The 72089-nt window shown below is 41.0% G+C and overlaps 1 pseudogene; it reads right to left on the minus strand.

Annotated features, from left to right (window-relative positions):
* Positions 1 to 35017: 35017 nt before the first annotated feature.
* LOC121440557 lies at positions 35018 to 36491 on the minus strand (annotated as a pseudogene).
* Between the last annotated feature and the right edge of the window lie 35598 nt (positions 36492 to 72089).

Genomic DNA, 72089 nt, shown 5'->3' on the forward strand with positions numbered 1-72089 from the left:
GTCTCTCCCAGTATTGTCTCTCTTATCCCTCCTACAATCCCTCCTGTTCCCATCAGTATCTGCCTCTAGCTCACAAAAACTTTTTATTTCCCTTTCCCAGGGAGAACCATTCATTCCCCACTTAGAGCCTGCCTTGTTACTCAGGCTTTCTAGGTCGATGGGTTGTAGCATGGTTATCCTTTACTTTACAGCTAATATCCATTTATAATTGATTTTATTGAGCTATACATTTTTCTCAGCTCCCCTCTCTACCTCTCCCCTCCCCATCTATCCTATCCCATGGCTAGGTATGCTCCCAATTTACTCATATCTTATCTTTTTCTCCTTCCCATGTAGATTAGATCCATGTGTGTCTCTCTTAGGGTCCTCACTGTTGTCTCAGTTCTCTGGGATTGTGAATTATAGGCTAGTTTTCTTTGCTTTATGTCTAAAAGCCACTTATGAATTAGTACATATGATAATTGTCTTTCTGGGTCTGGGTTACCTCACTCAAATGATGTTTTCTAGATCCATCCATTTGCCTGCAAATTTCAAAATGTCATTATTTTTTTCTGCCATGTAGTACTCCATTGTGTAAATATACCACATTTTCCTTATCCATTCTTCAGTCGAAGGGCATTTAGGTTGTTTCCAGATTCTGGCTATGACAATCAAAGCTGCTATGAACATAGTTGTGCACATGTCCTTGTGGTATGATTGAGCATCCTTTGGGTATATACTCAAAAGTGGTATTGCTGGGTCTTGAAGAAGGTTATTTTCTAATTTTTGGAGAAATCGGCGTACTGATATCCAAAGAGGCTGTACCAGCTTGCATTCCCACCAGCAATGCAGGAATGTTCCCTTTACCCCACATCCTCTTCAGCATAAGTAGTCATCAATGTTTTTTATCGTGATTTTTCTTACAGGTGTAAGATGGAATCTCAGAGTTTTTTTGATTTGCATTTCTCTGATGACTAAGGATGTTGAGTATTTCCTTAAGTGTCTTTCAGCCATTTTAAATTTTTCTCTTGAGAGTTCTCTGTTTAGGTCTGTACCCCATTTTTAATTGGATCAGTTGTTCTTTCGATGACCAACTTCTTGAGTTCTTTATAGATTTTGGAGATCAGCCCTCTGTCTGATGTGGAGTTTGGTGAAGACCTTTTCCCATTCTGTAGGCTGCTATTTTGTCTTGTTGACTATGTCCTTTGCTTTACAGAAGCTTTTCAGTTTCAGGAGGTCCATTTATTAATTGTTTTTCTAAGTGTCTGGAGCTATATATAGGAAGTGGTCTCTTGTGCCAATGCGTTCAAGTGTACTTCCCACTTTCTCTTCTATGAGGTTCAGTGTGGTTGGCTTTATGTTGAAGTCTTTGATCCATTTGTTCCTTAGTTTTATACATGGTGATAGACATGGATCTATTGTCATTCTTCTACATGTTGACATCCTGTTATGCCAGCACCATTTCTTAAATACACTTCTTTTTTTCCGTTTGATATTTTTTGCTTCTTTGTCAAAAATCAGGTGTTCGTAGGTGTGTGGATTAATATCTGCATCTTTGATTCAGTTCTATTTGTCCTCCTGCCTAATATTCATTTATAAGTGAGTATCTACCATGTTTGTCTATCTGAGTCTCGGATGCTCACTCAGCATGATTTTATTTCTAGTTCCGTCTATTTTCCTGAAAATTTCATGATATAATTTTTTATGTCTGTACACTGTGACTTTATTGTTTTAGTAATTTTTGATTATTTTTTAATTATTTATTAAAAATTTCCACCTCCTTCCCTCCTCCCATTTCCCTCACACTCCTCCTCCCCTTCCCTCTCCAGTCCTAAGAGCAGTCAGGGTTCTCTGCCCCATGGGAAATCCAAGGTCCTCCCCCCTCCATCCAGGTCTAGGAAAGTGAGCATCCAAACAGACTAGGTTCCCAAAAAGCCAGTCCATGCAGTAGAAACAAAACCCAGTACCATTGTCCTTGGCTTCTCAGTCAGCCCTCATTGTCAGCCACATTCAAAGAGTCTGGTTTGATCACATGCTCGTTCAGTCCCAGTCCAGCTGGCCTTGGTGAGCTCCCATTAGATCATTCCCACCGTCTCCGTGGGTGGACGCACCCCTCGCAGTCCTGACTTCCTTGCTCATGTTCTCCCTCCTTCTGTTCTTCATTTGGACCTTGGGAGCTCAGTCCAGTGCTCCAATGTGGGTCTCTGTCTCTATCTCCATCCCTCGCCAGAAGAGGTTCTATGGTGATATGCAAGATATTCGCATGATATAAATTCTTAAACATCTGAGTAGTACACTATTGTGTAAATGTACCACATCTGCTTTATCCATTCTTCAGTCAAGGTCGTTTCCAATTTTTGGCTATTATGAATAAAGTCACTATCAATACAGTTGAAAAAGTGTCTTTGTGGTAGGATGGAACATCCTTTGGTTATATGCACCAAATGGAATAGCTGGGTCTTGAGGGAAATTGCTTCCCAGTTCTCAGAGGAACCACCACATCAATTTCCAAGGTGGCTGTACAAGTTTGTACTCCCACCAGCCATGGAAGAATATTCCCCTTGTTGCATATCCTCACCAGCATGAGCTTCCACTTGTGATTTTGATCTTAGCCATTCAGGCAGGTGTAACATGGAAACTCTGAATCATTTTGATTTGCATTTTCCTGATGGCCAAGGATGTTAAACATTTCTTTAAGTGTTTCTCAGTCATTTTGGTTTTCTCTACTGAGAAGTCTCTATTTAGATCTGTACTCATGTTTTTAATTGGATTATTTGTTTTTGAAATATCTAGTAGTCTCTTGAGTTATTTATATATTTTGAATATTAGCTCTCTATCTAATGTAAAGTAGACGAAAATCTTTTCCCATTCTGTAGGCTGCCATTTTGTCCTATCAGCACCATTTGATGAAGATGCTTTCTTTTATCCAGTATGTATGTCTGACTCCTTTATCAAAAACTGGATGTCCATAGATCTGTGGATGTATGTCTGCATCTTGAGTTTGATTCCATTGAAGAAGGTGTTTGTTTTTATGCCAATAGCATGAGGTTTTTATTATTATAGCAAAAGACTTTTCTTTGCTTTCTGGAGTCATGGTTTCTTTGTGTAGCCCCAGCTACCCTGGAACTAACTCTGTAGACCAGGCTGACCTCAAACTCACAGAGATCTGCCTGCCTCTGCCTCACCAGTGTTGGGATTAAAGGTCTTTCCCACCACCACCCACTGAGCATGCATTTTATGTCAGCAGTAAAGCAACCACCTGCTTGGTAGAACTGCGTTACAGACTCTCTCCGCTCAAAGTTCTACACTATTCTGGCTTCTTAATTGAGTTCTTTGGCCTTTGTTCCTTGAGAGGCCTTTCAAGGGAAGTCTGAGCTGCAACTTCAGAAAACAAGGCCTTTTAAAAGAGTTTCTGGTCTGTTCACAGCAGAGGCAGCTTCCTCTTTATACTATCATCCTGATCCAACTTGGAAAACCCCCAAACTGCAGTTACTAGCTCACCCCAGCTTGCCTTGGATTGTCCAGGTTGTAGCATTCGGTAGCCGACATTCTGGGAAATCTCTTCATTTTACATAAGCTGGCATGAGTGGCTACCCAAACTCTAAAAGCCCTTCCAAAACAGTTTGAAAATCACTGCTTCAGAAACAATGTCTTACCACGGTCAAAAACGTTAAGTACTTCTACAGATAACACTTCAAGCCACTACTTGTCGCTGAAAATGAGTGTAAATTCGTTTATCAGCTGTTTTCATGTGGAACCAAGTGGAAAAGAGAAGAATAAGTACAGCCACCTGGTAGCATGCCTTGCCGGAGTCCTCAATAGTCAAATTCCTTCACAAGGTTCTCCTGCTGAGTCCCCTTCAAGGAATGTACTGGCTGAGTACCTGTCACTCAAACAGGATCTTTAGCCATGAAAGAAAGAAGACAGATTAAACTTGAGTCCTCCCCACAGCCAACATACCCAAGCTGTTATTCATAGCCAAGTAGTTTATTTTCTTCCCATATTTGAGAAGCATAATCCAGGCTGCAGGGCAGACTGAGGTCCTCGTGGATGGAGCTCAAGCCTGAGACTTTGACTTCATTAGAATAGTGCTGTAACCTAACTATGCAGCCACAGAAAAGCCTGTGTAATTGACTTGAAAATAATGCTTCCAGACGCATGAGTTTATCACAGCAGCTGGAACGAACATGCAAACCAGAGAGTGAGAGGCCAGCAGAGAAAGGGACTGTTCAAAGATGCGCAGATGATCCCCTTTGTTGGCGAAGCTGTCCAGATGCTCATGCGGCTTTAATTAAGCCCAGTTCTAATTAATCTGTGACCTTATTCAAACCAACTGCGCCCCTTGCCTCAGTAGCTTCTCCAGCTTCAGATGCCCTTTCCTTCCGACTAGAATCTGAAGATCTACTTTTTTATTAAGTTTAATTAAGAGATGACTGAACCATGGTCTCTCATGAGTAGGGAATTCCCCACCAGTAGAATCTGCACAACAGGTGGGGGACAACAAGGTGTCAGGGATTTGATAAGCATCTATGATTTATACTGATAAAAAGGCTGAGTCAAGTCTGGACTGCATCCAAAACAGAACATCAGACACCACATACTTGAAGATAAAGAGAGAACAGCACATTGTGTTTAGAGTGAACAGGCTCAAATAACAGCAAGAAGGCCATGAAGAGATAGAGGAAAACTATATAAGGAAACACAAGAGGCCAAAACGTACCAACCACCCATCCTCTACACAGAGCATTCAGGCACACTGTGTGCTACAACTGGCTTAGAATTGCTTCCAAATGCTGAGCCCCTCACCACAGCTGGAGCATGGAGACCGCTGGCCACTTGCTTAAACTATGAGTAGCCTCCCTCATCTACCCATATTGTAGGGCTATAACTACTATGTGCTGCTATGTTAAATGGTTTGCAAACATCCAAGTGATGGCTAGGAATTCCATTTGAAGCACTGACATCAACCTCTTACCGCTTCTGCCCTGGACTCCTTTACATCACGATAAATACTCTCACCAACCCTAACTATCAACACGGTGTAGAAAATGTGGACTGCTCTTTCCATCTCGATATGCCTATAAGATACTTCAAGTCTGCTAAGTACCATAACTTCCCATAACTCTTAGTGGAAAGTCAAAGTCCTTATGGAGGGGGACAGGGTCTTCTCAAGCCTGATTTCTAGTGGCAGCAAAGAGTCCTGGTAGATGGGGACAGAGCGCAACCTAACTGAACAAGGCAGGAAACAAATGTTCTAGAGGGTCATGTGGGAGCAGCTGAGAGAAATTCTGTTCAGACTGGTGAGGAAGCTGCGTATCAAGACAATGGCCAGCCTCACCTCAGTCTCCCCATGAAGACCTCCTGGCATCTCCTTTCGCGTGGACTCCCCAGTTCAACCAGCACCCCACCACTGTTGTGCTCCACAGTCATTAGACCCGCCCGCATGTTCTCTGGAAATGAGATTCTGCCTCACTTTGCTTTCTTTTGACAAGAAGTCTCATCAGGGTGGCAGCTGCTGATTATCTCCGCTTACATAATCCCCGTGTCCTGGTTAGGAACAAAGGTAGGAAAATAGGCATTCTAGTGCCAAGCTTTGAAATCACTTAAGTGTAAGAAAAATGACCAAGAGTAGTAACACTTAGAAGCTTTAACAATTTCCATTTGCTCTGCTGTGAGAACTGCACCTCGCCTCCCAGCCTGACCATGCCAGGCTTCTTATCTCTTTAGCTGCTTTCATTTGTTCAAAAACTCATGACACCACTTATGACTGACAGAGCCCTGCACCCCAGGGGAATCCCCTTCTAGTCTCTGCAACCTTAAAGTATATTGCCTTCCATGTCAAGATGAACTTTGTAGATGGAATTAAGAACATTGAGGTGTACCAATTATTCTGAGCTGTCCCTGTGAACCAAGAAAGTCTTGGAGAATCAGGAGGGTCAGTGAGAAAGGAGGAAATAATAATGATGTAATCATAGAAGCAGAGGTTGGAGGGGTACAAGGAAGAAGCTGTGAGTCTTAGGGAGAGAGCAGCCGCTAGGATTGGCAAAGGACAAGGAGTAGATTCATCAATATAGCCTTCAGAAGTATCACAGCCTCCCCACACCTTAATTTTACTGCTGTGAGACACATTTCAGATTTCTTAGCTCCAGAAATATTTGCATTATTTTAAGCCATTCAGTCTACGGTCATCTCTTATAGGCTGTGATGTAAATGACCATTGCCGCCCCTCCCCCCCCCATAGACTCAGACATTTGAACGCTTGGTCCATCCTTGGCACTTACTGTGTGGAGATATTGCAGGGCAGTGCAGCCTTACTGGAGGAATAAAATCACTCAGGAGAAGACTTCAAGAGTTTAAATTCACCCCATTTCCAGTTAACTATCTGTGTCATGCTATTAAAGACACAAATCTCTCAGCTTCCTTCTTCAGCCCCCATGCCTGTTTGCTGCCATGGATCCCTGACATGATGGATTTTTATGGACAAATAAATTTTTCCATCTCTAAGTTGGCTTGGTCATTGGCCATGGAGTTGTATCACCACAGAAGAGTAACTAATATGAGAAGCCATAGGAAATTAATAGCTTTTGCTTTTGCACATGCTCTTCCTGCTGCCTGGAATAACAGCCCTGAGTGCCTTCATCTTAGCTCATCCATGCCTTGTAGTAGAAACTACCTCTAAGTTCCCACAGTCAGTTTCCCTACTATTGTGTCTTACAGATTTGAACCTCTTTTTCATAGAACTTATTACAACTATACTTTTGTGTGTGAGTTAATAAACAACTCTTCCTACTGTTTGGTTTGATCATCACTGTATCTTCTCCAGAATGGTAACTGGCACACAATAGGTGCTCAAGTAAGGTTTGTTGAAAGGATGAGCAGATCACACACACACACACACACACACACAGAGAGAGAGAGAGAGAGAGAGAGAGAGAGGGGGGGGGGGCAGACAGACAGCCAGACAGCCAAAGAGAGAATTAAGAAAAGCAACAAAGTACCTCATTTGTTTCTAATAATTTGTTCGTGGAAAATTACAGATTCCAATTACAAAAGTAACACGTTGAAAAGTGAGCACTTAATATTCAGTGGATTACCATTGCCTAGAAACATAGACGTGAAGAGATGACTCTGAAAACCTGAAAAGAATGAGTGGCTGGCTTCATGATAATTTACATATTCAACGGTCTTACTGGAGAATATATTTACAAGAATAATATTTTGATTTCTAGTTGCCCAAAACGAAGAGATGTTGCCTGTGACCCCTGATCCTGATGTGCTGAGTGATACCCATGCATGACTGCCATCCAATCTCGCCCTTTGTTGAGTGCAGCAGAAGACCTTGCCTGGGTATCTGTTGAGTGGGAGACATTTCAAAGTCACCAAAAAGCCACAGAAGATCAAAGGTCTCCTGGCTATTGAAATCACTCTTCTAGAACAGCATGCCTTGTTCATTTCATTCAAATCTCTCACACATTGTAAAATAGCGCGTTTCCTCTCTGTCACACCAGGTTGACAGACCATCTGTGTGGGAATCCAGCTCTGGGCTCTATTCAAGATGCATGAGGTGTGGAGTGGGTGCGCATAGGACACTATCCGTTGGCATTTTTCAGGAAACTTTCTGACAGGAACATGGCACTGCAAGCCTCTTTGTGAAGAAGCACTGCCCTTTGCAAATGAGAGAACTTTCTTCTCCTATAACGTGAATGATTGTATCAGAGCAGTTTCGGTCTATCTGGAAATTTCCTCTGATTTTTAGCAGGTTAACAGGTTACCTTTTTGCAAAACTGAGAAATAGATGTGTGTCTTTTGTACCTTTCCCCTTCCTGGCATCTGTCTTTATCTCTTCCCAGTCTCAGGCATCAATCTATATCCTATTGTTGACAGGCTGCGCGCCCAGGGAGGTACACAGGGGTTGGCACTAACACTTTCAGCCTCATTTAAGTGTTGTGCGAGTCTCAGAATATTAGAATTACTCTAAGAGAAAAACAATTCGAAGTCTAAGAAAGAAAATTTGAGCATAAGGCCTGATGAAGAGTTTTGATCTGGAGCACAGATGAACTCCAAAATCTGACCATTCAATTCCAGGCATGTTGTCACACTGTCCACTGGGGAAGAGGGCGGGTAGGGAAACATAGCTGAGTCCAGCTGTTTGGAGAAAAGACAGGCTCAGAGACAAGTTAGAAGCTAAATTACCCAATAGTAATTCACTAGAGATGAGCTCCAGCGCCGTACTCAGACCCTTTGGAAGAGGAGGCATATGTAAGCAAAGGATGAACATGAAGCAGAAGGGAGAGGCATTCCAGAGAGATCTACATCTGGCCCTTTCAGATTGCATGAGCAGCTGAGGCCCTGAGCTTCACGGGTGGGAGACACAGTTTGGCTGGTGGGCTTGAATATTTTTGGTTTTCCGAGCTTTTATATCTCTATACTGAATGTGTAGTGTGAAAATGGACTGCTGTCATTATAACAAGGCCCTTTTAAATCCAGAAAGAACTGCCCCATCGATCAAGAAATAATTCTCATTAGTTCCTTTCTAGCCTACGGCCTCCAGATTGCTGCAGGCTCGCAGCAGAGATGTAGGGACAACAAACAACAAAGGATTGCTACAGATACACACTGGGGCCATGATGGATATGATTAAGATTCACACATAAACATGTGCATGCATCTCCCCTTCTTTTCGGCATTCAAGACTCCTGTCATAAGAGCTTTCTCCCACCACCCCACCTCAGAAACCCAAACTACTGGTTAGTATGGTGGAAACTACGTTAGTACCCAAGTCAAGAAGGAAACCTAAAAGAACTCAACTGGATATGATAAACCAGATGCTCAATAATGTGTGATGACAGAACCTGACCAAACTGGGCATCTCCACTGACTAGCTGTGTGATCTTGGATGATCTCTAGAATCGTGTGTGTGTGTGTGTGTGTGTGTGTGTGTGTGTGTGTGTGTGTATAAGTGGTGTGGAATCAAACTGAAGCACTGTATTTGCCAGGCAAATACTGGGCTATCTCCACAGCCTCAGGCTGCAGTTTTGGTTATCTTATCTTTAGACTAGGACTAATATTTATTTTTCCCCGATCGTACTGAAGATTACAGAAAATACATTTAAAATGCATGTCCCAGAGCTCGTCACTTAACAAATGGTGGTGACTGCTAACGAGTAATGAGGAGCATACCTGTGCTCGCTCCTTCCTCTGCAGCACCCGGAAGCCGTAGCACACATAGCTCTATTGCCATCATTCCCTCTGGATTTCCACATGCCCGTTTGGTCTCCCAAAAAGAATTTATCAACTCAGACCAGGCTCTGAGAGCAATAAACTAGGTCATGTTCGAGGCCCCATTATTACTGCTGTCAGCAATAACTGATTTCGGCTTTCTGACATAAATTTGGCTGTTTTGTGTCCTGCCACCATCAGGGAGCAATCTTACAACAGGGACCTTCCCTCCCTAATGGGCACATTTAGGGGAAGTGGGAGGCGAGTGCTGTGTAGTAAGCACAGACAGCACAGCTCCAAGGAGCCTCCCTAATTGACAGCTTCCCGTGTTATGGCAGGTTTGAGACTGACTGTGTTGGCAGAGTAGAGCATTTAGGGACAGAACAGCAGACAGCGTCTTCTCAAATGGAAGCTTCCAGATGTAGCCTCTGCCCTTAACCTGGTGGTTTGCAGTCTTTCCTGGGGACTCCCATGGACATAGATCATTGTCAGCTTGACTGCTGAGCCCAGCTCTATACAGGTTCCTGAAGGAAGGAGAGTCAATGAGAGGGAACAGACAGCAGGGCTGGGGGTTGAAGAGCCAAGCCCTGGCGTCTGTCCTAGCACTGCGTGGACTTTGGCAAGTGTTTTTGCACCGCGGGCCTCTACTTCTGTCAGCACAAAGGCCATCCTGAGTTCCTGTCCTTCCCACGGGCGAATGCTGGCAATGAATTCTGGCTTGACTTTTCATATTTTCAAACTTTGTCTGCCTTACAGTCATGTCGTTGGTGGAAACATGTCCCTGTGAGAGGAAGAAAAGTAACTACAATACAAAGCTAATATTAAATGGGTGCATCCCACATGCCAAATAGTGTGCTAAAGATTTCCTTTATTGTCTCATGAAAAGAAGCCCAGTGGGCACATGCCTGCCATGCATCATCTTGTAGTGACTGCCCTCTTGCCTAAATATCTCCCGAAAAGACACCTTCCTCTTTGTTTGTCCTCATTGACCTGCTTCATCTCAAAGAGCGGGTCTTGATTGACTTGGAGACAATGTAGACTCCTCCCTGAGTACAGTAACTGTTTCAGGGGCAGCACAAATCTCTGTAGTTGTCTATGAAATCTCTGGAACTCACCAGAAACACAGAGGTACAGCCTCCTTCAGGGAACAGGTGCCCCATCTTATGCTGGTCGGCATTGGGGACACACAGAGACTATATTTCCAATATTAATGCCAATGTTGAAGACACAGAGCCTAGAAATAAAGAGTAAAAAAAATCAGGAGCTTAAGAAGTTGGATTAAACATTACCTAAAATTACCTTTGCTCTGACTTAGATTGTTTTGTTTTGTTTTTCAAGACAGGGTTTCTCTGTATAGCCCTGACTGTCCTGGAACTTACTCTGTAAACCAGGGTGGACTTGAACTCACAGAGATCCACCTGCCTCTGTCTCCCACGTGCTAGGATTAAAGGTATGTATCACCACTGCCCAACTTGATTTAGTTTTTTTTTTCAGTTTCATACAACCAAAATTATTCTCATAGATAACGGTCAGCACCTCTAATCTCACTAGATAAAGAAACTAAAGCACAGTGAAGCTAAGCAATTTGCCTGAAGCCACACAGCAGGTTCCTGTGAGAAACATCAAATAACTGAGGTTCATTTCAGCACTGTATTTTTTGCTACCATGAAGTGATGAAAACTGCCAAGTCATTGACACTGGGAAGGTTTTTATGAACTAAAAAACCTTATTGTTTCAAGAGCTGGTTTGGAACTGTTACTTCGACCCCAATCTAGATGGCTTTTATTGGTACTTTCATTATAATACAGATTCTAATGTCAACATGAGAAATCAATGTCCACCATCAGCCCCTGGACAGCCCCCACTTCCCTGTCCTGGTGACGGTTCCTAACAAGTGACATCAGTACCAAGTCTGGTCCGTCCCTCTCATCCCGCTCACTCAAAAACCCTGAAGACGTTAGATATCAGGCCCCTCAATGTTTCCCTTTAAGATAGTTGGCGGCTATCCCCATGTATTAAGTAAAACCAAAATTTCTGCTGTCACCAATATTCATTTGTAAATGATGAAAACGTAAAGCTTATATTGCAAAAAAAAAAAAAAAAAAAAAAGAGAGAGAGAGGCTCAAGTGTCATAGGAAGTTCCAGAATTAGTCTTCTGACATGGCTGAATCCAGGAGATTAAGCAATGTTAACTTGGTTCTAATGGACTGCTTCAGTTCACCCTCTACTGGTCTTTCCACAAAGAGATTCTACCTGGGGAAGGGGTGCCTGGCAGTGGCTCCACCCATCTCCTTTCAGCTCACCCGCTGTACAGACAGGAAGATGTCCTCTACCCAGTGAGCAACTGCAAACCTGAGAGAAGACTCCACTGGCCCTTCTGCAACCATACTGCAATGAACAGTCCCTGTGATGACAGACAGGTGATAGGATGTCATTAGGGCAGGGCCATCAGAATCTCAAGGACTGGGAGAAATGCTTTCAGTGTCATAAAATGAAAATGGAAGCGGTGTGTTTAAAAGACAAAAGCAAAATTGTGGGTACTTCAATCTTCCGCACCTCACAGCTAACTCTCAGGATTTGCATTCTAAAAGTAATAAAGTTCATTGTGGTATTTTTAACCACCTATGATTTTGTATACACTATACTATTTCTGGGAACATGGAAGGCTTTCTATGTTCTGTTCTGTTTCTATAGCTAGAAATGCCTAGCTCTCATGACTGTCCTCCAGCCCACATCTGGCTCCAAAGATAAACAGGCATCTCATCCCTCTTTAGAGCTCACTCTGAATCTTGCAGTGCTTCCCTTGTGGTGGCCATGCATTAATCTATAGCAATGTGCTTACGTGATTATTCCCTAGAACTAAACTCCTTAAAGACCAAGACTATGCTGTTTACTTTATCCCCAACACTGAACAAAATTATCTATACTGAAGAGGTAATTAATTCCCGAATGTATGATTAATTACATGGATAAAAAGAAACAATTCTCCTCAAAGAAATGAGGAATATCGTTGAAGGAACACTGACCTGAGAACCGGAGGATCTACTCCTGTTCTTTTACTGTGAGAACTTGGACATGTGTCCTGACTCAACCTTACTGTTGTTCGTGTTTAGAAACATGTTTAGTAAGGCTATTGGTGGAGGGTGGTGTTACTGACAAACCAGAATTGCTATGGGATGTTCCAACCAGAACTCTCTTCCAACCTATAATTATGAATATGTGGTCAACAAATTACTGGTTTCCCAGCTATGCCCACATTCACATTCTTGGAACCCATAAACATCGAAAGAAACTCTGCAGAAGTGTTGAGGTTCTTGGGAGATTTATTTCTGTTAAGTTGTATGGATGACCCTGATGTGATCATGGAAGTCTTAGGTCATTACAAGAAAAGAAGGCAGGAAACAAAAATCCGGATTTGGAGTGGTGCTAGAATATGAAGGATGGGAGAATGAGCCAAGGCAGCCCAGGGACCTCAAGAATCTGGAAAAGGTGAAGGAACAGATTCTACTCAGTATTTCCAGGAGAAACCACCTTATTTTTAGCCGAGGGTAACTATAGACCAATAAGCTCCAGAAGAATAAAATAATTATTTTCCGTCCAAGCAAGTGAGTTTGTGGTCATTTCTTATGATAATCATAAAATACTAAGCCATAAGTCTAAGAGAAAAGATGAAGCAAAAAAAATTACTGTTTTACTAATTCAGTAAAGGAAATAAAACTGAGATTTTCAACTTCATAAAATGTGAAGAGGCTTGAGAAGCTGTCGTTCTTTTCACGGTAAAAGGGCATAAAGAATTGAGCCAAATTGAACCCAGAGAAACCTAGATTAGACATGTTAATCAAATTAGTAAAATCCAGATGTGGGTGTTGTAGCACACAACTTTAGTCCCAGCACTCAGGGTCAGTGGCAAGTGGATCTATAGGAGTTCAAGGCCAGCCAGAGTTATATAGAGAATTTCTGTATCAAAATTAAACAAATAAATAAAAAGTAATAACTAGAATGTATTTCCAAAGACTAAAAAAAAAATCTATTGAAGGGCTTCCTGGACAACAAGAGTCTAGTTAGATGTGCTGTAAGTAGATTGGTGACGAATTGGTAGGTCCTTCAATGCATGATGAAATAAAGGAAGCCCCCAGTACTGGACTTCAGTCAAAGAGGCCAAGGAAGTGAGTTTCCCTGTGGTTGAAGCAATCAATTCTCCAGCACCAGTGTGAATGGTAGGGGTTCGCTCTGAGTGAGTAAGCTGAGCTATGAGCTTCTATTTGTCGACTAAAAGAGATGAATCGTCTTCCTAAATGAGAGAGGTTGTAGCGTGTTTGAGAGAAATCTATAATTTTCTCAGATTTCAGAGTCTATGGGTGAGCTGTGGCTCATTATGTATGAAGCTTTTCAATGTAAGCCCCTAGTGGTCCAGTAATACCATCATATGAAGGTCAAGTATATAGGCTGTTAAATTCAGAGCCTTGAGTTTATACTTCAAGTCCATCACTTGTTCAGTGAGCAACCTTAAGCAGGTTAGCTTGTAAGTAATTTAGTTTCTTTATTTGCAAATAATAATTCTTTATTACATTAAGCTCTCATGGTGATTAAATGATATACAGTCAGCCCTCAATATTCACAAAAGTCTGGTCTCAGATTCCAAACCCTGTAGGTGCTCAAATTCCATATAAATGGCATAATATTTGCATTGTATGTCTGTACAGCCTATATCCTTCAATATATCTAAATATCATATCTAAATTGTTTATCATACCTACCACAATATAAAAGTAATATTAATAGTTTTGTGTTGCGTTGTTCGGAGAACAATGATGGTAAAGGAGTTGTGCCTGCTTAGTACAAATATTTTCAAATGTTTTCAGTCAGTCATTGGGTGAACCCACAGTTGGAGTCCCCCAGACATCAAAGGTCAACTGTATCACATATAAAATATAATGTCTAGAACTGACTAGGAATTCTTTTTGAGAAGTAGCTCTTTTTTCCAGCTGTGAGTTAGAAAAAAGACATCAGTTTAGACTACAAAGAGTGTAGCTTGATGATCCAGGGAGGAGAAGGAACCTACAGAACAAAGGAAGTTTGCAACTGAACAGTAAAAATGAATCACTGTGTCGATCCTAAAAGCACCAGGCTCGTGTAGGCACTGACAACTGGAGCTCCTTGAAATACCACCTTCAACTGCTGGATCACCCCTCCATCATGAAAGAATACCATGGATAGAGAAACAACTTTCTAGAAATTGAGCTAGATCCACTTGCTGTACCTAGAGGCATTCTATGGCTCGCCCTGCAAACATACCATTCGCTTGACTTTTATGACATCATCTCCTTTCCTCCAATGTACATTCCCCCCCAAAAAAAAATTGATGTGCAAACTATCATCCTAAGTATAGTAGTTAATACAACAGACATGAACCAGTCCCTAGATTTCATAGCAGATAATGCTAATCAATTAATGACACACTCCCACGAAGTCCTGGAGCCCCATCAATTCCTTCTCTGTGTAGTCTATTTCTCCAAAGAACTACCACCAATCAATTAGAATTGGCAGATGAGATGAAAACTCAATCATACCTGCTAGGAGCTCCTGTGGCTGCTGAATGAATGTGCACTGATCCCTTTTTTCACAGACCTATGTCATAGCGATCTCACAAGCCACTGCTAACAGCAAAATGACACCCCCAAAGCAACAATCACCAATTAGACATTTAGAATCTGATGACACTTTGTTTCCACCACTTGCCCTGAAAGGGTCTTGAGTATCTCACTGAAGCATCCAGTTATTATCCTGATCACAGCTACCCATCTGATGATCAATTGATGGAACGTTTATAAGCCACAATCTCAAGTTCATTTATGATAACTGTGATCTTTTATTACATAGCTCCAGTCCTAGCCCTTTACTTACCATTGCTTCTCTCTCTCTCTCTCTCTCTCTCTCTCTCTCTCTCTCTCTCTCTCTCTCAGGCATGAATATACACACATGCACATGAGGATACGGAATAGGTGTTCCCATGTGTAACTGATAGCCACATGATATGATGGAATATAAATGATGTAGGACCCATTGCCAGGCTCTGTTCTCCCACAGATCACTATTTGGTCATTTGAACCCATTTTTCTCATCTGTAAAACATGACTAACAATATTTACATAATATATACACAATAATATTTGTGTTAATAGTACATAATAACATGTGTGTACTAATAATACATACCTAGTTTCAGACTCTAATATTAATCAAGACTTCTAATGACTGTAGACATTATTGTCACTGAGGCACTAGGTGGCAGTATGTCTCTTCTTACTTTCTCACCCATGCCTAGGGGGATCATGAATACTTGGACCATCAGTCACCACCTAGTGGCAGCAGAAAGCCCATAGAAGTCTATTTAATCCCTGAGAGGAGAGAAAGGACTGGACTAGACAAAAATGCAGTTATCACTGTCTTTCAAACTATGACATGGGAAGCCGACTATCAAACCATAGACAAAAAAAAAAAAAAAACAACAGTGTAGTCACTGGATAGAGGTAAACATGAAAGGAAATCACTAGGCCATCACTAGGGAGAGAAACTTTCTCAGTCTCAGCCCCTGTTAGCAAAGGCATGTTTTACCTCCCCCTACCCCCTGGCTAAGTTGCTAAGATGATAGGCGATTCATGAAGTCCCACAGCTGGTAGAGAGTTTAGCCCAGGACCGAAGTCTCCTGACTCGTTTTAGTTCCCACAGACTTGCCTCTTACTCCTCTCTCTTACCATTTCTCAGACAAAGTATGAAGCACATGGGGGAATTTCCCAGTATTAAATGAGAAACCAAAAGGGAAAAACAAAATTAGTGGTATCACTAACTAGTAATGGTTACTATTGGATTAAGTACATTAATTTAAATCAGATTAAATATGTACTTGCTCAATAGCTACCCATTATCCATATCAAAGAATGACATTTATCAATATATTATTCAGCTTCTTTACAATGTTTATGGAGCACTAAATTATGTAATTAAAAATAAAAACAAAACAAGAGGACTATTTTATGGAAAATATATTAAGATTTAAGAGAAAAATATTAATTAAAATATTAGGGCAATATATAAGTGTATTTTATAAGTTGATTTGAGTGGACAAGATATAACTTAAACTCAGTATAAAAATTGAAATAACAACAAAACATGTGAAATGGGATTGATTCTCAACATACATGAACACTTTTCAAAGTAAAAGAAAGAAAACCAATAAATTATAGAAGGTGTTTATTAAATGGTGACTGCTTTACAAAACAGTGAAGTCATGGGAACTTTTTAAAAAGCCTAAGTCAAGCAAGTTTCAAGGACTGAGTCTGCGGGGACTGTACCATCTCATCTTCCAAATGCTGAACCTGGTTCCATATTTGGGGTGTGCCCCTGAGAACCTGGCTCCTGTGTTTAGGGTGTGCCCTTGAGAACCTGCTTGGTTTGGAAAGATGCATGGTAGGGTATCAGGGAAACAGCCAGAGGAACACATGTCCCCAGTGTGTCCAAGGCCACCTGAGCTGAACAAACTGCCTCATACTATTTTACTTCTCGATAGACTTGCCAGAAGAAAGTCAGAGCCAGACTGCAGCAAGCAATTTCATTTGTTTTTATCTCCTGAATTTCTTTGTAATAGATGGTATCTTGTCTTTGATGCTCTTTGTATGACATATAAAGAAATCCCTGGGGCTCTTTCCAAAGGCACGGATTTCTAAATATCTTCACAGGCCTTCTGATTTAAGCATCTAGAGACAGAAACCTGGGATTCTATAATTATTTTTTGATCCACTAGACTGACTTTGATGCTAGGGCTGAAAACTATTATAAGCACACTCTTACATAGCTCCAGTGTACACATAGGCATCAAACTTCCAAGTAGCTCCAACCTCATTCATCTATGAACCCTCCTCATTTACCTTAACAATTTTCAACTTAGAATCACGACACTCTTTTTCTTTTCCTCTGTGTGTGTGAGGGGGGGGGGTGTATGAGCTCTATGGGTGTGTGGCTTTGTTCTCTGTGTGTGTGTTGAGTGCATGAGTATTGTATGTGCTCACAATTGTGTGGACACGTGTGTGCTTGTTTGTCCAAGAGAAGGCCTGGACTCATCATTGCTCTTATTCAATAAGACAGCAAATCCCAATTAAGCCCAGAGCTCCCTGATGTGGCTAATCTCAGGAGCCAGCATGCTGTGGAGATCCAGCTTTCCAGGCTGGAATTACAGGCAGCCGAACACACACACCTAATATTTTTACTTTGGATCTGTGAACCCTAAATCCAGTCCCCATACTCGAATGGTATACTCTTAGTTACTGAGGACTTCCCCCAAGCTATTTGGTTTGGGTATTATTTTTTTCACTCTGAGAAAAAAAAATCTAACTGTGAAAATCAGGCTAGCCATAAACTCTTTGTGATTATTCTGCCTCGGTGTCTTGAATTCTGAGATAATAGGTATATTTTACCATGGTTATGTGGGACATATCTATTTAGATTCATCATATTAGCAACTAAAATAGAAAAACTTTAAAATGTTCAATAAAACCTTTATCGTTGACACAAGGTTTATGGAAAACAGCTAAATCTCAGATTCAAAATTTATTGAGAAGAGTAGAATTGTCTTCCATATTTATAAACTCCTCACTGTATGGTTTAATGACAGACATCTGGAATCTCATATCTGCTTTCATTTTTAATCCATACTGTCACATATTACATCGCTTCTGAAGAAACCCAATCAAATTTAGAAGAAAACCAGGACAAGAAAGAAAAATGATGACTTAGTATAGCTGAGAAATGAGTCTGAGTTTACAGAGATTCCCTAGGAAGAATATCAGAATCCAATAATGAACCCAGGCACAGTTGAGGACTGTGCTAGTTCTTCTTTCAAAGCACATTCTCCTTGCATGCAGCTCATCTCTCTTTCAATGCTGCATAGTCTCATGACTTTTTATTGCAGCGAGTGTTTGATGTATTTTCCTAATCATGTATACATGAGTGAAAATCAGTAGCTTTAAGAAAAAGAAGTCCTGCAGTGCTTTGCATATGGTTGAGACCTCCTGGGCTTTTCCCTTTCACTTTGGTATGTCTATTGATCTTGTCCCTGTTCAGCTGATGCTTGGACAGTCATGTTGGTGAAACTTAATGGGTTAAGTTTCTGACATTACTAGGAGACACATCTCACAGCAAACTCCTTGATCTACTGGCTCTGGATCTTTTGTGCTCTCTTCTGTTGTTCCCTGGGCCTTAAGTGTGGGAATATCTTGCAGATGTATCCATTAGAACAGGGCTCCACAACTCTTCATTTTGATTGATTATATACAGACTTCTATAATCATCTCTGTCTATTGCAAAGTGAAGTTTTGTAGTGGCATTTCATTTGTATTTTAATAAATAAAGCCTACCTGAGGATCAGAGAGTAAAACAGTCCCACTGGGCAGCCTTACAGACTAGGTAGTGGTAACATACACCTTTAATCCCAGTAGCCACACTAGTTTACCATAGCAACAGAGCTGATATGGGACTCCCCTCTGTATACTGTGAATATATTTTGTTGCCATTGGTTAATAAAGAATCTGCGTTAGGCTTATGGCAGTGCAGAATAGAGCAAGGTAGGGATTCCAAGCAGAGATGGAGAAGAAGAGAAGGCAGAGTCAGAGAAACACCATGTAGCTGCCAAAGGAGACAAATACCAGATGGAAACTTACTGGCAAGCCACAGCCACATGGCAATACACAGCTTAATAGAAATGGGTTAATTTGAGATGTAAGAGTTAGTTAATAGGAAGCTTGAACTAATAGGCCAAGCAGTCTTGTATTTAGTACAGTCTCTGTGTTATTATTCAGGTCTGGGTGGCTGGGAAACAAACGAGCAGCCTCTGCCTACACCAGATGGTACAAGCCTTTAATCCCAGTGGTGCACGCTTTTAACCCTAGCCATAGGGAGGTGATGAGGAAGGTCATTGGCTAATAAAGGCACTGCCCTGGCCCATTTTATTGGTTAGAGGATAAGTGGGAGGAGTAAACAGAACAAAATGCTGGGAGGAAGAGGAAGTGAGCCTGAGAGAGACGCCATGCTCCTGGCTCCTGGGCAGACGCACGCTAAGAAGCTCCGACCCAGGATGGACATAGGCTAGAATCTTCCCGGTAAGCGCACCTAGGGGCTCAACACAGATGATTAGAAATGGGCTAAATTAATATGTGAGAATTAGCCTAGAAGAGGTTAGATAGAAATGGTCCAAGCGGTGTTTAAAAGAATACAGTGTCCGTGTAATTATTTCAGGGCATAAGCTAGCCGGGCAGGCGGCTGGGGTGTTGGGGACGCAGCCCCGCCGCTGCCCTTATTACTTCAGGGAGGATTATAAAATGAGAGGAAACATCTCTCAAACTCAGTCTCATTCTAAGATTCCTGAAGGCTGGATAACCATTTTCAGACTGAGGTCAAAGTAAGAACCAGTGGCTGACTGTTTTGCTTCTCTGGTCTTCAGATCGAACCCCAATTTCTATCCCTGAGTTTATGTTAATCGTGCTTCAAACTTTCCTTGATGAGTGGGGAATACTACACCTATCTATAGGTATAAGGACAAATGGTGAGGTTGTTGTTAGACAGTTGGACAACTAAGGAATGCTGAAGGCAGAAGAAATAGTCTCACCCAGAGAAGAGTCCAGCAATCAGTTATTCAATGTCAAATATCAAAGAGTCAACCCTGAAAACATACATACATAATACTGACTGAGCAGATTCTACACATATATGGGAATATATGTACATATGGACATATATACATACAATAACAATTAATGAAAATGAAACCAATTATAATCTCAAAAGTAAAAAATAAATAAATAAACAGAAATCCTCTCAAAATATCTCAAATGAAGGAAGGTTATGATAAATATACAAATGGAATTGACAAAACTTTACTGGGGTAATGGTCCCACTATGTTTTTTCTTGCCTTCTTTATATGTTTTGGAAATCAACTATAGGCAGAGGCTGCTCATTTGTTTCCTGGCCTCCTAGGCCCAAAATAATCACACAGAAACTGTATTGATTACAACACTGCTTGGCCTATTAGTTTAGAATTCTTATTAACTAGCTCTTACATATTAAATCAGTCCATTTTGTGTCTAGAATTCCTTTTTAAAGCTCTCTCAGGTTTTATTTGGATGTACTCAGCCCCACATTGGGCACAGATGTAGATGGACACTATAAAGTAGTCCCACACTAGCTCAGAATCGAGTGAAATAAAGGGTTCTTTATTTGGGGGGAAGGCTTACATATCACAGTCCTGTACACAAGCGTGGAACAGAAACTGAATCCAGCAGCGGAGAGAGAGAGAGCATGCAAGCTTTCTGGCTGCATTTATAGTACAAGAGACAACACCCAAGTGAACGAGTATCTTAGAGGCTATTGGCTGAAGGAGTCCCTACAGCAATCAGCCTTCTGACAGAAAGAGGGATGATGATGACATTTTCCCATTCTGTGAGCTTCCATTTTGTCAAGTGTCCTTTGCCTTTTAGAAGCTTTTCACTTTCATAAGGTCCCACTTATTAATTGTTGATTTTAGTGTCTGAGATATTAGTGTTCTATATAGGAACTTGAGAAGACAGTATTCTAATGCAGGCTTTCTACTTGCAGCATCCAACACAGCTCTCAATAGATGGAACAATAGAACAAGACTAAATGTGGGCTGTGTGCTTTTGACTGTAACAGGATATGGGTATGAAGTAGTAATGGAAGACAGTCAACATTTTCTGGTAGAAGTATTATGATTGTGAATATTTAAAATATTAGTAATCACATTTATAATGTAAAAATAAATCAGATAAATTAATTTTGTTAACATATTTTAACTCAACATATGCAAATGTTATTACTTCAACAGGTAATCCGTATGAAAGGCATTAATGAGATATTTTACATCCTTTTGTAATCAGGTCTTCAAACTCAATGTTAAATTTGTACTTAGAGTACCTCTTAATTGGTACACTAAATTTTCATCAGAAAGTTATTTTCAGTGTAAAACTCATAAAATTTATAGCTGAACTAGTAGAGCCATATCGCCAAGGTAATCCAACTTACTTAAGCCTCCAAACAACCAAATCAAGAGTCAGTTTTCCAAGTTTAGCTATAATTTAACTAATTTAAAACCTGGGCTCTATAGGTCCACATTTCCAAAGCTCAATAACCCTATGGAGTGAGGTCTACACTTCCCCAGATTAGTCTAGACTGAGAGCTAGAACCTGGCATCTCCTACTTAGTGTCCAGACCCAGTACCTGCAGAACTTACCCTAGTACAGATGCCAAAAAGTACATATCTGATAGAAATATCTAAGTTATAACTGTTCAAATTTAATTGATAAATCCTTAGGAGTTGCGTGAAAGGTTTTTCTCTAACAAAAAGGCATCCTTTTAAGTGCACTCAAGAGGCTTGCTGGTTAATTCCAGAATGTTTTAGCATGCTCACCAAATAAATAAAATTTCCATTATTTGTTTGAGATGAGAGATTTGCTTATATGAAGTTCATTTTAAGTGCCACGAGGATGCATAGAAAACCAGCTGAAGACTATTGTACAAATGAGTGGCCCGGAAAGTCACTTTTCACCCTCAGGAAGCTGAAGTGGGGATTTCACAAATGCTTGACAGCCTTTAAAAAATGATCAAAGTGGTGCAGTTTCTATTTGTTGAGCTATTACCTAAGTATGCAGGTCTCTCGTCTGTTACAAACTGAGAGGAGCTTTGAGAAAAGTCTGATCAGTGGAAGGGCAGCTTTGAGTGCTTTCCAGCAGGTGACACTGGAGTCAAAGGGACTTTATAAGACCTCATAACTCCACTAATCAAGTTTCTACAACAATTATGATCTCTGATGCTTTCACATCTGTAAATTATGCTATAAAGTTGACTTGTACATACTGAGGTCATTTTAACTGAATGGCGCTATTTTAAGCCCTTCTTTATCTGACTAAATAAGTATGTGGCTATTTAGCCTTAGCTGAACAATCTGTCCACTTCTTTATTCATTCATTCATATATTTTTCAATCTGTTACCTATTGAGTAACAGGAGCACAAAAGAGTTAGATAAAGCATTGTAAAAGAGAGATATGATTCTACATCAGGAGAATGGAGGAGAAAACAAACACAAGAGTTATTTTTATATAAATACTCTTCATATGAGTACATACAGCTGGGCAGAAAAGCGATAAAGACCCAGTTTAATAAAGGGTCTTGAATTGTAGCCATGACTATCGCCCACAAGTAACCCTGACCTATTTTACTTGTACTTTACCAGCATACTGCATAAAACCACAAGTCCCTGCTTTCTGACAGGAGTCATAGAGACTCACTAAATTAGTGACTACATTTGACCTTCCTTTTGACAGCTAGTCCCTACAGTAGCATGGATTGAATGTCCCCAGAATCATGTGTTGCAGGGTTAGTCACAAATTCATGGCTGTACTGGGATGTGGTAGAACCTTTAGGTGGCAGACTTCATGGTATGAAACCAAGACACTAGACATGTGCTGTGGAAGGAGATATGGAGACCCTGTGGCTCCTTCCAACTACCATAAAGGCAAAAGTTCCCTCTGCCTAAGGACTCCACCACAATGTTCTCCCTGACGACAGACCCAAAAGCAATGGTGCCATCTGATTATGAACTGAATGTTCTGAAACTGTGAGCCATATAAACCTTCCCTCACTCATTATAAAGTGATTGTCTCATGCATGTCATTACAGAGACAAGAAGCCAACTAACAGTCTACAGTAAATCGTACTCTAGGAACTGGGATCTGCCTGCCTCCTCTGCAGACTCACAGCGCTCTCTACCTGTATCAACTTGCTACATCACAGCAGCTATTTCCAGAACATGGTCATCAGAGGAGGGTGAAGAGGTGTATGGGGGAATGGAAACTTCTAAAATGACAACCGGTGCTTCTTAGAGGCCTCCTATCCAATCTTCAAGCCTAATCTCTACTCCCACTGTGGTCTATTTAACAGTCACATTGCGGCCTTGTATCCTTTGAAACTGTCAATCAATTCCATAACCATCCAATCTCTAATTTCTATAGTCTCCTATCATACCTGGAATGAAATCCAGTGTTTCTGCCATGGTCTCAAGACGATACTTAATATAATTAAGTATATTAAGACTTCCTTTGCCCTTCATCCCTCCAGATCACTACATTGGCCACCATAGACCTCTCTTAGTTTCTTCAAGTATTTCTAGTAAGTTCTTATCTCAAGGAAATTGCTTATGAATACCTTTATTTCAAATAAAATCCTGTCACTTTCTGACCTATTACTGCCACTGTGAGTCTCTGCTGTCAACTTGACACAAACCTAAAGGAACCAGAGAAAAGGTAACTAAGTGAAGAATTGCCCAAATCAGATTAGCCTATGGCCAGGTTTGTGAAGTTTTTCCTAATTGAGAATTGATGTAATAAGTACCAGTCCACTGTGGGCAGGGACATCCATGTGCTGATGGGCCTTGCCTATAAGAGAAAGATGATTGAGTCAGGCAGAGGGAGCAATCGAGTATGCAATGTTCCTCTATACCCTGTTTCAGCTCCTGCCTGAGCTCCTGCCCTAACTTCCCTCGGTGATAGACTGTAACCAATTTCATGTGCTCATCAAAGCAACAGAAGCCAAACCTAAGCCTACTTCATTTCTCCACAGAGCATTCAAGGCCAGAACATGAAAGTATTACATAGTTATTTCCCTATAGTAACATGGCCTCCTTACCAGAACAGATAACATCAGAGTGGGGGCTCTGACCTATTTTATTCACTACAATATCACCGGTGCCAGGAGTAGTTCCTACACGAGATGGGCTCCCCGGAACCATTTGTGGAATAAGTAGAGAATTTAATGAGGCTGGGGAAATATGCATAAACCAAGAGACTATAAGTATCTATCATAATGTGGCTACTTCATAGAGATGAAGGACAAAGAAAGAGCAGTTAGAAATAAGGATTGACAAACACTGAGTGACTGGATCCCAAAGAGTCCTATACTCCTAACAAAGAATCTCAGTTATATTCCAAGGACATCGAGAAGCCAGTGAAGCATCCTATGTAAGGACAAAGTCACATGTAAATATGCACATTGAAAGATGATTCAGGCTGCCATATGACTGAACAAGAACTCCAGGCAAAAAAGATGCATTAAGATACTTTTCCATTGCCTCTTTTTCCCCAACTATAAAGTAAAAATAACTACCTTCCGTGTGGGCAATAGTGATGGTTAATGTAAAAAACACATAAAGATCTTAGCATAGCACCTGAAACCTAGGATGCTATCAATCAATGTCACTTTATAACCATCAATGCTGTGCTAGGGAAGCGTAGAGGAGTAGGCCTACACTTCTGCCCAGGTGATGGCATGGAAAGTGGTGTCTTTGATCCCAGTAGGCACTTTAGAAGGTAGAACTCATTTCTGAGATCAGAGAATAAATTCTATTTGGGGAAAAGTGCAGTTTGAAATAGCCATGGCATAGCCGGATGAGATCTGTGATACACAGCTGTTATAATGGTCTAAAACTCAGGAGGGAAGCTTAAAGCAAAAATATAGATTCAGAGGAATCCCTTCACTCATAATCAATTGTACAGGTCCCTTGCAAGCAAAGCACTGACCAAAGGAAAAAACTCAAGGAAAAAAATCATCTCAGACATCTGAGAAAGCTGAAAAAGAAAGATGCCATTGTAGAAACTGGCTGTGAGTCCAAGCTCTGTGGCATGCCTTGGCAATGTTCACACAGCTTCCTTTTGCAGCACCTCTGGACACTAAGAAGAGTTCCACAGATTTGGGGATTTTTACCACACCTCCCTTCTCTAGTTTCTTATATTCCACTACAAAGGAAAGTTAAATGAGTTCCAGGATTCAATATTATAGCTGAGAAATCTCTTAGCTTTGACAACATTTTTTTTCCTGAGCTTGGTGAATTTTACACCAAGTCTTCTCCTCTTAACCTCGCTTCAGGTATCTGAGGATGTTTATGTGGTGTACAGTGGATAAAGCCAGTGAACAAGCATTTGTCAAGTTTCCTGGGGCCAGAGGGATAAGAACAGCAAGCGACAGATGACTTTTCAGCTAAGACAGGAAACACGGCTTGAGGGTAACATTCGAACAATCAACTTTGGCACCATGGAAAGGGCACTGAAAAGTCCTGATGTTCATTCATTCACCCATTCATTTATTCCTCTAACAGGGCCTAATATATGTACCAGGTACTGTGCTGAATACAGAGGAAAAAACCATGAACAAGACCAACTTTATACACTGTGTGTGTGTGTGTGTGTGTGTGTGTGTGTGTGTGTGTGTGTGTGTGTTTTGTTTTCTGTTTCCCAGAACCCTGGATGATATCTAAAATATAAGAGAAAACATTTTAATTCTCATTCATCCATTGGTCAAATATTCAGGCTGGTGTGATGGAGGCAATTTCTCTACTAAACTGCCCTCTTCTCAATGGCCCTAATTTGTATAAAGTTGACAGCAAACTAACCTGAATACCTGGGAGACTTGTGAAAATGCAGTGATTGACTCCGTTCTAAGAACTTTTGGCCCAGCTATCCTAGATGGAGGACCAAGAATCTGGTATTCTAAAAGGATTCTGGGAAAGGCTGATGGTGCTCATCTGGGTCCACTTGGAACCTATCTTAGATGAACATTCGACTCATTTCCTTTCTTGTCCAAGGAGTCCTCTATGTTTCAGGAAAATAGTCCCAAGAGAGCTCACCAAGGCCAGCTGGACTGGGACTGAATGAGCATGTGATCAGACTGGACTCTCTGAATGTGGCTGACAATGAGGATGTGTAGAAGCCAATGATAATGGCACTGGGTTTTGATTCTACTGCATGTACTGGCTTTTTGGGAGCCTAGTCTGTTTGGATGCTCACCTTCCTAGACCTGCCTGTATGGAGGTGGGAGGGCCTTGGACTTCCCACAGGGCAGGGCATCCTGTCTTCTCTTAGGACTGGAGAGGGAAGGGGAGAGGATGGAGGGAGGGGGAGGGAAATGGGAGGAGGGAAGGAGGTGGGAATTTTTAATAAATTTTAAAAAGAAATAAAAAAGAGAAGTTTGAAATAAACAGAACTATGTCTTGCATTTTCTTTTTTTCTTTTATTGTGGTCGTGTATAGTATGTGTGCATGTATGTGAATGTAGGGAGGGTGCACATATCCATCATATCCATGAGTGTGCACAGGGAGCACAGGTACTCTCTACATTAGATGTCCTCTCAGAGAACTTAAGCTTATTTGTTTGGCTACACAGGCTAGCTAGTGAGCTCCAGGGATGCTCCTGTCTCTGTGCCCCCAACCCCCACTCCAGCCTTGGGGTTCTAAGCATGTTCCACCACACCCAGCTTTTTACATGGGTTCTGGAGACCTGAACTCAGGTCCTCAGGCTTTTGTAGCATGCACTTCACATACTAAGTCATCTGGTCAAGCGCTCTTCCAGTATTCTTAATATGAAAATTAGCTGTTTACACTTTAAAGAACTGGTAAGTTTTTAAAGCATGGAATCAACCTAGATGTCTGATTTCAAATATTCTTCTACATGGTTTCAAACTGTATTGGATATATCTCTGAGCCTGTTATGTCCCTGAGGCAACATATTAAGATCAATATGAGGATACAGAGTTAATAATTATCGCATACTAAAGTGCCAGCAAATACTAGGCAAATGGGGATAAATGTTAGCTGCTAAGCATTATTATTCCACATATGATTCATGTAATTAGTTGCTTTATGGTTTTCATATAAAAAGGGTAAATTCAACAATATCAAGATCTGTGTCCTAACTCTTCAAATAAGTAGGACTGCAAAGTATGTATTTGAAGGAGAAATTTCATTCCTAACCTCAGGGATATTTTACTTTTTTAGGACTCAATAACCTTGTTTCATTTTATTTCATTGTAATAAATTATTATGATTCTCTGTGTGCCTCTTTAAATGCGTGGTTAAACAATGTTAGTCCTGTGTGTAAATAAATAGGTTCTTCATTCCTGTATGCAGCCCTCCATGAATACTTAGTGTTTCAGTTTTCACATCACAACATCTTCATTTCTTCAAGACATGGCTTGCTAGGGCCCTACTTCATGAAGCTTCTTATCTTACCCTATGCAATGAGTGTCACCCACACATAAAAATGCGGTTGTTACACTCATTCTTTCAGCCAACTTTCTATCCTATTAATTCTCATAATAACAGAGATTAGATCCCATGAAATCTGCTGCAAAGTTCGCTCTCTGCCATAGTTCACATGTTTAATTTCTCCCAAAGCTTCATGAGTGAATAGTTTGGTCCCCAGGACAGGGACACTACTGGGATTTTTTTGGAGCTTTTAAGAGTAGGACAAAGACCAGGATCTATCCTTGATGCATGAGCTGGTTTTTTAAAGCCCATTCCCTGTGGTGGAATGGCTTGCTCAGCCTTAATGCTGTGGGGAGGGGCTTGGTCCTGTCTCAACCTAATGTGCCAGGCTTTGTTGAGTCCCCCTGGGAGGCCTTACCATTCAGAGGAGTGGATGGGGATGATTGTGGGGGAGGGAGGGGGAACTGTGGTTGGTATGTAAAACAAATTAAAAAGTTAAAACAAAAAAACAGTAAAAGGTTTCTAATTTGTTGAAAGTATGTCTGAAGCTGCTGTGGGACCTCAGGCTCCTTCTTTCTCTTTCTTTGGTGCCTGGTCATGAGGAGCAGCTGGGCCTTCACCAATGTTCCCATCATGGGATGCTGCCTCACCCAGATCTAAAGCAGAGCAGCCAATAAATCACGGGCTGATAGCCTGAGAATTACAAGCCTAGAAACAAAATCTGTTCTAAGATGATCATCTCTGTTGTTTTGCTGCAATGCTTAAAGGCTACACATACTACTTTTCTGTTATGAACACAGTTTTGAACAGAACAGAATCATTAATTTTTTTCAATATTTTTGATGACTACTTGAGGATTCCATGTAGTCTATTTTGATCATATTCACCTCTCACAGTTCCTCTCCGATCAGCCCCACCTTCTTGTTACACTCACTCATTCAGAAATGTAGTTGAGCACCTTGTGTTTGACCTGGAGTGTGCAGGGCATTAAGAAAGTAACGTTATTGAAAACTAATCTTTTAGGACCTAGCAAACAAGTTCGTAAATGAACATGATTTTTTTTGTCATACTAAAAGACACAAGTTATAAATCCTAAAAGACAACCCCGACAACATCCGCTATATGCCAAGCACAGTTCTGTGCATATGATGCAATGATACTTTTTACTCTCCTGCAAGCACCACCATATCGCTGCATTACTAGTTCAGAAAACCCAGGCCTGAGGGCTCCAAGGTCATACCAGAAGAGGAAGTGCCGACCTTTCCTCTAGGACACACATTCTAATTGTCTCTGTGATGCTATTTTTCTATAACCGATTATGAAGGAGAATTGGAGGGGATGTTTTGAGAGAATGTTTGTACCCAGTGATACAAAAAGAGGGATAAAATAATTAAGAAGAAAAGAGAAGGGCAGGACCTCTAACAGAGAAGACTGGGTATCAGAATGAGGTAGCACTCTGGCATGGGTCCGGCATACTCAGAGAAGGCTGAGTAAGCAGCCTGCAGTAATGTGGTAATGACACACAGAGCCATTGGAGGGTGGCCACTGTAGCAAATTGCAGTGTCAGCCCCCAGGAGACCAACCACCCCACACAGGAAGCAGTTTTATGTAAGGATCAAAATCAGTGCTTTCTATAGACAATTCATTAACAGAGCTGGAACTATGAGATTTAAAGCCTGACCAGGCATAGTCTTTTGGAAACAATCGATTTTGCAGACAGGTATTGTTTAAGAACTCTGTACTTACTGGCATCTTGTCTATTAATGTGGAAGTGATATATAAGATTCCTTAATTCTTTTTCATACCTAGATTAGAGTCCTGCTTAAATTACCTATTGCTACCTAGGAAACCACTACAGAATCTAGTAGCATAAAATAATCATTAGCTATGGGGCTCACAACTTTTCAAGATATCACTACAATGAAGAAAGACTGATTTGATCAGCTGAAGACAGCCACGATGGCTTGAATAGGACTGTGTATTGGGGGGATCTTGGTTCTGGTTTTCAAACAAATCCTTAGATTCTCTCTTCCATTGTATCATTTAGGAATTAAATTTCTAAGATAGCTTCTTTATTTAGCCATCTACTCCTGGATAGACTACTTGGAATAGCCAAAACTTTCTTGGTTTCTTTCTTCTTACACCCACTTCACACAGCTAGCTTGGACTTCTTCAAAGCATGGTGGATTTAGGGCAGTCAGACCCATTGCATGGCATCTGGCTTCCCCTAAATCCGAGTTTCAAAGAGGAGTTAAAGTTTAAATGAAGCATCACTTCTGCCATATCCTATTCACCAACCCAGTGTCACAGCCTGTAAAGAATCGAGTAAAGGGGAAACCTTTTTCCAATGCTAGAAGACTTCAAAGAATTTGTGGGAAAATTCTTCCATAACAGAGCCCCTCCTGCAATCCAACTGAGGCACTGTGCTTGCTTTTCCATGAGATTTAAACTGAATTTTAACATATAATTGTGACCCTGACATTACAAAAATCCTCAATAGATACTGGTTAATAGAAGAATTACTGAAAGGTATGAAGATGCACCTTGCATTTTAGACATCTCCATGAGATTGAGGAAAACAGAAAAAACTAGTCCAGATATATCACCTGAATTAAGACACAAACATTTTACTAAGGTATCAAGATATGTGCATATACTTACAACTTCATAATAGTCATATCATATATGTATAACTGTTCTAATTTTATAGACCTATGATAAGCCAGTAATAAATATTGTTCGGTGCTTACTGAATTTGCCACTCTAACAAGCCCTTCACCAGAATTACCTTTGTACATAAGGTGATACCTATAAAGTCTGTTAAGGGTTAAATTGTGCTCCTCAAAAATTCATAGAGTTAAAAACTCAGCATACTGTCCTCAGAATGTGCATTCAGAGAAAGGACTATTAAAGAGGTATTTAAATTATAATAAAAATATCATAGCAAGATCAAACCCTATTTATTGCCTTCCTTTTATGATGAGAAAAGACAGGCAAAAGTGGAATCTGTAGGAAGACAAAAGGAGAGAATGACCATCTGTAAATCAAAGAGAAAAACCTCACAGGAAGTCAGCCCAGACAAAACCTCGACCTCTTTAGGTCAATAATTATGAAAAAATACATACATATTACTTAAGGCACCTAGTCTGTGGCGCTGTGTTATGCAGCTTCAACTAACATGGTGCCCTAGGAACTAGGGGTCAAAAAGCCCTCCAACAACATGGGAAGTTACCTAACTCTGGTTTATAAACCTTGAAAATGAAGGGAGAGTTGTGGCTTTTTCCCAGAAGCACAGAACTGGAAACAGCTCACAGCAGCAACAAAGTCATCTCATCGGATCTTCCAGAATAGAAAAAAAGAAGAAAACAATCAAGCACAGGATCAGGCACTTCCCCCAAGAAATATCAAGAAGGATATAAAATCCTGAAAATAAATGCGACCAGATAGGGAGTTGTTTTGTTTGCCTAGGGTCTTGAAGACCCCAAGATAAATATAAGACACAAAGGGGGTTTTCTTTGCCCAAATAAGAGGAATTTTGCCAATGATACTTGTTTTTACAAAGAAAAACCCCCACCCTTACATCACAAAGTGCCAGAAAACCAACTTTTCGTTGTTGTGACTCAGAGAGCCCTGCTGCCATCTTGCTTACTACCATAGCCTCACTATAAAAGCAAACAGATAGGAAAACTGATGACAGAAGAGGGGAATGCATTGGTATCATTTGCTGCTATAACAACACAGACCCAATAACTTAAAGTGACAGAAATTCATTCCCAGTCTTGGAGACTAAAAGTTCAAATTAATAATTGACAGAATGAACTTCAAGTGTGAGCAGAGGGCATGCTCCTTTGAGGCCCTCATGGAGAATCTCTTTCCATCTAGGGAGGTGACTGGCATTCTAGGACTTGGGGCCATGTCAGTCCCATCTCTATCTCTGTAGTTACAGTATCTACTCCCATTCTCATCCCTATAATCTAATACTCTTCTGATTTTTACTGATAGAGTTTTTAAGGCAGGGCCAAATAGCTAGAAACCCAACCCCTGATTCAAGATCCTTAACTACCACATCTACAGTCTCCTTTTATAGTTATGACATTTTATAAATATAAAAATTACAAAATGTGGCCGGGCGGTGGTGGCGCACGCCTTTAATCCCAGCACTCGGGAGGCAGAGGCAGGTGGATCTCTGTGAGTTCGAGACCAGCCTGGTCTACAGAGCTAGTTCCAGGACAGGCTCCAAAGCCACAGAGAAACCCTGTCTCCAAAAACCAAAAAAAAAAAAAATACAAAATGTTAGTAAATATTCCCTTTGTATCCATAAGACAGGCAACATCTACAGACTCAGGGCATTATGGCAAAAATCTCAGGGGCCATTGTTGAGCCTGCCCCAAGTACCTTCCACCTTTCTTTGGCAAACAGAGAGTTAGCAGCTCTGGTGTTTCATTTCCAAAGCCATTTTTGAGGCTCATTGGGAGTATCCACCTTAAGCATAGACATAACTGTTTCTTTTTTTTTTTTCATCAACTGAACTAGAAAATGCCATGTTGCCTAATGATGTGACTCTAAATATATCCTATTTATGTCACATCTACATGTATTGTCTTTTAATTGTTTATTAGTGACAGACTGTCTCAAGGACCTATCTCGGAGTGCACATTTTCCCAACATGATAAATATACTCAGCTTTGCCGATTTGCAACCTTCTCAGTAATAAAGTCATTGGAATTCTCTCAGAAGTATACTCGAAATACACAGAAACTCAAGTGGAGCCAATGCCCAGCACTCGGCTCTGAAGCAGCAGGATGGAAAGTGTGCTCAATGTGTGATTCACGATGCATTAAGGTACGTAGGGATACACTCCTGTTTACTGATTCCCGAGGGCTTCTCCACATGGATCTGAATTAGAGTTGTCCAAATGCAAAAATTACAGCAGTGATTAAGAAGTCGGAGTGATGATAGACATGGTGACAGGTACAGATGTGGCTTCCAGGTGCTCTTTATGACTCTGGCTCTACCAAACAAGAGCAACTCCTGGGGAACTCTAGGGTAGGCATCTTTTCTCGCTGTGGGATACAGGCTGTGGGATATCCTGCACATGATGACCTAACAGCGGTGCTGAGGCTTTGGGTGGCTCTCCAGCTTTCTTACTGTCCTTTCCAGACATTCAATTTCTCAGTTCTTCCAACCTCACACCATATAGTATAGATTTCTAGGGTTAAACTAATTGTTCCCACAATATCTTAGTTGTTTTCCTTAAAACCAAACTGATATATTAAAATAGCTTTTGCTAAGTACAAGACAATTTGTATAGCATTGAGCCTAGTAAATTTTCCAAAATTTGGTTTGATACTCTTTTCCATCAGAAAAAAATATCCAAGGAGACTTTTAAACAACATTTTCTGTACTTTGAAATAACACATTAAAAACCCAGCATTTGTCTATAAAACCAAGCTCTCAAGTACACCCTTGCTTCATGAAACACTATGTTATGTTAGGGGCACAAAAAGTGCCATTGAACAGCACTGTGGCCACAGGCTCCTTCACACTTCAGATTAATAAGACATTATACATTGTGTTTTGGTCATTGTGTTTCTACCTTCACTGGGCAGCATTGGGAATCACCAGGCTCAAGCAGAGTTTAAGATGAATGGGCCGGTTAAGTCCTGGATCTTGCAAGTAATTTCCAAACTAGCAAACGCTCCCACAATTGTCAATGAAAAAATAAGTTCAGAGCAGAAGCAAGGCTCCCAGAGTTGGCAAACACCACCTCAAACTCTCATTTACCCCCACTTCCCCAAGAGTGATTTGTGACTCATTCTGCCATTTTGCAAGTTTCCTGGAAGCTGGACCATTTGATTTATTCCTTCTTCCCTCATTCTACATGGATGGAAGTTTTGATGTCAATAAAATCAAAACAAAAAATTTCTGGGCTTTACTTCAGACCTCCTCAATTACAATCGCCAGTGATGAGGTCTTGAATTCTCCATTAAAACCGGTTATGTGACGCTTGTATACATACAAGTTAACACAGTTACATAATTGCTAAGATATAAATGCTTTTCATATCATTGAAAACAGGAGTTCCACATATATACTAATAATACATTAAAGACTTAAAAGATTTCATGAAGGATAGGCATGGCCTGAGATCATATGACAGTGAAAATTTGCCAATCTGGTGATTTGTTGATTAACTGCTGGCTATCTGTCATGTGCTACAATAACCTGAAGATAAAGGTCATTTCTTGCCCCAAGCCATGTATATTTCAATGTGGAAAGTGTGAATATGACTGTAACAACACCCAGTGTTATACACATCATTTCATTAACAACCATGCAAGAAAGATATTCTTGAGCTGGGGAGACCACTCATTTGGCAAAGTGAGGTTTGAGTTCAATCTCCATACTGTACCTAACAAAACTGTGTATAGAGGTGAACAGTTGTAACCCAGTACCAGGAAGACAGAGCTATGCACATCCCTGGGATTCTGGCCAGTAAGTTTAACATGTTTGATGAGCTTCTGGGAACTTGTCTCAGAAAACAACTAAATAAGTAAGTAATAAATGATAGATGGCATCTAAAGAACATCTGAGCTTGTCCGCTGGCCTCCATACACACACATTCACATCTACAGTTGTGTAGATATACAAAGGGAGAGGGACTCATATTCATTTCCCAGGTACTGATACATTCCCACTTGTGTAGATATACATACACAAAGGAGGGAAGAGGTGTAGCAGCAGGCTGCTTATTTATTCCCAACTCCTCATCTCCAAAAAAAATAATAATAATCACACAGAAACTATATTAATTAAATTACTGCTTGGCCCATTAGCTCTAGCTTGTTATTGGCTAACTCTTACATCTTAATTTAACCCATCTCCATTAATCTGTGTATCACCAAGTGGCTTTGGCTTACTAGATAAAGTTCCCAGTGTCTGTCTCCAGGAAGCTACAAGGCTTCACTCTGACTCTGCCCTCTTTTTCCCAGCATTCTATTTAGTTTTCCCCACCTAGCTCTGTTCCTCTATAACTCTGCTATAGGACCAAAGCAGTTTCTCTATTCATTAATGGTAATCACAGCATACAGAGGGAAATCCCACACCAAAGGGAGACTCCTACTCATTTTCTAGGTAGGAAATGAGAAGCTTAAAAACCATTGAGTTCAACAGCAACCTTGGCCTCCTCGCCCCATGTTGTTTTGTTCCCTGTGGAATAATGTGAGTTGGTCATGTTTTGCAAATGCTATGAGAATGGCAGGTAAAGAACAGAATAGAAAAACGAAAAGCATAAAATATAGATGTAAATTAAGCCATACAGTCATCTGGGACCATCATGAATTCTGGCCCATGCCCTTTCTGGCCATCATTTGGTAGTTACAAAGTAGAATTTTTCATTGCCCTAAAATATTGCAATTTATTCTTTCTGTATACAGATGTGACTTGTTAAGTGGCCCTGATCTTGCCCAGTTCTCACTATTAGATGTAAAGGGTAGGCAGTTTGGACTTCCAGAAGCCTAATACACTTCTTAGCTATGGGAGGCATGAGTTGGGAATAGTCAAGAAGATATTGCTTTGACTTGTCATACTATTAACATCCAAAATCTTTCTATTATTGGACAGGAGAAAAGACTTTTATAATCTCTATAAACCTGGCTCAAAACACTGATACATCACAATACTCTCCATATTTCTTTTTTTTTAAGTGAATCATGGCCAATTTTATTCAAATTCTCCAAAATTTACAACAAACATGTCAAATGCTCCTAAAAATGTATGTTGTTCTTTATATATATAATGGTTACTGTGTCTTTTATTGATTCCTTTTTCTTCTTTTCTTTAGAATTCTTTAATAGAAGCCAGAATCTTGGGTTGCCCAGTTGGGAGCCTCTGATCTACTGTTCTGATTGAGTTTCTTTTCGATATTCATGGCCAACATTTGGCTTCTAAAAGAAAGACTTTTTGTCTTTTCAATCACTTGCTGATAGGGTGATACTGCATTGTTACCCATTACCACGTGACCTAGTTTGGAGTCAGTCTTGGCATCCAACCTTGCATTTCTAATCAGATTCACAATCCATCTCTCAGCTTCTTCTGGAGTCATATTCAGTTTATCTGCTAGCATATTAATGCTGATACACTGGTGAATATGACAAAAGGTTTCAAATATGAAGAGACGGGCATTTTCAATGAAGTCCTCAAGACAAGCCACCAAGAAGAAGTCATTCACAAGCACCGATTCACATTCCCTCAACTTTTTCTGAGCCCCATCAAAATCAAAGTTGACATATAAGCATTCAACAAATTCTGTAATTGGGTCTTTATATGTGTAAGACTCCTGCTGAATAACTTTCACTAGGTCTTTCAGCACCTGCCGGCGTTTCCGCACATCTTTGTTCGTTATGACGGCAGTAGTCAGATAGCGGAGAATATGAGGACACATCGTCTGGATTGCATTAAGGTACTGTGGTTGGTAAAGGAAGAGATCAATAATATTATCACGGCCTTTTGGATGATTGAAAAAAAACAAACAGAGACCAATGAATGAGCCACGTTAACTGTTGAAGAGACTGGAGCGGAGAACTCACAGAGTTATTGTCTATGGTCTCTTTTAACCGAGTAAGGTCTTCCATGGCTGCATCCCAATTCTGCATTAAGATTTCAGAGGCCAATTTTCCCCAGAGTGAACTTAATGCATTTCTATCTGTTGCTGGAACCAAAACTCTAAAGAAGTAAAGATACTCTGCAGCTCCTGAGTAATTCCCACACTCGTACTGGAATTTGGCATATCTGTAAAGTGTATCTAAATATTCTTGCCTAAACCCATGCTTGTCTGCTAGGTAGTCAAATAACATCCGACCATCCCTGGTGGACTGCATCTGCCTTGTAGTTTCCGGATCTTCAAACATCTTCACAATTGGCTCTGTTTCTGCCTGGAGCTGTTTCAGTTGCACAACAACTGTGGTTCTTTTTTCTCTCAAAGCATGAGGGATATCATCAGAGTAAAGGTTTTTGTAGACATCCATAGCAAAGTCTACCATGTAGGTATCACTAAGAAGATCCAATTTTCCTTGTAATAATTCTTTTTCATTATATATCTCCTTCACGGAGAGGAACTCGAGGAGCGGAAAGACCAGATGCCGATCCAGAAAGTGCGCGATGCGCGTCGTCAAGTCGTACTCCGCCATCTTGCCGGGGAAAGGCTCTCCATATTTCTTGACATTCTGATAATAATAAAGGAGACAGTTACTAGGAAATGGACCCTTTGTATTTTTCAGGTCATTCTGAAAATTTTCAGAGGCCATAACTGTGAAGAAAAAGGATAACAGCAGAGGGGAATTAAGAGGAGGTAAGTGAGCTTTAGAAATTTGGGATTCAGGTGACCTGCCTATCATGAGGGTCCTGCACGTCTATAATCCAGGATCACACTCATTATCAAGACATTCAAAACACGCCTATGTCCACCATAGCTGGGCTTCTCCAGATTTACCATTGCCATAATAGGTATCTTTGAGACATGTTAGTATAAGAATTCTAGGTTTCCTGTTACCCTCCCCAGCACAACATAAGTTTTGTTACATGATTCTAAACCCACCTTATGTCGGCCTTAAAGCTGGTGCTTGCTCCTACTGAAGTGAAATACTAAATGACACCTAGTCTTTTCTGTTTGTTCTTTCATTGATACCTTGCGATACCACTATACGAGGCTCATCTTACCCATATGAAACACAGTCAGAAACATGCCAACTGTGCCTCAGAAAACTCAGTGAAACCTGGGAAGATAGTTTCAATGAATCCCTAGGTTTTCAGTTGGAAGATGGACTCAGATCAAACCCATAAATTCCCCTCCTCCAATAAAAAGAGTTAAATCTAGTTTGGGAAGCCTGAAAAAAATTGCACTAAGCCATCAACCTCATCCTCAGTCTTGCCCTGCCTCTTGCTTCAACCACAATTTGCCTTCTCTTTCATGCACACACGTAAGATTTTGTGAGCATCTGCATACAAACACTGAATTGCAAGGGGGTGGGGCTATCTGAGCCCCCCCACAAACACACCACCCTAGGAACAGTACCAGAAGCTGAATTTTTCACCAAGTTCTCTGTAATATTAGAAGAGAAGGAAAGAAAAGAGAACCTGTAATAAGTTCCAGATATCTGCATTTATTCCACTTCCAGTTAATTTTGATAACTGTTTTGAGTGGATTTCATATCAAGGATCAAATTTCTTAATGGATAACCACAACAAAAGTTATTTCTCACTGTGTTGGAAACTAAGCTATCGCCTGTCATAGAGAATCTTGCCTTTTTAACACTCGACTTTTTGGTGCTGGAGCTGGAATTCTGCAAACTCTGTTCTGCTTTGACAGCTGTTTCCTGCAAGTCCTGTGAGTAGCAGGTGCTGAAAGGAGATTACAAGGGCAGACCAAAGACAGATTTGCTCCTTCATGGGCTTATTTTGCTTGTTTGGGATTCTTGAGAGATGGTGTTATGCTCTACCAGTCAAAATCAGCTGAGCATCACTTTACCTATTGGCACCTGCTGGTTCACTTTCGCTTTTCTTGCCTTCATTCCAAGAATGGGTTTCATCAGAATCCCAGAGACATCAGTACCACTAGTCAATAACCTCTCTTCAGAGGTCTGAGCATGACTACACTTGATCCCTTGGAAAACACTGGGAATGCTGCAGGCTAACAGGTGGCTGTCCACATGTTCATTTGGATCCATTGACTCCCCTTAACCTGTGACTCAACTATCACTAGGCTCTGGAGTACTGAGTGGGATGAATAGCATCTGTCTCACAGAAGGGAAATTGTCGGAGGGAGTAGAACATGAGAAATTTTATGATCCAGTAAAGGAAAGGTGGATAGGGGAGCACGGAACCACAATTCTTAGTTAAGGGAGGCACTTTAGGGTGGGCAAGAGACTTGACCCTAGAGGGGCTCCCTAGTGCCCAAGATGAGGTTCCCAGTTAGTTCCTTGGGCAGCTGAGGATTGGGAACCTGAAATGACCCTATCCTAGAGCAATACTGACGAATATCTTGCATATCATCATAGAATCTTCATCTGGTGATGGATAGAGATAGAGACAGAGACCCACACAGGAGCACTGGACTGAGCTCCCAAGGTCCCAAGGAGGAGCAGAAGGAGGGAGAACATGAGCAAAGAATTCGGGACCACGAGACGTGCATCCACCCACTGAGACAGTGGAGCTGATCTACTGGGAGCTCACCAAGGCCAGCTGGACTGTGACCGAAAAAGCATGGGATAAAACCGGACTCTCTGAACATGGCGAACAATGAGGGCTGATGAGACACCAAGGACAATGGCAGGGGGTTTTGATCGTACTTAATGTGCTGGCTTTGTGGGAGCCTAGCCAGTTTGGATGTTCACCTTCCTAGATATGGACAGAGGGGGGAGGACCTAGGACTTAACACAGGGCAGGGAACCCTGACTGCTCTGTGGACTGGAGAGGGAGGGGGAGAGGAGTGGGGGGGAGGGGGAGAAGGGTGGGAGGAGGGGGAGGAGGTGGGAGGAGGGGGAGAAGGGTGGGAGGAGGGGAAGGGAAATGGGAGGCTGGGAGGAGGTGGAAACTTGTTTTTTGTTTATGTTTTTTGTCTTCTTTTCGCAATAAAAAATAAATAAATAAATAAAAATTATGATCCAGGACAACAATGGTGAACTAAGCTCAATTTCACCCTTCCCCAAATCACATCTCACTGTAGGGATGCTGGTAACTGTAGTTTATCTGTGGCTTTTATAGGATGCAGGCAGTCACTGCCACACAGTGTCCTTTCTATACTTGAGTGTGAAAATGCCTGCTGATAAATTAGAGTGATGGTGGCCCACACCTGTAATCCCAGAATTTAAGAGAGTAGAGTGATCACCACCAGAGAAAAGCAAATCAAAAACACACTGAGATTCTATCTTACACCTGTCAGAATGGCCAAGATTAAAAACACTGATGACAACTTATGCTGGAGAGGATTGGGGTAAGTGGAACACTCCTCCATTTCTGGTTGGAGTGAAAACTTGTTCAACCTCTTTGGAAATCAGTATGATGATTTCTCAGAAAATTAGTAAATAATCTACCAAGACTCAGCAGTAACACTTTTGGGTATATACCCAAAGGAAGCTCATTCATACAAAAGGACATGTGCTCAACTATGTTCATAGCAACATTATTTGTTATATCCAGAACCTGAAAACAACCTAGATGCCCCTCAACCAAAGAATGAATAAAAAAATGGGGTACATTTGTGCAATGGAGTACTAAACAACAGAAAAAAAGCAATGACATCTAGAAATTTGCAGGGAAATGGATGGATCTAGAAAAAAAAACATATTGAGTGAGGTAACCCAGACCCAGAAAGACAAATATAATATGTACTCACTCATAAGTGGCTTTTAGACATAAAGCAAAGAAAAACCAGCCTACAAATCACAATCCCAGAAAACCTAGACAACAAAGAGGACCCCAAAAGAGACATACCTAGATCTAAATGGAAAAGAGAAAAAGACAAGATCTCCTGAGTAAATTGGGAACATAAGGGTCATGGAAAGAGGGTAATCAGGAAGAGGGAAGAAAGGGTGGGAATCAGAGAAAATGTATAGCACAATCAAAACAATAATGAAAAAAACTTGTACAGTATTGTGTGGATTCTTTGACCTTCTAGGAGAAACTTATTATATCCTAATTAAAGCATAATGACATCACTTTTCTTCCTCTCTTTTCTCCCTCTGGCTCCTCCCAGCTACTCTCCTTCAAACCCCTTTCATGATTCCCAACTCAAGCTGACAGTCTCTTTTACTTATTATTGCTACACATATGTATGTGCATGCACAAATATGAAATAGATTCTTTGGTTTGCTGTTCATTGAAGAGTGACTAGCCCTGAAATCATATGCACATAGAGAAGAAATGTTTTCTTTTAATAAACAAAGAGAATTTTTAGAATATTTGCTAAGACAGTTTTGATGTACAATTTTTCAGCTTTTGTTAAACTTGTTTCTACTCACATATTTGCACTTGGCTTTATTATTCATTAATCTTTACAGCCATGAAATATCTTGTGAAAAAGTTCACTTATCACTAATTACTGTGCAATCCATATTAGGTATATTAGGTTGAGGTCACTAGGAAGGTACAGGCCACGTGACCTTTAGAGGGCAATGCTAACTGTGAGACCTGCTGAGGATGCTTTCCTCTTTGCTGTAAGATGTAAACAATGAGCTTAGCATTCCGTACCTACTTCTATAAAGATAAGTGAATCAGAAGTTTCCAGGGTAAATAGGCAGAACCCTTGTAATTAATGTGGGAAGAAATTTTTAAATTGAAGTCAGGATTGATTTAAAAATTTAAAAACATTTGAAAATGGTTTCAGCAGGATTTTTTTCCAAGACAATGAATGTTTTCCAAACTTCCAGGATGTACTGGGTTGTGACTGTCGATATAGCTAGAGTGTCTTTCATTCCAACAGCCTCCTCAACATCAAAACCAAAGTGTTAAAAACCTCCAGCAATTTACAGCTCCTCTACTGTGTGTGTGTGTGTGTGTGTGCGTGCGTGCGTGTGTGTGCGTGTGCGTGCGTGCCTGTCTGTGTGTAGTTTGTGAGTGTGGTATATGCTCGTGTGTATGCATCTGTGTATGTCTGTGTGAACACATGCAGAGGCTATAGGAAGACCTTACCCCATGACTTGCAAGCTTATTGCCTTCAGACAGAGTCGCCTACTGAACCTGTAAATAGGCTGTCAGTCAGCAAGCCCTGCTGATACTTTAGTGTCTACCCTTGCCACACAACACAAGATTACAAATACATGGGCAGCCACACTTGGACTTTTATATCAATGCTTGGCTGTCAACTCAAGCATTCACATTTACACAGCAAGTACACTTGTTTGTTTAGCCATCTCGCCAACCCACATTTTTCTTTGTATTCAAAGACACCATCCAGCAGACATCTAGATCCAGAAGTCATAGAACCTTTCTTGGTAATATCCTGTGTACTGTTTCTATAAACGTATCTAACATTCTGCATATGATATTGCTTAGTATTTATTAATGTTGTTCATTTATCCCTTTTAAACTTCTTAAACAAAGGAACCAATCTTTTATTTCACAATTCGGAAACTTAGTAAGCACTAAGCCAAGAATTATGAACCCTTCTTCACCCTACCTCTTTTTTGAGGCTCCAAGTCCAGTCTTCTGGATCTATTTTCTCTCTCCAGATCATACTTATGTCATCTTCTCTTGGAATATCTGAAATTTTCTATTAACAGTCTTAACTCTGAGAAGATATATTTGCAATTCTCATATCTTCCTGATGGATGGTTCCCTTAGTAACATGAATTACCATCTCTATTTCACAAGTTTTGGCTTGAGAACTACTTTATCAGAAGCACACTTATTCCAGCTTGGTTTGAGCTGTCATTTTGTCATGGAGATTTCTGTCCTTTCCTTCCAGTTTCTATGTATTTTCTAGTAAAGAATGTCATTCAAACAACAAATATTGCATCCCGTTTTTTATGCACTCAAATAATCTGTGTCTTTTAATTGGAAAATTGACACCATTTACACTTGAAATTATTATTAAGAGTTGTCTTCTAGTTCCTATAATTTTGTTAGCAGTTTCCTGGCTCCTTCAATTGTTCTGAGTTTTTTTTCTTTCTCTCATATTTATATTAGGGCCTTGTTGATTTCCTGAGATTGACATGATCAATCCTTTTCTAATTCTTCTTCATTCATCTATTCCTTCCATGAAATTCTTTCTTTCTTACACTCTCATGCCTGAGACTTTCTTTTTCTTCTGTGTGTAAGATTTGTTTGTATCTTCTGCAATAAATATTTGGTCATAAATTACTTTGAATCATGCTTGTCTTTAGGTTTTTTTTATCTCCCCATCAGTTTTTAAATATAGTTTTACTGAATAGAGTAATCTTGGCTGAAAGTTATTTACTTACATGCTTTAAACTATAATATTGTATATTCCTCTAGATTTGAAGTTTTCTCCTGAAAGGTCCAGTGTTCATTCAGTGCATTTGTTTTTATGAGTTAGCATTTTCTCTTGCATCTTTTAATATTATTTCTTTGTGTTTGTAGTTTAATCATTTTAACTACAACATTTCACGGAGAAACTCATATGTAACTGTTCTTAACAAGGGTTCCAATGGACATCTTATGCTTAGATGTCCATTTCTTTTTCTGATTTGGTAAATTTTCAGCTATAGTTTCATTGGTTAGATTTTCTACATCTTTAGTTTTTAATCTCAGCTCCTTATTCCATGCCATGGACTCTTGTGTTGGGTCTCTTTTGCTTACTTCAGAATTCTCAGATGTTGTAGCCGTACTTACTGGGCTTTAATGGTAGTGGGGGTTTGGTTTGGTTTTCTGCCTTCAAGATGTTCAAATCTAGAATTTACTCAACCCTTGTCTTCTGACTCTGAGGTTCTCTCTTTTGGTAGATCTAGTTTGTTGCTAATGCTTTCAACTGTATTTTTTATTTGACTGAACTTTTCGATTCCAATATTTGTTTGGTTGCCCTTGGTTTTCAAGTTCTCAATTCTATTGTTAATTTTCTCATCCATGTTAATAAATTCTGTACTGCTGCCTTTGTTATAGACATCTTGAAGTTATTTCCTTCCTTTATTCATCTTTGTATATGTTTCATCTTTGAAATTACTCAATATTTTTAGGAATAAACTTTGTGATTCTTGGTCTGACATTTCAATTATTTTAGTATCTTGGCTTTTGTAATAGAGGAGTTAAGACCTCTTAGAGGCATTGTGCAGTCTTGCTTTTTTGTTTTTCTATATTATGATTAGTGTATATATCATACTGAATATCTCCTAAGATTTTATTTGAATATCTTCACAGTAAGAAACCTACTCTTCAGGCACTAATCCCTAGAGGAAAGTTAGCCACTGAAAAAGCATCAAAAACCCCAAAATGAACATGACATAGACAAACAATTTAAATAAACTGAAGCCAACTCATACACTACCAATATTCATAAAACAGAAAATGGCAAATATATATAGAGTGAGTATGTGTGTGCTATGAAGTTATAATTTTTAAGGCAAAAGCAAGCATGGTAAACTAATGAAATTAAGGAAGAGTCAGGGAAGAAAAACAAAGAATATGCATGTTCAAATTAAGAAAGGAAGAAGAATGGAAAAGAATATTAAAATAAGGAGAGAAAAGAGCAAGAGTATTTTTCAAGTTCTTCTTTCCAAAGTCAGAAAACTTAATGAAAAATAAGATAAATATAATAAAAAGAATAATTAGTAACCATGTAGTGAAAATAAAATTCAAAGAAAAAGAATAAAAGAAGTGTTGTATTGCAGTGGCTTCTTTCTGGGTCTCTAAAATTGGGCTCTTGTCTTTTCTATCATGTAGGCTGTTGTTGAACCCAGACCCACCAAGAGCCAGGTGTCTTCTAGAGTTCTCTTCCCACTAGTTTTCTTCTTTGCATACCAAATGTCCCTGCTGGCCATACATAGCCTTACAGTCTGTGAGGCAGGCAGGCTCACTGATGCTCCTCAGGCTCCCAGGTCAGTACCCTCAGGGTGGCTAATGTTCTGTATGCGCAGGGTCCCCCGGATACATTAAAATACATGAGGCAAACAGAACACTGAGGTCCCATGCAGGTGCACCTGTTCGTTGTTAAACAGCGTTCTGGCAGATAAGGCTGCGGGAGCCAGGCATGCTGCTGAGACTTCAGCTTTCTGTACTATCAACCATGAGCTTTGTGACAGTTATGTGGCTCCAGAGGGTGGGGTACCCAGTGATCTCCACAGCTGTCACTGGCTCTATAGCTGTCCTTCCTAGCCACGAAGTGCTGAACGACTAAACACCTTTGATACTTCGATCTCTTGCCACCTGAATTTTAAAGCACGTCAGCTTTTGTCTGTAACCCTCCTCACCATAGGCTATTCCTGGCTCCCTGGCTTGCGATTATTCCTGTTGTCATCCCCCAGAATAATTCAGTATCCAACAAAGGACTTCTTCTCAGGATGCTACTCAGCCACAGGTCTGGAGATAAGGGGAATGACAAAGAACTTCCTTACCACTGCTGACCTACCACACAGTAGGAATCTTGTAGGAATCCTAACACCCCACCCCAAGTCGTACTGGAACCCTGGGTTCAAGGCTTACTATAACTGTGGGCTTGGCCATGGATGGGACTGGGAGTGCCTTTCCCAGTAATGCTTGGGTTGCCCTTTGAGTGAGGCTCTGATCCCGTCCACACACCAGGGAGCCATGACCCACACCATATCTTGCTCCTCTGATTCCATCCACACACCAGGGAGCTATGCACCAGAACCACATCTTTCTCGTTCCTCCCCACTGCTTTACTGTCATATGGCTTTGCACTATTCAACTGCTCTATTACCCAATGCTCTTCTAATATTTCACTTTTTGTTATCCTGACTTTTTATTCACTGCCTTCCAGGGATCCAGTGTCTAATCTATCATAATTACATTTTTGCTCTCTTTAACATTCTTAAACCCACACTTCCACATAAGTAAAATTAAAGGTAACAATAATAAGTATTAAGTATAAGTAAAATTAATAAACAATATTCTAAGTGGTTTCTGTGATATTTATTTAATTCTAACACCCCCAAAAAATACATAATAAGTACCATGAATTTTCTTTAATTAAGAGACAGAGGTACATCTAGAAAATGATAGCATTAGCATGGAGATGTAACCTTAACCTTTCTGTAACCATGTCAGAAGTTTTTGTAACTATAAAATTGATCAGATGTCTGAAGCCAGCACAGAGACTAGAACACAGCGAGTCCTTAACATGAATTGCCTGCTAGTAGCATCGTTGTCTAGAACAGTAGCAGGTACTGAGATAAACTATAAAATAATCTGCTCTCCAACCTATGCCAGTTATCAAATCAGAACTGCTCATTGATCTAGAGCCTCGGAGGTTGAACCAAGGGAAAAACATGTGGCCACAAAATGAGAACGTAGCATGAAACTCCCTTAAGAGGAAAGAGTGCGTCAGAAAATAAGAAGCGGGGTGTGACTCAAGAAGAGAGCTTTAGGAAGGGCCACCTCGCTGCACCTTCTTCTCTTGTCACCACGGTGAGCACTGCTCCTTTCTCTCCTTCACAATGCGCTGGATCCTACGACAAAGTGAAGAAGGCCACAGACTGTTTTCTGTGGGCTTAGACGCCTCAAAGCCTCTGTGTCCACATAGGTACTAACACCATGTTAGAGAAAAAGCATCTAAAGCCCCACCCTCCCTAAGTCCCAGACCTGGGTGTTCCTAGGGGGGTACCCTCTTGAAATTCAACTGCCTTTTGTGTCTCACCATGTTATCACACATGTCAAAGATCCTGGCTGTGTGGAGCTTCTCGGTAGTATTAGGCAGCAGAACCTCCACAGCTAACACGGGACACCACCACATAAGCCTTCTGTGCTGCTGAAGCATTCCCACTGCAGGTGAGAAACGGAAATTTTAATCTCACTTCATTTTAATGCATTCAAACAACCACACAGTACCTGTCCTATGGGACTCTGTGCCTCCACTAACCACTTATACTAATTGTTACAAAATGGTTAATCAGCAGTCTGGATCTGACCCTGCACAACACCAAAAAACTTGAACTCACAGGCCAGTCTTGTGAAAATAGCCCTTCTAACTAAAACACCAAATAAGATGGTCCTAAAATTTGCTTCTGGAAGAACTGGAAGACTAATACTCAAATGGGCACCAGGCCACTTAATCACTATTCTGTTCAAGCACATGAAACAATTACTTCTATCAGTTTTAAGTAAAGATGGGTTGCTGATATTTAAACAGCAGGAGAAATTGGAACTGCCTACTGTGATTGCAGTAAGTACTTAAAGGACAAATTAAAAATCAAGCATCTCTTAAAGAAAAGCAAAATCATTTGTCTCTATATTCCTTACAAAAACATACTCCAACTCATGCTTTGGGCTAGGAACTAGAGAGTGACTGACTTTCCTATGAGATGGATTTGCCGAGGAAAACAGCAAGCTTGCAAGGCAAGGAAAGAGCTAATGGAACTCCAGGCAAATAAGAAATGCTGAGCTCGGGAGAAGCAGTTGTCCCAGGGAAGGGCACATCAATGCCAAATAGTCAGCCCAGAAAGCATGCATACAATAACATCACAGAGACTTAGCAGGTTATGTAATGTATTTAGGAATATATGTATATGCATATACAAATATGTATGTAACAAAATTAATGGAAAAAGAGGCCATAAATTTGAAAGAGAACAGGGGAAGTATATTGGGGGTGGAGGGAGAAAAAGGAAGGGGGAACTGTTGTAATTACATACTAATTAGAAAAGAAAAAACTTAAAAGAGCCAGCACTATAATTTTTCCAGAATGTAAGTGTGACCAAAAGCATGTGGAGTTGGATTTTAAGATCCATAGGAAGTTGCTGAACTAATTGGAGACAAAGAGGAGAGGGGACCAACTGGGGGCTTTATCAGCATGCTGTTATTGTCTTATGAAAAGCAGTTTGCGGCAGGGCCAGAAGAGCGTGAAAAACAGGGTGTCTTTACCATTGCACAAGTCAAAGCCATGATAGTAATACCAGGTGATCTGTAGAGCCACGGAGGAGTGCCAAGCCTTAGAAGATACTGCAGCGAAAAGCTGACCAGATTTCATGGTTAGAACTTTCTTAGGAGAGTGGCAAGCAATGACACAGAGGGCACAAGGCCTTGAAGCTCAACAGAGAAAGGAGGTGCTGTTTCCCAAGGTGACACCAGATCTGCTGGGTGAGCATCATTTTTGGATACTTCTGTTTTAAATGATTGACAAAAACACTGAGATTGACAAGTGGGGATTTCAATGGGGTGGTTTGGTCTATACTGGTAATCCTTTCTTTAAAAAAAAAAAAATTAAGCTACTAGTTTGATGAAATGCCTCACCCTCCATCTCATTGGAAGTTGATTCTCTAAAGGATGTTAAGTCAAGAAAGCGGTACTCCCTCGAAAGTCAGTTTAGGGAAGCAGTGACTTCATCCTCCACAGTAAAGTTGTTCCATTTCTCTAGAAAACATGTCTGTAGTCATAATTTGCTCTAAGCCCGTCATGGTACTCAATGACACCTGCTTTTGCCACACTTGTACGCCACCACTAATAAGACTAAGATGGCACTTGCTGACCTTTTTTTTGGTTTTTCGAGACAAGGTTTTTCTGTGGTTTTGGAGCCTGTCCTGGAACTAGCTCTTGTAGACCAGGCTGGTCTGGAACTCACAGAGATCCTCCTGCCTCTGCCTCCCGAGTGCTGGGATTAAAGGCGTGCGCCACCACCGCCCGGCTACTTGCTGATTTTTGAAGCCATCTCCTAACCTCTCCTTTATTTTACATCTATGAATGAAGCCTGGGTCACATATTCCAGTAGCCACAGGGATCAGGCTGGGAATTAACCATCACCAATATCCACGCTGTTGTTGTCAGACAATAATGCCCATGGAGCTTACAAAAGAAGCCAAACACAAGGTTTTTCAAAATAGTATGTGATCTCTCTCTATTCTTAATCAAGTATTTTCTGATTACCTGAGCCAAACAAAACTCCACAGGCCTTGTTTGTGCCAGAGGCCACTAGTTTCTATCTTCTAGTCTCATGTACAACAAACACTTGCTAGTACATATAAAAACATCCATGAATCCATTCATTAATCATCCTTATTTAATATTTCTCCACTGAGAATCTGAAATCACCCTCAGATTTTTTAGGAAAGTATTTCTCTACAAAATTCTCCCAAAAGATGATATTTTAATATTCTTAACTATGTGGGTTAAAACTTACTTGACCACATTGCTTGTGTGCTAGCCACTGCTACACCTTCATGAGTACATCAGAAACCATCCCACACAAAGCAAGGCTTTTCTCCTAGAAAGGAAGAATGCTTTGCAGCCCACATACAGATGCTGAGATCCTTGCAGTGCCTGTGTCTATTGGCTCAGGTGCCATGTGAGTCTACAAACTATCTGTATTTCCTTTGCACCTTGACTTTAGCTGTGACCTTTTAAATGCCACTACTATTCAATTACATCCACATCTTCTTCTGTTGGCCTTCACCTCTCCTCTCTTTTTCTGGGTCTCAAGAGCATTTGTCCTGATTAAAAGTATCTAGACAACTTCCTTTACATAATTCTCTAATGTGGTCATAATTGATGAAAATGCCTTTATAAACTCAGCCCTGGGGCCTCAAGGGCAAGTGGGGACCTGCAAGGCCTTGACCTTCCTGGGAAGGGACTCACTTCATTCTCACCTGATTTGGAAGGAAGTGGAGAAAGAACACTCATTCATTCCAATTAGGAGGGGCAAAAACCAACAAGAATCATTTTCCTACCTAGCATTAAAGCTTAACGGGCATCTTCCTTGAGAGGACACGAAGCTGAATGAATACCTTTAATTTATGCCAAGCAGAGGCATTAGGTAGATGTCTTCTCCTAATGGTGTACTCACTCAGGATCTTTGAATGCCAATTATTGGTTTACGTTTTAGCCAAAATAAAATATCTTTTCACTGTTGACTTCATGGATCACCATTAAGAAAAGACCAAGCAGTTACTCCATTACTGAGTTTCCTTCCATGGGGGCAAATGGGAGTATGGATAATAGCCTCACAACTTCTGTGGCGGGTTTTTCAGTATAATAGAAACTGGGTGATTTAAATGGAGTTTATTATCTCATGATTCTAAAGACTAGTCACTTGAGACTTGGATGTCATGAAGTTGTATTCTTCTAAGGGCACTCACCTTGGCTTGTATGTGGACACCCTCCCCATTTCTTCACAAAATTTCACATCTGTGTCCCTAATGGCTTCTCCTAAAGCGCAATGAATACTAGATTATCCGCCCACTGGGACTGCACTTCAACTGACTTGGCTCTCCAAAGACCTAGACTACAAACACATTGATATTCAAAGATCCTAGGAGTTAGGGCTTCATCACATGCATCTGAAGGAAGCACTTTAGCCCATAACAGCAATTATATGATAATCTTTACCAGAGCAAAGAATCAGTTTTACCAAGAAGTGATAGAAACTCATGCAAGTGAGAATAAAAACTGTAATAATAAGCCGGGCGGTGGTGGCGCACGCCTTTAATCCCAGCACTCGGGAGGCAGAGGCAGGCGGATCTCTGTGAGTTCTAGACCAGCCTGGTCTACAAGAGCTAGTTCCAGGACAGGCTCCAAAACCACAGAGAAACCCTGTCTCGAAAAAACCAAAAAAAATGTAATAATAATAATAATAAGCAAGAGAAAGAACAGCTCTAAGGCAAGCTTACAGTCTTGCCTTTGGAAGGCACAGACACCACCAGGCACTAAAGAAAATACTGAGGCTTTTCTTCTCCCTCTGCAAGTAGGCTCATTTTCCCTCCACAGATATGTTTCATCTTTTCATTCTACAGAGGAGGAAACGGTCCCCATTGGACAGTACCTGCCATGTAGCCATAGACCAGCTGGAAAAACTCCAGTTCCAAATTGAAAGGGACAGAATCCAATTATCCCAGCCTGAGTCTGGTGCTCACCCTGGTCTAATCACTTTCTACTGGGAAAATGTAGTCACTTACTATAAACAGAGTCGTTTCATGTTCCCCTCCAAGAATTAGGGTGGTTCACCTAGAAAAAGGGGGTGGCTACTGACTGGGATAAACACTTTCCAGTTCATGAATATATAGGTTTAAATTTTCTGCATATCTCACTCTTTCTTATCAGACCTCAGAACCTATTTCTCCTGCTAACTAGTAAGGCTAGATCTTTTCCCTCTTGAAGCATAGACAATAGGTAACCATAGCAACTGGATGCACAGGTAATTGCTATGAAACACTGCCCAGGGGTTAGAACGCCATGGAGACACTGATCCTTACATTCAACTGAGGCATTAGTTCACAACTAAGGTGAGTTTCTTGTCTCTAGAAAAATCAATGTTTTAGCTTTTAAAATAAAGGAAAGTGTGTGCAGCACAAGGCTCTCTGAAAACACTTGCACTGAAGTGGGCCCAGGAGATGCAATTTCAAACAAGGTTCACCTTTTCATCTCCCAGGTGCATGACTTGGTGAGGTCTCAGTTGCCTCTAATTCTCTCCTCTTTCATCTTGGCTTCTGCTACCCACCACTGTGCCAGGAGCTGGCTGATGAGAGCAGGCCCCGGTTCACTGACATCACCTCTAGATACAATAAGACAGACTTCGGGAAATGCAATCAGTTCATCTCAAAGGTCCGGCCAGCACATTAGACTTCCCAGAATCCTTCTGTCCCTGATACTTTCTGTCCCTGCTCATTGTTCTCACCTGGAGTTCATGAGCAAGAAAAATATCCTTCCCTTTCCATTAAGCAACACATTACACTGGAGTGATTTACTTTAGAATTTAGAAGATAAGGAAATACATATAAATAGAAGATGAGGAAATAAAATCCAGGTATTTGTGGGCTCATTTCTTTCCTTATTGATGAATTTTGGGGTACGGCTCAGTGATTAAGCGTATAGATTCTCAAACCTGGATGCTTAGATTGAAAGTCAAGGTCTGCCACTTACCATCTGACATCATTTTGTTATTAATTTCCTGAGTTTCATTTTCTTCATAGAGTTGTTACAATGATTAAATGAGGTACTGTCTTCCAATGCTTTCAGGAATACAATTTGTTGTTATTTCTATTACCACTGTCATAAAATCTAGCCTGCATGAAAAATCTAGGGTTGGTCCTTTCCACTCACCATTCAGGGCTGCATGGCTTCCTCATATTGCATCATGCCACTACTGAAAACGTTTGGAAGCCTTGTGTAAACTCCTTCCACCAGCATCCAGGAGAGCAGCGATCTCGATGTCTTGTGTCCCTTACTGTAATCTCTATTCTGTCTTCTCACTGTGGCGCTAGCAGCTAGTCTTCCTCACATGTTTTCATCACCGTAGGCTCATAAAAAAAATCAAAGCATTAGGAAATGATGCTTACAAAGCCAGAGTCCATCACAGCATTGGTCCCCAAGGCAATGCTAAAACTGAGCAAAACTTCCAGAATTCCGAAGGCACAGTTCCTACCTGTAATTCCATATGGCCAGATTTGCAGCCCAATCATATTATTTCAACTAAGTACTTACCTCCTGGGTCTTCGAGCTCACTCCGAACCATCCTCCAGTCTGCCACGCTCTTTTTTCTATTCAGATCTAAGCATGTCACTTCATATATAAGAGGGGATGCAACATCCAAAACACACCCTACTGTGCTGAGTTGGATTGTTATATTAAGAGCGATGGCACACCAGAGTCCGTTGTACTTTAATGACCTGTCTGCCTCTGAATGGATTGTGATGTACAGCATCAAGGATCGTGTCTTCTCACAGTAGGGCTGGTGTCTTCTCTCATGTTCTCATTATTACCAATAGTAGTGTTAATGTACTATATCTGGGATATTATTTTATATTTTGACTTTACAAGATAGAAGGATATTGTAATTTAATACCAAGCCACGTGGTTCCCAATAAGAAGATTATAGGGGTTCAAAAACAAAAAAAGTCAAGAATATATTATACAAGTCTTTTATCATAGAAATCCCTCTCTCCTTTTCTCTTAGGAAATTGTTATGATATCTCTGGTTTCTTCCTTAAGAGACATTTTTCTACTTTTCCTACTATACTACCTCCACATTTAGAGCTGTATTATAATGTTTTTGTTCCAACTGTATTAAGTACCTTCTCAATTTTTCCACTGCCATTCACATTCACTAAAATGTCTAAGTTTAGATCCCCTCATCTCCTGCCTGAACCAGGACGTCATCGAACCTATTTGGTCATCACTACTGCTTCCTCGAAGCCATCACTCATAATGTTCACATCCTTTTTTTCTCACATTGTGGTTTTATTTCATTCATCTCCTTCCCAAATAAAATGATTTGAAGGTGTTCTTTTTCCCTTTTGCCTGGAGAATGAATTTCAAACTTCTTCACATGAATCTCCCTTTGATCCTTGTCTGCTGTTTCAATCTTGTCTTCTACTAGCATTGCGTTTACCTGTTCTATACAATTCCACTTTGTGCCCCAGGTATTTCTATCTATTAGATTGACATTAGTCACTTTTCTCATAACTATAATGAAATACCTGACAGAATCAACCTAAAGGAGGAAGGATATATCTTGACTCATGATATCAGAAATTCCAGTTCATTGTACCGAAGAAAGCCTATGATGGTTCAGTTCATCCTGGCAGAAGCTGAAGGTGGAAACTTGTTCACATGCGAGGAAACAGGAAGCAGCTACCACAGGTTGTTACCAGGAGCAAGCAAACCCTCAAAGACCTTCCCTTAGTGACCTCCTTGCACTAGGAGGCCCCACTCTCTAAGGGTGCCACAGCCTCATAAAACGTCACTCACCACCATAGAATAGCACTCAAAACACGAGCCTATGGAAATACACTTCAGATTCCAGCTTTAAGGGGTTTTTTTTCTTCCTACTATCGTCTTTTGTCCTTTCATCTGGATAACTCCTATCTATTCTTCAAGGCCCACCTCAATGCCTCTTCCGAAGCTTTCTTAGGAATGATCAATCACTTAAATACATCCTAACATTCTGTTTGTTTGCTAATGTGTCCTTTCTTTAATCTCTGGGAAGGTAAAAACCATTTCTTGTCAATCTTAGCATTTCCTTTCATATATAATCCAGTACTCAGTACTCAGAATAAAGCATCACCTGTATTAATCATTTCCTGAGTGAAGGGTGAAGAAGGCTTTCTTTACAAACAAAGGTGCAATTTCTAAATATGTTTCCCAAAGATGGGACACGACCATACACTCCCATCCATATAGCCATGTAAGGGCACTCAACAATGCCTGTCTAGAGGCAAAGGCTCATCTGTGAAGGTACTTCTAGGCTCAGTGTCACTCATCCCTCACTCCACAGCCAAGCCTAGTACCTCCCATAAGGTCAGCTTGCAGTACAGCCCGGCATAGGATTTAGAAATGAAAGGATTAATCTCCAGCTTGCAATGAAACTAAAACTGTACGTGTGCCACACACCAGTAAGTAGAATGTCCCTTCCTTTCTTCTTTCAATACAGAATAGTTACTGATGTAAGCGTGAACCTAGAAATCTCAATGGCTAATTACATCCTTAGCTCATTCCCTTGCTAATCAAGGACAAAAGCTGTGGATACATACACAACCCTCAGAGAGGTTTATCACTTAATTAGTATAAGACGGCTCCAGAGGTTAATGCATGCTTGATCTCAAAGGGGTGGCCAGGAACCCTTGTGTTATTTATATCAACTTCACAGTTAGAAACAAATGCAGAGAATGCAGACCTAAAATGTGAGATGGTGTCTTATCTAATGAAACCGAGGAATGTTCCCCAGGCCCCTACCATCTCTCCCTCAGAATTTCACCTTCCATTTTCCTATGATCTAAAATTCTAGAAGCGGGAAAGTATTCTTTTGATTTTTTTCTGTTAAAATGCAAATGTCAAACAGGATATATCATATATGACACCACAGTCAATTATTTATGTCTTAGACAGAATAAATTTTGCCATTTTCAGGACAGTGGTGTTTACAGGAAATCAATGGAGGGTACCTGGAGGCAATGACCAGAACAGCAGGAGCAGGTCCACAGTCAAGGGTAGAAGGCAAGCAGAAGAAGAGGAAGGGGCTGAGAAAGCAATCATCACAAGTTATATGTATGAACTCCCTACTCAGCTTTAACAAAATCACAGACAAGTTCATTAAAGTCTGGGAAGCCAGATATATCTAGAATCCTGTTTTGAGCTCCCGAAATCCTTTGCTTCCGATTTTGTTTGCATCGCTAGCCTGCTAAGGATGAAGCTACATGAATTCCAAGTCACTTTTTTTCTGTGCAGTGTGTTTCTGAAAAGCTAGGTACATAATTTTTCAAAATCCAATCCCAATATAGCTTTGTCATATGGGAGTGGTTGAATAGATGGCCTCGAATGGTGAAAATGTCTTTGCATATTTTTGTGTAAATGTGTAATATACAACAAGGTTTCATGACAGCTACTGATACAAAATTTATAAAATGTCTCCTTAGGTGGTAGCTAGTTCTGCTGAACTCCCCTGACAATATATCTGCATGGGATATTCAGAATAATAAGAATCTCCAAACTAGTAAGGTACTTGCTAGTCTTATCAGTTGGTAGAGGAAGAGATGATCAACTCCATGGGGCTAGGAACATCCTTGGGAACGTCTTCAGTATAGAGACTAAGAAACTTCTTGTATGAACAGTTTTTACGGTGAGAACAACTGACAAAAAGTTTACTTGAACAAAAAGCCTTCATTTCATTGAAATAGTTGAAAGAAACTCAAGAATAATGATGTATAGCATGAGGTTATATGAGGTTAGACACGGAAGTTGCTTGTGACATGCATTAACAATCCAAAGGGCATTGTGAATAGGAAAAAGCACACAATGGTGGCTGAGGACATTTTCACAAACAAAAATAATTGGCTTTTTAAAATATATCTGGGGCAGAGTGAACCAGGCTCCTAAAATAACAGAGAAATGCAGATGCCTACTGACAGACAGACAAACAAACAAACAGCACTGAACAAGGAAGGAACAGAAAGCATTCCCTGTTCTCTATGGAAATGTAATCAGTGATGTTTGCTAATTGGAACCTCGCCTTGACCCAAAGGAGATATTCCCGCAAACCACATGCTTTGGCTCTGAATCCCCACCCAGCAAACCACCAATTGGTGGTGCAGTGCCAGCTCGAAGCAGGAATGATCCTTCTTGTAAAAACTCACATCGGCATTCTGGTTTTTACATCCGTTTCATGTGACTCTAGATAGTTAGTAGCTATCACTTTAAATTGGATCAATTCTCAGTATAAAATGGGGACTCAGTTTCTGGCAGGGACATGATCAGTCTTTTTGTGACTTTGCCCTTTCCTGGGCTGTGGATCTTCTACACTTTTCACAAATGTTTATCAAGTTTGCTTCCTTTGTGGTTGGATGCATAAGCAGTGTCTGCTAACGCTGAAAGAACTAAGTGATCTTCTGCACAGGGGCAGTGAAATCTCACCCGAGAATGTTAGCATCACTGCACAAGTGCAAGGGCAGGCTTGAGTACGCTCTCCAGAAAACCCTAAGGTTAAAGACCTTTAGTGACACAGTTCTGTAGTGTTAGGAGCGGCGGGGCTGCGTCCCCAGCACCCCGGCAGCCTGGCTAGCTTATGCCCGGAAATAACAAGACACAAATTGTATTCATCTAAACACTGCTTGGCCCATTAGCTCTAGCCCTTACTGGCTAATTCTGATATCCCAATCAACCCATCTCTAATAAACTGTAGCACTGATCTTACCGGGAAAGATTCAGCATGTCTGACCTGGCGGCTTGCTTCATCAAGTGTGTCTGCCCAGAAGCGGAGCATGGTGTCTCTCTGAGGCGCCTGCACCCGAGAGGAGAGCTGTCGAGTCTCTGAGCTCACTTCCTCTTCCTCCCAGCATTCTGTTCTGTTTACTCCACCCACCTATGTTCCAAGCAGTTTGTTTATTAACCAATGAAATCAACAGATTGATATATGACACTCCCACATCACAGTTCGCAGTCAGAATCTGGTAAGAACTGTGGGTCCTCTCCATAAAAATATGTGACCCACTTATCCTACAAAAGAATGAGATTTAAGAAGCCTGGCCTCATTCAAACCCATTTCAGAGCAAGGAAAACCAAGTCTCTGTGAAATGAGCAGCCCAGGTTGTACAAATACGTATGGGCAGAAACGTAATTGGGTCTTTAAGATGCTCAAGTCAAGGGCGATGTTACCCGGAAATGGATCCAAACAAAACCATGACTTGAATCACATGCATTCTCTAAGCCAAACAGCTTAATCAACTCTTACCACTTTGTCTCTTCAAAAAGTGCTATTGGGGGGGGGGGGGGGGTTGGTGGTGAAGTGCAGCCACAGAGGAATTGCCTAGCAGGTGGGAGACTCAGTTCTATCCCCGATCTTCACAGAGTCAGGGTGAGGGAATTACAGAGAAGAGCAGGGTTCACTCTGCCAATCTGGAAAAGGTGCTGGAGATAATTCTGGGAGTTGTCCAGGGTTTTGTCCCATATTCTAGGTGTATTATGCAAATATGGGGTTCTTCCAGTCAAATAATAATGGACAGAATACAACCATCTCACAGATTTGGGAAGGTTTGTCATAACAAGTTCTCGGTAATGTTAATTCATGTAGCGGTACTGCTTTATCTTGTACAAGGCGATCTCAGGTGTACATAGAAATTGAGAAAAAGAAAGGGAAGAGAAAATCCTGAATCAAACAGCCTTGTATCAAATATTTTACTTCCAAAAATACTGGCATAATGGACGTTAAAAATATATTTTATGTGATGTGGATGAGTGCACCACCTGAATGTCTGGTACACTTGGTTGCCAAAAGAGCACATCAGATCCCCGGGAACAAGAGTTACAGATGGTTGTAACTGTCACCATGTAAATGCTGGACTCAAACCTAGGACCTCTAGAGAAGCAGTCAGTGCTCATTTACTGCCGAGCAATCTCTCCAGACCCAATAATGACCTTTTTTTCACCATGAGGAGTAAGATTGAGCAGTTAGGTCATTTGTGAAAGGCCCCCATGTTAATCGGGAGAGCCAGGATTGAATTCCAGCACTGAGCACAATCCCACTTTAGATGTTTGGCCTCTTAAATGACCAGCTTCTCATGTGTGCAGCCTGTGTTTGAATCCTCACGTTTTGACCCTGATGCAAGTCCTCACTCCCTGAATCAGCTTGTCTCTCCAATCCATTCAGAGAACTCCAGTGAGAATCAGCACTTTCCTCCACTTTGAGGCAAGGTGTCCCTGGGCCCAGGGTTCCCTTGACCTGGGAAACTAGTTCACAAGGCTCACTCTCAGGTCATGACTCTGCCACACAGGATCATGGGCTGGAGCCTGGGGCACAGGGATTTGTTTTAGCAAGTCCTCTGTGTGATGTGAAAACCTGGTAAACTTGGAGAAACTCTGAGAGTGGTACATGTCCCCTAGACTTCCTACATAAATCACACTTAGCCATTGGGCAGCATTCAGCATCCAATCTAAGCCTGTCACCCTCAGGAAGGCACCAATCCCTGTGGCATTTGAGTTTGTCTTTTTTTTCCCCAGCATGATTAGAAACCAAAGGACTAAAATTGGAACATATTGTCAGAGACAGACTCCTAATAGAGAAATGATCCCAAACAGTATCATTTATATAAGAACACTTTACAATCCCGAACAGAATATCTGTATGTAGAAACTTACATTGGCAGAGTGTTTCAAGAACGTACCAATATAAGTCATAAGGCCTCATTTGGGAGCCCAGCTTGGCAAAGGGAGGTTGAGTGGGATTTTGACAGTTTCTTTATTTCTTGGTCAGTGGTTTTTTGTGTGACACTAGGTGTTCTTCTCAAGCAGCTGTTGGCTGGATGGAATAAAACCAATTGTCAGGGGGAGAAACCAGGCAGGTCTATATGACCTGACATCAGACTGTGTCCATGTTTGTTACTGGAATTACACAAGTGTTCTAACAAGGGGTAGAAATGTATTCTATCATGGAGAAAACACAATCAGCAATACCAAAAGTGAGCATAATGTTCACTTGTTAAACCAACATCATCTCCCAATTTATTGCCTAGCAATTGAATTTACCTGGAATCAGGCAGCAGGCAAAGGGCTTGTAAGAAATGATGCAACATTGCCACCATGTGGTTCTCTCCTGAAAATGGTCCAGGCAGAAAAACGCCATCAAAACGCTCATCTCCGCAGGCCTCCTGAATATTCAGACTTCCCCTCTGCAGTTTCTAAGTCCACCAGCAGGAGAGGAAGGGCTACTCACAGATATTCACAAGACCTTAGGTAGCACAAAGGCACCTAGGTAACCAGGGGCCCACATGCCCCCATCCTCACCTCTCCTTTGGTTCATTCTGCTTACACACACACACACACACACACACACACACACACACACACTTCCTCTCTGGCTAGTAGCTGCTATAAAACTCCAGGTTAATCACCTTCTATGCTAACACTATTCTTGCATCCCAAACATTTGCTGTTTCCTGTTCCCATTCTGACTCTGAAGGTCTCATTGTCACAAAAAAAAAAAAAATCAAAAATCAGGAACTAAGCCCCATCCTGGTCATTAAAAGAAGGGGGGGGGGGGACAGGAAGATTGTGCAATTCAGAAAATTCTAGCAATGATCGCCCTAGCAGGAGAAATGCTGTTCCTTTACATCTCCTACTTTTTCATTTTTCACTGTATAGCACAACTAGTATGAATATAAAATAACCTCATAAGCCATTTATGAGGTTATCAAAAACAGTGAGTTTTCTAAATGAGTCAATGTTATACCAGCATATACCAGCATATTTATATACATATATATATTCTACAAGGAACATTCCGCATGCCTGCATCAGTGTGTTTTCTGGGTTCCAGTTGCCTATGGTTACGCGATCAACCAGTGACAGGCTTAAGCATGTCCATCTAGCATTCTGTTGTGTATTTTGAGTAAGGACCATAAATTGTCAAGCTACTCAGGTAGCTACAACAAGCGATCATAAGTCCAAGGCTTGCCCAGGCAGTTTAGTGATACCCTGCCTTATAAAAACAGGGATAGAATGCTTGCCTAGCATGCACAAGGCTGTATGTTTAGCTCCTGGTATGGAAAAAAGATATAAAGTACCCATATCCCTGGCAACCATTTTGTTCAAAGTCCAGAGAAGAGGAAAAATACTTTTTTTATAAATAGAAAAGAGGAAAATATAAGAGAGATCTATTCTACATAGGAGGATCCTTGTGGGAATTTTTTTAGGTTTTTCCTCTCCCCTCCTTGAGTCACCAGTATAACATAGGAAACAGAGTGGTAGTCATGTGATCATGTGTCAGGTCTAGCTTTGAATCTCAGCCACACTCCCCATTCACTGCAGCCTGGGACAATCACCCTAATTTTCAGAGATGCAGTTCTCTTACAATTAAAATCAATCTGAAATTCTCTGCTTCACAAAGATATTAAGGCAGATGAAATAATAAGATATGTAAGTTCCTGGCAGACGGTAACAGATGGCCCATACCCATGTCCTCTCGGCCACATGATTCTAAGAGCAAGAGTCAGCTGCTGGCTCCTTCCATGTAATTTCCCCTTGTAGCTAATGTGCACCTAAACACTGAGGACTTAATGTCCACCCAAGAGAAACCTGCTTGTCCTATTTTTCTCGTCATCTTCATATTGTTAGTGTTCTGCATGGAAGGGCTTAGCTAGATTTGCTGTGTCTAATTCTCAAAACGTCTGCTCTCAGTCATGGCTTGTGGAGTTGTCCACATTCTGTCCTCCTGCCTGCTGAAATACTATTGGATACTGCTGAGCTCTAGGGAGGGGCAGCCATTGGCTTTCGTTGAGTTCCCACTGAGATGCCCATCAGGCTCCAGTGAACAATTCCAAACCCATGGTCAGGCAGATGACCCTGGTTAAACTCATAGGGTCTCAAAACACAAGGCAACCACAGGAGACATGAATACTAGAAAGGGAATTGTAGGGAGGGGGGATGTAAATAGAATCAGGCAGGAGAATATAGTGAGCAGGAGTCACAGTAATCGGGATTCCTTTAAACATGTATGAAACTGCCAAAGAACAAATGTTCTTAAATTATTAAATATTATCTAAAGCTGAATAAGCACACACATAATATCTTGGAAAGCTCCCTGTTTGCTGGGTGTAGAGACTTTCTTTCATTTCCATAGTTGTTGAGGACAGCTTTGGTGTTTCTCAGTGGCAAAGTTAAATTCAGGATGTCGTTTACCATCAGCTCGGGAGACACCTTGAAACATTTAGGTTGACCACTGAGAGACAGAGATTTCCTAAGAGATACAGTAATATTTGTTTGTGCAAATCTGCTCACTAGAAGCTCTGATCCAACCAACAAGAGCTCTCCCCTCACCCCTCAGCTCTCTGTGATCATCCAGAAGGAGTTCCTTTCCCATTTCCTCTCCACTGTAGTGGGGTAAGACTCTGCTAACCTTGTAAAGGCAGATCGAATTTGGAAGCTTCCTAAGAAGCGTAGGAAATATTCATTCCTAAAGAAGTTAAGGAAACAAAAATCACACACTGGATCAATATTCACTTACGCTGTCCTCAGATGTACAAAAACAAATAGCCTTTTTATTCTTCTGTAATTGATCGGATTTTTCTCGAAGGCTTTCACCTAATTGAAAGAAAGAAAAATTTTTAAAAAATGTTTGTTTAACCTAGTTACTCAGTCTTTTTGGTATCACATCTTTGCTTGGACTATGTCATAACCTCTCCGTGGGTCTAATCGCCCAAAGTCTGGTGTTTACCCTGCTTCTTCTAAAAATTACACCACAGAATAAGGAAGGGAGGAAGGGTGTAGCTGTGGACCATGTGACTTGGGTGAGGTAGGTGGGAGAAAGCCACTGGGGTCCTTAAACTGTAGCTGTGACTAGCCTGTCTCCTAAAGACCTCAGGATTATGACCACGCTTTACAGACATTCTCTGGACAGTCAGGTCTGAAGCTGGCATCAACTGGGTCTGTCAGCCTAGCTCATCATGAATTCCTACGGGCAGAAATGAGACCCAAGCAGGGATCCCTGCCCTGCTGTCCTCTGCAACATGGTATGCTTTGTCTGCTGAAACAAGCTTTGTCTTCCAACTTTAGGTTGCCCCTAGAGACTTGAAGACGTCTCTGAACTTTTTTAACCACTTGAGAGTTAAGAGAGATATGGGAAGGCTAACCCGAGGCCTCCTTCGGGCTAATCAATGCTCCAAGACTGACCTGTGAACTAAATCATAGCAGAATCCTAGACATGCATCACACACATGTGTGCACACACTTCCCATCTACAGGGTGCATGGTGGGAAACTAAAGGAGATCAAAACCAGTCCTTCTTCACCTCCCTATCCCTGTCTTCTGAGGATAGCCCCTCCGGGATGCCCAACAGTAGTAGAAGCAGACTGTCTGCTTCCTCTGTAAATGGTCCTCTCCTGGTCACAAGTCTTATGCCCCACCCATCAAGTTTGGGGAGAAGTCCAGCATGCTTTGTCAGCCTCCTGACACTTAGGGAAGTTGGGAAGGGAAAGAGTTTGGAGGAACTTCTTCCTCTCTTCATAAAGATCCTTTTGACTTAACACATATTTGAAAGGAAAAGCATCTCACTTTAAATATGCAAATTTGAATGGTAACTTTCTCTTTGCATCCCTCTTATCATCATCCTTATTGGTAGGAAGACACCACAAGTAAACAATAAGACAAGATTACATGTAGGTAAATGCAAAGCAAAGTTATATTTCAAGAGTGTCACTCTATATTATCATCACAGCTCTTCAGCTGCCTTATCCAGAGCCCACAATATCCTCACCATCTGAAGCACCTTAAGATAAGACAAGGCTGGTAGCCTCGAGGAACCTTCAATCTAGTGGGAAGAAAGACCCTGCTATCTCTCAGATAAGGAACAAATCTGATTGCACAAATGGTTGAAGACAAAATGGTCTAGCTAGTGGAGCTCCAAAGGCACTCCGCCAGCTCCCATTTCCCTTCCTTCTCTGCTATTGTGGAGTTTTTATTTAAAAAAAAAAAAAATCTGTCTGTTGTTTGGAAGGAAGGCACTGAAGCAAAGAGAAAGCCAGCAACTGCCACACAGTACAGGCTGCAGACAGCCCCATTGTCAGGAAGCAGGGATCCCCTGGGGTATAAGCAGAGTGGATGAGGATGCCTACTGGGTCCAGATTTTGCATATGCAATTTGTGCCCATAATTATTTTTGATTACTTCACGGGTCACATCAGGCTTTACCAAGCAAACATCCACTAATTAAATATTATGCAAAATGTCTTGTTCCAGTGTAGTCCTCTATATGTAAAACAGAGTCTGCTGGGGAAGAAAAAGTCTTCCGGTGGTTTTCAGAGGTTTGCTTTTGTTTCGGTAAGACCCCTTGAGAGCGGCAGGTGATAATTTTAAAAAATCAACTGACATCCAGAGATTTGATGGGCATAGAACTAAACGCTGACAGTGTTTTTCGAGATTGTATGTATTTTCTCCTTCCTTTTCATAATTAGGCTCAATACTTAGTAAACCTGATGGAGTATTAAATAACACTTAGAATTCAAAGTATCTATGTCTCTCTCTCTCTTCTAAGCAATCACTTAAATCTCTACTGGATTTAGAGGATTAGGCAAGAATAGGCTTGAAGATATGAACCAGGAGAACAGGCCTTGGGCCAGTAGCGTTCCACCTCTGGATCAAGTGGATCCACAGCTGTCCTTCTGCAGGCTGACCTAGAAGGCCGTGGCCTCCTCTGGACTGTACAACTCTCTCAAAAGCTAGCTTGGGGTGTTTGTCTTCTATGAGGTTCTTCTTGTCATCTCTGGGAAAAATTTTCAAATCTGAAAAGGAGGCCCTGAACACACTGCTCAGTGATTCTTCATACTGTCCACAGGCTTCAACAACCTCTGTTTCTCAAACTGCTTGGAAGGACTACAGGTCTATAGAATTCAGCCTTGCATTCCAGGAGCTGCCCCAGCCAGTGTTAACCTTGTCTTTGTTGAGGTCTTCGTTTCTGAGCCTCCTTTCATCACCTGAACCCATGATTATTCTCCCCACGGCCAAGAATCAATACTTCCAGCAACTCAGATTTGTTGCCCTTGTCTAATTCTTCTTGGCAAGACTCCAGTCACCACTTACAGGACCTTGTCGTGGTATGGCAGCAGAGGACTCGTGGTCCCAGAACACTTCAGAAAGTGTCAACCATGGCAACAATTGGAACTCTAGAGAAATCAAGTTACCAGCTACACTTCAGGCAGACTTCCAGGGAAGACTCAACTGTGTTACAAACGGCGTTCATCTCAGCAGCCCTGGAGAGCCAACTTCTTAGGGGTATTTCAGGAACAGATCAAATCAGTGTTCCAAATTCTGTTCTCCAAAAGAAGACTTCAGTGAGGCGTCCAGAAGGCTCCAAATAACTTGCCCCATCCCTGGTGCCCAGGGCCGATCTAGAGGCTCCTCTTACACCTCCTTAGAAGGTTTTTCTCCTGACGAGAGGAGACCACCACCTTAGGACATGTCGGCTCACCTGGTGAACTCACTGCTTCCCCTCACCTGCTGTTTTTGGTCTCTGCTATAATTTTGCCCTTAATATATTTACTCAGGAATTCCCAGTTGCATTCAAAAGTGAGAAGTACTGATGAAAGACACAGGCTGTCCGTCCCCAGTGGAGGGCAGATGAATTAACAGTCCAGATGAGAAAACAAAGCAATCATCTCATTTTTCTCGCATTGGTCTTTTATAGCTTTATTAATTTGGGTGTGTCATGATTTAGCAATAGAATTAGCCAACTCCTCCTCATGTATTAAATTGTAAAATACACTCTATAGACAAATAAAGACAAGTGCTGCCTATGTATGTGTGTATATGTATATATTTATGTATATGCTTATAGATGTACATATGTGTATTTTACATATGCATGCATGTGTTTGTGTGCCATATATATGTATATGTACATGTGCTTATGTTTATGTGTGTATTGAATGTATATTATATATGCATACAAGCATTGCATAATGCTTTTACTTTTGTCTCTAGCATATGTCATTAATAGTGCACTAATTAGTTCAACTGGGCTTACCTAATAACTTTATGCTGTATAATTCTATTTCTGGTGAACTAGTTGAGAGTAACACATGTTAGCAGAGTCTGTAATTAGCTACCCAATACAAGACTGTAGGGATACATTAATTCAAACAAAACAAATATTCTCAGCCTTGCCCATACCTTTTCTAGAATGTCTGGTTTAGTGGGTTTGGGCTAGAACCTGAGAATTCCCCTCCCTATCGAGTCTTCTCAGGTGATGCTGATATTGCTGGTGTAGAACAGTGGTCCTCAACCTCCCTAATGTTGTGACCCTTTAATACAGTTCCTCATGTTGTGGTGACGCCCCAACCATAAAATTATTTCATTGCTACTTCATAAAAGTAATTTTGCTACTGTCTTGACTCTTTTATTCAATTGTTTTTATGGAGCTATATATTTTTCTCGGCTCCCCTTCCTTCCTCTCCTCTTCCCTTCTACCCTCTCCCATGATTCCCATGCTCCCAATTTACTCAGGAGATCTTGTCTTTTTCTACTTCCCATGTAGATTAGATTCATGTATGTCTCTCTTAGGGTCCTCTTCGTTGTCTAAGTTCTCTGGGATTTGTGAATTGTAGGCTGGTTTTTCTTTGCTTTATGTCCAAAAACCACTTATGAGTGAGTACTACTGTTTTAATTCTTAATGTAAATATCTTATATATAGGATATCTGATATGAGACCCAAAGGTGCCATGACCTATAGGTAGAGAACCATGATGTAAAGTTTCTGGTACATCCTGGGACAAGATGTAAGGGGAGACGGGGCCGTCCTCCCTTTTCTTTGAGCATATTCCTTGGAGAACTAATAATTGTGCATATTTTCTTTGCCTTTTTGAAATATCTGTAAACTTTTTTAAAAGAGAAGTAAGCCTCTTTGCCAATTTTACAACCAAGATGTTGCCTCAGGACCAGGGAGCTGTCTCTTTATAATGTAGTCATCAAGGAGCCGACAGGGCACCATGTCCCGCTTTGCTGGGAGAATGGGAGCGTAACTTCAGTATACACCTGGAGCCCAACTGCAAACCCACCATCTGCCATAAAGTTGTGAGAATCACGTCTTTCCTTCAGCTAAAGGCAATTATCAGGCACAGATGGTCACCCTGATTCCCAAGCAAACCTGGATGAACTGTGTAGAACACAATGTGTTGTTAAGTCATTTTATGTGATGGCTAGTTACCATTTCTCCTGAACACACATATATCATGCATTGCATATGCTTGGTTTCAGGGAAGTGAAAGGGTATTTTTTGGGTTTTGTTTTTGTTTGTTTGTTTATTTTGTTTGTTTGTTTTTGGTTTCTGTCTTTGCCATAACACATTCTGGTTAATGCTCATTCAATAATAAAACTATCTTATTTTCTTAAACTTTTATTAAATGAGCATTCTGGGTTGGCAATATTCTTGTTCCTTTATACTGTGCGTGTATGTGTCTTTCTGTGTATGTCTATGTGTGTATATATGGAGGTTTTATGTCTAGTGTACATGTGTGTCTGCGTATATGTGTGTCTATGTGTATACATATGTGTCTGTATGTGTGTCTGTGTGTTTATGTTCCAACACACACAGTTTAGATACTTTATGTGTGACTTGTTTTGTTTTGTTTTTTGTTTTTGTTTTTCTAGGCACAGTTTCTCTGTATAGCCCTGGCTATCCTGGGACTTACTTTGTAAACCATGTTGGCCTCAAACTCACAGAGCTCCACCTGCCTCTACATCCTGAGTGCTGAGATTAAAGGTATGCACCACCACACCTGGCTCTATGTGTGATTTTAAAGGATTTTAATATGCTATGGAATTAAAAAGAGAATTAAATCCATCCGAAAGCCAGTTAGTTGCCTCAGATTAAAATAAAACCCAATCAGAATCAAGTGCCTGGATAGAAGACATAATTCTGAAGAATTCTGGATAATCTTTAGCATGACTAACTATTATACACCTCTGGCTCCGGGCTCTCTGGTTATCATGAAGCTTTCCTGAGAGAGATATCTCATTTGTAACAATGGCTCTTATTTAAAAAAAAAGGGGGGGGGGAAATAGGAAGAAAAAAAAAACAACCAAGCTCAGGACTTCACCAGTGATTTTTAAGTAGTAAGAACACAAAAGAAGATAATTTTCTTTGATGACATCAGTTTAAAATCACATTACGGGTTGTCTTTCCAACTGTGAAAAACACTGAGCACTGAATACTCAGAGAAGACCATTTCTTTTCTGACCTTACGCATCCTGGCGTCATCCTCCAATGGCAGGCTCTCTGAGAAAGTACAGGGAAGAGTTTTTATTCTGCACCACCAGCCCCTTCCTCCTTTTCTTCATTTGCCAAGTAACAGTAGGGCAGAATGTTAAATCTAAGTCTACCCTTTGTGACTTCTTTTGTCTTTTTATCAGCCACAGCTAGGTGTGGGTTCACCTCTATGTATTGCATCTATTTATTTTAAAGTTCATGAGGCATTTATATGACCTTGCCATGTCTGCAGGTCATCGGGCAAGCTAAAAACTGTTAGTGATTTTCTACTCTGCACTTCGAGCAGCTTAGCAATCACCATGGGGAAGACCAGCTACACCAGTGGACTAGTCTCTGCTTGTCTCCCTTTGGACCTGAGCTGTCTTGAGGCTCTTTTCAAAACGAGCCATTAGACTTTGTTTCCTGCATATCCATAAAATATGCAGACTTATGACTCATAGGTGCTAAGTTATTTCTCATTTGTTTGTGACAGGGCTTCACTATATAACCCAGCTGGCATAGATCTCATGATTCTTCAGTCACAGCCTCCCAAGTGCTGGGATTTGAAATGTGTGCTACCACACCAAGCTAAAACTTGATTTTCCTGATTATACAATATGCTTGAAGTCCTAGAAATACACTGTTCTGACGCCCAGAAAGTACTTCTTCTACATCTACGCAGATTTGGAGAATGTTAAAGCAACCATCTCATCAGAAAGTTGAGCTCTGAACCCAGACAGCATGAACCAAGTCCCTGTAGGACTTCAAGTCACCTTGTTGTCATTGACAATGAGCAGGTGAAATGCTGATTCTCATCAGGACCTACAACACATGCCTGCTCTAGCCTGCCCCCTGTAGGATATGTCAGGAACTGCATGTACATGAGCTTATGACTGAGGAAAGAATGGCCTTTGTTCTTGAGATCTGTAGAACTGGGAAATACCATCCCAGGAGCTGAAGATCAGATGTGCGATTAACTGACCACACGCCTCCACCTGTGAAAGGGGCACAGCAGTCTGAGATCACTTATATCTAGTATGAACCACTCTTTCATACCACCACCCTCTTCTGATCTGCCGGTTTATCATAACGGGGATCTTTCTGACCTACCATCTTGACTTTCAACTGTTTCTCTCCCACAGGCACCAAGCAGTGTGAAGCTCTTGCACAGTATCAATGGCAAAGATCAATAATAGGTTTTACTGAATGAAGTCTTCCATTAGTCTTGAATTTCAACAAGGCCATGTTGAGAAAACTCAGAAATATAAGAAAGAAGAGGCTACAGGAACCTAAACCCTTATGTTAAAATTCACAGGTGGGCTGAGAAAATTTCTGGGTGAGTAAAGCCCTTTCCACACCAGTGTGAAGACTGGAGTTCAAATCTCCAGATCCCATGGAAATGCTGAGTAGACAAGGCAGTCTGCCTGTAATTTCAGCCTCATTAGGCAGAGAAAAGGGATCTCCAGAACAAACCGGCTAAGGAGACAAACCCTTTGAGTGACTCTAAGTCTGGCTAAGATATCCTGCCAGCTGTTGAGGATGATGCCCCACATCCAATGAGCTTCCCCTAGTGCACATGTGCACAAACACACACACACGGGAATGTACATACATGTGCACTCCACACACATACAAATATATGAAAATAGCTCTCACAGGCAGGCCATTTCTGTATTCAAATGCTCTATCACTGGGTTATACTTCTGGACTAAACCACACTGAGTTTGCCACTAACAGCACACAACCCTCCAAATGCCTCAATGTTGTGGAAGGAGAAAGCACCAGACACAAACAGCTAGGAACACTGATCTTCGAATCAAACCTTTGAAACCAGGTTCAACCATTAAGTGAAAATGTGAACTTGGTCTGGATCCTTCGTCCACCTGAAGTTTCATGAAGGAAACTTTGTGAAAAAGCTGAAAACGGAGCTGAAAATAAATGAACTAATGCTTCAATAAAAAGTAGCTGCTTGGTGTCCTTGTTAGGATGACTCCGCCTAGTTTTGTGCTTCGAGTACAACAAACATCCTAGTGTTGCCTACGCTAGGCTTTCAGTTGAAAGAAATGAAGAAAGGGAAGGAACTCAAAGAGAAATAATTGAACAAATTATCAGACAACTGAAAGGCAACAAAGCCTGACCTGACAAGGTATATAGATTCAACCATTTGTCTCTTTTAAAAGGTCAAGCTCTTAGTCCGCCACTCAGCCAAAACTAAAATGAAAATCCCAACAGCAGCTTGTTCATATCAAGGAAACTTATTGCTTTCAACTCAATTTATCATTCCATGGTTCAAATCAACATCATGATGGCATGTTTCAAATTAATTAAAAGACATTCCTTTCCATCCAAGGTGTAATCAAGGTAATTTACTTACAAACATAATCAAGAAGTTGTGTAAAGGAAGATTAACCATATGAAGAATTTTTCATGAGTGAAGTTAATTGATTTTCCTATCTTTTTTCCTCAGGTTTAAATGAGCATTCTTAAAAACTGAATTTTCCAAAATATTTCAACTCAGCAGCATTTCAGAATATGTCCTTAAAGGTGATCATGCTTTGCACTGTAAGAGTACTCGGGCTCGGGGGCTCTGGGGCTCTGGGATGCTTAAGGAGGGAATTCTTACTGAGCATGCCAGTAACTGTATTCCAACTTCCCAAAACTCTTGGCCAGAACTCCTGAAGATTGGAAATCATGGGGTAGGTGAGGGGAGGTGGAGGAGTGACACAGTCATTGATGGTGACACAGTCTTTCTTTCTATAAGACTTAGAGCTATGTACTTCAACAGTCCAGGGGTAGACAAGATATTCGTTCTGTACATGGGACAGTAGAGGGAAGAAAAGCAGCTGTACGCGTTTGTCCACCTCCAGCTCTGCCTCACAGAAAAGAAAATGCTTGCTTGCAATAGTTACCTTCTTAAAGAGGATTGATGCCCTCTACTGAGAGACAGAGAATCTCATGTAGACAACAAACTGTCATAAACAGAGATACTAAAAAGGTTTCCCTGGCCCCAAATCTCTACTCTAGCACTCCCATGACCCCCTTAAGTTTCTTTCCAAATCACTGCAGGAAAATCTATTCTTACATGGGAACACTGAAAGCAACTTAGGGTTCCATGAGCAGTGGCCACCCACCTTTGCCCAATAATTACATGGTTGAAAACTCTCTAGTACATCTGCAATTTCCATACTATAAAATATCTTACCAGTCAAACAACCATTGGGGGAAATTGGCTTGTGTTAACTGCTCTGAGACTACCAATAGAGTCTAGCTTTGGATTGGAGGGCAAAGTCCGTATTCAACTGGCCAGAGTGTACCATAGTGTTCCATGGCAGAGAGAGAGAGAGAGAGAGAGAGAGAGAGAGAGAGAGAGAGAGGCACATGGGGGAGAAAGAGAAGGAGGATCCGAGGGGCAGCTCAGACCTTTCAATCTGGAAAGTAGAGAAAGAAGGGTGGTCATCTATGTGTTGCTCCCTGGATCTCTCAGGTTTATTCCCTAATATTTACTTTCAAGTTTTACTTTTTAATAAAATGACAAAAGAAATTGCAATATCAGGCCCTCGATAACAACTGATGCTTATTGATACTCTTTTCTTTTTCATCAAGTATCACAAGATACTTGATGTATATTGTTTCTGGGTACATCATTTTATTTGGAAACTCAAGAGATTTGATTTGATAGAAGCCAAGCACTTTGGAGAAGAGAAGTGATGAAGTGGCAGGGGAAGCCAATCGATCCCATCAGGTTCCTGAGAGTTTGAGGATTTACTTACTCCCCAGCTGGTGGCACTGTTTGGGAATAATGGAAATGTTAGGATGTGGGTCTACCTGCCAGAAGGCAGAAATTTCTGTCCACCTCCAAAGGAAGCTCTTTGCTTCCTACTCCACTGTGGGAACAGCTACCATCTCACACTCTTAGTGCTACTAATGGACCAGGCCAGTGGCCATGCCTTCCCCTCCGTGATGGGCCCACCACTGGAGCTGTGTTCAGACCAATGCCTTTCCGGCTGTGATGGGCTCACCTCTAAAGCTGTGCTCAGACCAGTGTTTGTGCCTTCCTGGCTTTGGTGGGCTCACCTCTGAAGCTGTACTCTGAAACTGAACTTCCCTCATTTGTTCTTTCTGTCAGGTATTTTAGTGTCAGTGATGAGAAAAATTACCAGAACATCCATAATCTAACCGTAAGGACAGAAAGTCAGAAAATGGCAGTACCCCCAACTTTCCTGTTCATAAAATACTCTCCTAACTCTGGAAAACATGACAGGATTGGGCTATTTGAGCTTCTTACTAGCTCCCAGGTACTGTGGCATTGTTTCTTAGGCTGACTCTGAGGACAGACACGCCCTCTTCCCTGTCAGGTTCCAATATTGGCTCTACAGTAACCAGAATGTATTTCTTGATCTTTAAAACAGAGATAATACTAACCTTTATGTGGTCCCTTGAGAACAGGGCCAGACATGAATAAGACTTACTATTACCTTTATTTGCAATCACAAGAAAATTAAAATATAAGTTTAGACATAGGATTGTAGTTCAGGAGTAGGTAGATGTTCAGCATCACAGTAAAGGAGGAAAAAGTCATCAACCAAAAATAGTACAGGTGCCTCAGTTTCTCCTGAAACAGTGGCTCAGAACCCACACATCACTGTAGATGATTCTGCATACAGCAGCTTAAGAAAGTACAATAGTCGGAATTCATTTGACCATTCCAGCTAAAGCACATCCAAATGATTCCAGGAACAGAAAAAGGAGCTTGAGGAGTTGAAACCAGGGAGTCTCAATCCAAGTCAGTTTTGTCCCCCAAGAATGCACAGCAATTTCTGGAGAATTCCTGTTGTCACAATAGGAAATGGGTACTACAAGCACCTGGTGATAGAAATCAAAGAGGATTATCATTGTCCCCTATTGCACAGGAAAGCTTCCTGACGAAGAATCCTCAGGTTCCAAACATCCTTACAGCTGATGTTGAGAAACCCTGTTTAAAAAAAAAAATGAGTGCTTCTCATGTCTGTGTGCACACAACTCAACTGGGATGGCTTGTCAATGTCTGTACTGTGGCTCTGCTGACCAAGGCTAAGATTCTGTAACCTACATCATTGAAGAGCTGACTAGAAGAATCTCATGCCCTACCTGAGAACTGCTGGGTCAGAAACTGTATCCTATTAACACCCCACTGTTGCTGCTCTTGGAAAGCCAACTAGGCTTTAACTAATCCACACAGAGAAAGCTAGATTTCTCAATGGAACCAGACAAAAGTAAGACTGACTGGTATTGTCTAAGCTGTGTTGTTCTCATGTACAGATGCTGGGAACCTAGAGGAGTTCAGCAGATGCAGTCTCTGGGTTGGATTGTTCATATATCCAAAGTGTGTCTTAATAGTCTTTAGTCAAACCCAGTAAAATCCCAGTGTATCCTGAGAAATGGAAGAAAGGACGGAAATGGAGAAGATGTGGAGAACAGAGGACTGAAGGGAGGAGAGGAGCAAGGGGAAGAGAGAAGAGGGAATGGAACGGAGGGGAATTGGGGAAATGGCTTAAGTTGCTTTAGTCATAAAGATCTTCACCTCAGGACTTCTCAGAAACGTGAATGTTTTCATGTGTATTTTGAAATTCCAAAGGGAGGTATTTTCAATATTTGGCTGTGGACGCTTGTAGTATATCTCATGGCCTTAACAGTCTAAGGCACAAGTTCTCATTTTACTTCATAGGGGTCGCATATCAGATATCATGCATATCAGATATTTACATAACAATTCATAACAGTAGTCAAATTAGAAACCAGAAGAGGCACTCGTAAAGAAAACAGCAAGTAACATTTTTATCATTTAGCACATATCATGACATTTACTGTCCATATTCTCAATCTCACAGCAGTCCAACAAGGTAGGAGTCAGCCCAATTCACATCTCAGAAAACTGAGGCAGCAAGGGAGAATCTGGCAGCAAACCATGACCGAAGTCCCTG

The sequence above is a fragment of the Microtus oregoni genome, unplaced genomic scaffold, assembly GCF_018167655.1.
Source record: "Microtus oregoni isolate MIOR12 unplaced genomic scaffold, Mior012 000068F_ref0000429, whole genome shotgun sequence".
Classification (NCBI taxonomy): Eukaryota; Metazoa; Chordata; class Mammalia; order Rodentia; family Cricetidae; genus Microtus; species Microtus oregoni.